Source organism: Canis lupus, unplaced genomic scaffold (assembly GCF_011100685.1).
Source record: "Canis lupus familiaris isolate Mischka breed German Shepherd unplaced genomic scaffold, alternate assembly UU_Cfam_GSD_1.0 chrUn_S1938H2137, whole genome shotgun sequence".
NCBI classification, from domain to species: Eukaryota; Metazoa; Chordata; class Mammalia; order Carnivora; family Canidae; genus Canis; species Canis lupus.
Window position 1 is genome coordinate 1 of NW_023330804.1, and position 61191 is coordinate 61191.

Below are 61191 nucleotides of genomic sequence, written 5' to 3' on the forward strand. Positions count from 1 at the left end.
GGCACCCAGACCTGTGGAAAAGGGCGGGTAGGGAAGCAGGCTGGCTGCTACTAGGCAGCTAGCAGCGGGTCTCATAAATGCCACCGTGGCCAATGTAGTGCACCCATTTGATGACATCATGGTCGCTGTAGTTCAGCTTCGGTTCAAACACCTTCAAGTAGCGCACCTTGAGGCCAGAGGGTGCGAATGGCACCTCAAAGTTCATGGAAATGGGGGGTCGAGCCCATTTCTTCTTGTCATTGGCGGGCAGAAGTTCAATCTCTGCGTTGATCTGCGATTCCTTCAAGCCTGCCACGCGCTTTATCTTCCACACGATGGCGTTCTCTCTGGCCTTGCACTTGGCCTTCCCCTTCATGCACATCACCTGTACCCCGCTTGTATTCAGTAGAGTTGGGATCCTCACCTCAATCTTCTGAGCCAGTAAAGAGGGTTTGAAATTGGATTTGATGACCACCTTGACCTCCAGCTTGGTGCGTCCCAGTTCTCGCACTACTGGGATCACCCGGAAAGGAAGGATGATGTCCTTGGTGGTGCGATACCTCATTAGCTCAAACTCTCCATCTGGTGGGATGAAGCTGATGCTGCGTTCAGAGTCAAACTTTCTGAGTCGCACACACTGGTGGAAGGTGCAGTCATCGATGGCAATTGATTGCTTTCCGTTCTTGCTTGTTTCATCAGCTGTGCCTTTGCCTTGCTTCTCAATGACAATCTTGTCATTCATCCCAAACTTGCATTCAGGCATGCCACTCAGGTAGCTCTTTATCACCACCCGGTCTGACACATGGGCACTTAGCACCTGCCCCTGTGGGGACATGAGGAGGTTCACACTTTCCAGCACATCCAAGAAGAGCTCATTCCGGCGATACTTGATGCCCTCCCACTGCCAACCAATCTGCCCAGTCACCTGGCTGGTGATCTGGGATTGCTCTTCTTTGTCTGATGCTGGCTCTTGATACCCTGCTGAGTGATGAAGATTTTCAGTGCTCCTGTCTCTGAATTCTGTGGATAGCCAAAGTCCAGGATCTCATCCAGCAGCTCATATATGAGCCCAAAATTGTTCTTGATATTCTCCTCGCTGATCTTGCCAAAGTAGGCAGCCATTACGTCACACATCTTATAGAGGAATTCAAAGACCATGGCAGCATTGACATTCTGCTTGGTGACAGCTGCCAACCAGATGTTGGACCGCTTAACATGGAAGAAACTGGTGCGAGCGATGTTGGTGATGGGGCTGCATACCTGCTGCCGGGTGTGGATAACATTGACCCGAAAGCATCCACTGCATTCCTCCCTGTCATCTCGGTAGACCTGGGAGAGGAGCACCTCCCCCTTGTGATTATAGATGAATAAGCCTCCAATCAGCCTCCTCCAATCAGCTCAGTCTCCAAGGCCCATCACTCTGAGAACAGACCTGGTGTCCACGGCTGCCTGCTCAGCACCACCCACCCCCGCCAGCCACTCTCCAGATCCCAAGATCTTTCTTGATTCTTTAATATCTATTCTTCTTTGTAAAAATAAATTAATTTCAAAATTATAGAATTACACACTTTTAAAAAAAAACCTAGCTCCCATAAAGTTCATAAATGAGACTCATTAGACAGGCAGACCAAAGTCATTTTCTCCCTGACCTCCTGTTGAAAGCATTTCACTTTCACTATCATGAATTTTCACTTATTTCTCCTGGTAGAGAGATGGGCAGATGAATAGTGAAGTCTTTTGGCAACATGACATTTCATTTATTTCCCTTCACTATAGAAGCACTGCTGAGAGTGATGAGGAAGGAGGATGCCTTGACTCATATCTCCAGTTTTTGTATGATTGATTGGAGGGGGCTAGAGGAGATGACGTAGAAGATTTTTCCTAGATGTAACACTCTAGGAAACACTAGAGACCAAGACAGGTAAGGACTGAAAATATCCTTGGGATTTAGCAGGTAGGCAGCCAGTGGTAATTCATTAGAGAGCAATTTCTGTGAAGGAATTTGGGATAAGGAGTAAGAGTTAGGTGAGTCAGGGAGTGTCAAGCTGAGATGAAATTCATTAAGGAATGAATGGAGCATGAGCAAGTGGTTAGCATGGCCCTGAGAAGAAGGGAAGGGAATATCCATTTGGTGAGATAGAGGAGGTTGATTGCTTGCTTACGTTTAATGATGGGAGAAATATAAAGACATTTAAATATTGATGGGAAAGACCTTCTAGAGAGAGATAAGCAGAAAGTATGTAAAAAGAGAGGTCCCTGAAAAGTTACACAAGGAGGGGTTTCAGAATATAAGAGCAAGGATTCACCTTAGAAGGAAGGAAGTAATAAAATAGTTCATTAAAATGGTTAACTCCATTGAGGAGGAAGGGAAAAGAAAGGAGTTGAAATAGTGACTCTACAAAAAAAAAATCTTCATAAAACGTCAACAATTCTACCCCTTTTCATACCAAGATTAGCTCTCCATGCATTCAGGCACCAAATGACAGGATCTGAATATCGGCATCACATCTGAATGAATGCACAGAACTAGGTGGAATCAAAATATATTTAAATCTAAATTTAATGCCATGTATCTTTCCTTTCTTTAAACTTTCCCTTCTCAATATCACAGCAGTGCCCTCATGAGTAACAAGAGCAGAAATGGATTCTAAAATTGGTCATTAACCCTCTTTCTTCTCTCTAATAATCACTTATTTTTTTTAATTTAACCAAAGTACAAAGAGTATACTTAATAATCCAAATACAAACATATTTTAAGTTTCCCTTTATGGTCTGGGTAACATTGGCCAAATCAGTATAGCATTCTAAGCTCAGGGTGGACTTAGAGAACTGTATAAAGATCTTTTCAGATCTAAGAATTCTCTGACTCTAAATTAGAGAACATTTTCCAAACAGTGAACAATTTGGTTTTAACCAGGAAAATAAATAGAAGAAATGTTTCTCTTGGATTTTCACTTTGAAATTTGTGCTTAAATTAAAACAAACAAACAAAATAATTTTTTTTTTTTTTTTTTATGATAGGCACACAGTGAGAGAGAGAGAGGCAGAGACACAGGCAGAGGGAGAAGCAGGCTCCATGCACCGGGAGCCCGATGTGGGATTCGATCCCGGGTCTCCAGGATCGCGCTCTGGGCCAAAGGCAGGCGCCAAACCGCTGCGCCACCCAGGGATCCCCCCAAACAAACAAAATAAAACAGAGTTAGATTTCTTTTCTTGTTTTAGATTTCTTTTCAAATAGTGTTATATTTTACACAAAGTTCTTCTCTATTATTGTTTAGTTTTCTGTCTGAAGTCAAATACCATTAATGTCATTTTGCTCTTTAATATATTTTATAATACATCAAGCTGTTTTCTCTATTAAAATAATGGAGCTTGGGGTGCCTGGGTGGCTCAGCGGTTGAGCGTCTGCCTTGGGCTCAGGGCAGGATCCTGGAGTTCCAGGATCCCTGCATGGAGCCTGCTTCTCCCTCTGCCTATGTCTCTGCCTCTCTCTCTGTCTGTCTCTCATGAATAAATAAATAAAATCTTTAAGAAAATAAAAAATAAAATAATGGAGCTTAATTCAAAATAAAATTGTTATTTTTTTGCCTGTTTCATTTCTATAGTACACTTAAAATCAATCCAAATATCCAGAGAAACTGAAGTACATGTACTAATAAATTTGGCAGAATCATTGGTCTTTTTCAAAAGTCCTGATTTCTTAAAAAGCTCAAGATAAAGATCATAATTTGATAAGATCAAATTAAATAAAGATCAGATTATGATTTTTATTATGTGAGAACCAATTTATTTTTCACCTCCATGAGAAATGAAATGGGCCTCTGTGATTGCTTAGATAGAACTCTCGTGCAAAAAACCGAAACCTACTCAAACTAGCCCAAGTCAAAAACTTGCAGTGTTGTTAAAAGGATACAAAAGATTCTCATAGAAATGACACAACAGGGATCTCAACCAGAAAAAAGTAAAACTTGGTCAGAAGCAGGCCCACCCTGATATCTGTAGCACATGGCACAAGAGTACAATGAAGACTTATACACCATATGAGCAAATATTTAAAAGTGGTAAGTCAAAATACTAATATATTTGTTAAGTAAGATATATTTGCTCTTTCTAGTCGACAAACCTGATAACTTTTAAAATGTAAACCTATGGTCTATTATGACTGAAAGTTAGCAAGATATCACATATAAATGAATTTAATTATTATTATACATATCTGGGTTTATTGCTGGTCAGCAGATGTTTGGATGACTACTAAAATGTATATAAACAATAAATAACATTTACTCTAAAAAATTAATTCTTGCTTTTGTTCCAGCAAAACTGCTGATTATGTTGTCAACTTTATGACAACATAATCAGCAGTTTTGTTTTTTATTATTATTATTAAATATTCACTTAATATGTTTTATCGATGGTAATGCTTAATTAGACAAACCACACTTGAGTCACTGTGGTTCTTAAATAATATGTTTGTTTCAACTTGGACAACCATTGTTCTTATGAGGCAGTGGCAACAGGAAGTGTCAATAACTCAGAAGTGAACCAAGGATTTTATATCCCATAACTTAAAATTGTAAGATTGCATATGAAAATTATTTACTCCACAAAAAATACTACAAAAATACTAGTTTCATATCAATCCATAAAATTTATATTTCATCAACTCTTTTTACAATATCTAGAACCTCTCAGTTATATAAAAATAGTATTATGTATGTTACAAACACATTTATATACATTTATAAATGATACGAATTGGTTTAATATTATAAAATGATCCTTTTCCACCATGTACAACTATTCTAATACTATGCTAATTTGTGAATTCCTCTGGAAGTCACAAATTGGAACATTCGAAAAAACCAAAAAAAATATACATCCTGCACTATTGTAAATGACATTTTCTTGTGCAAACAATCCTATTGCACTCATGCTGGTTTAGACAAACATTTGACAGGTAAGCCAGTCTTTCTCTTACTCAAAAGCCTCTACCTGCCCCAGGTATGCCCGCATTTTGAAGCAATGCCTGTCTCTGACATCAAAAGAGACACAACAACTGGTACCACTGCTTTTGTTTCAAAGACACAGGGCAGAGGATACAGAGAAGCATTTCTATTAGGACTGAAGCATTAGTTGTGTTAGTCACAAGAATGAATGTTCAGAATTTAGGGTCTTGCTGTGCCAATGTGGAGTATTGGCTACTGAATTTTAGAAGTGCCCTTGAGTTCTATAGTGACGTAATTTTCCTTGTGTGAGTTGTAATATGTGGACCCCACATACTTTAAATGGTCCATGGCAGGACCTTTTATTGACCTTTTCTGTCAATCTTACAGCAATCCTACACATGAAGTTTGGAAAATCTGGAAGCACACAACTCTATTTCTCAATGAGGCACATGGTCTTAGTGCTGCTTCTTTGCATTTTTGCCACATTTTCTTGCCACTTTCTTCAGACTGGCTCTCTGTGCTCTATATGGTTCTACCTAATTTTACGTGGTTTGTGGCTTTGGCAATGCAAAGGGCTCTCACCCCCTCTACTGAATCTTTCAGTTTAGGTTCCATTCTCATGTGATAGTCTGCCTGGCCCATCATGGATGAGATGTCCACCTCTGGTTCAGCTGGGGCTAAGAAAAGCATAATTTGTAGAGTGATGTCCAATTTACATATAATCTTTAAATTTTTTCATATTAATCTTTTTATGGACCTATTAGCAATTGGAATCTTCTTGTACCCAGAAGTAATATTATGCAAAATGTAAAGATTTCATCATGTGCTTTATACTTCAAAAAGTGAATATGTTCAATATGAGAAAACGGTAAGAATATAAACTTATTAAAAGGTAATTTAACTCCTGAAATATCAGATTCAAGGCAGGTGGTTTTGCTGTTTGATTTTTGTATTTCCAGTGGAACATATTAAATAAATGAAGGGGTGAATGATGAATCTCTTCTACCTTCTATCAGATATGTTTGATGATGTTACACAAAGTGAGCCCTATGTCTTCTAGCACTAACTAGTTGAGTGTTTCCAGAAAAGTCATGTACTGTCATCTTTCTCCCAGAAAAGGTCAAGCTCTCTTTCTTGGCTTAACATTTATTATCTCTGCCTAGACTACTCTTCCCAAAATTGTAGAACCCATTCATTCTCGAACTTGTGGTCCATGGTCAACTGTGAACTCCTCAGAGGCCTTCTCTGACTGTTACTGGTTACTTCAGGTACTTTCTCATCTCTTAGCTGTTGGCTTCAAAATAGTTATCCAAATTTGTAATTATCTCTATTCATCCAGCTGTTTATTTTGTCTTCTCTGCCATGCCAAAAGTTCTACATCCTAAAACCCAGCTATTATCTTAATATCCAGGTATCATTTTGGCATATAATAAGTGCTAATTAGTATTTGTTCAATGCATGAGTTTTGAAATAAGGCTGAACTGGCCCTATTAGATCACAGTACTAAGATCAAAGTTGCACAACATTAACAATGGCAGACAACAATAATTAAACAGATTGTAATTTCTACTTAAACATAATCAGGGAACAAAAACTGTTTACCAAGCAAGATGGAACAAATTGTTCATTGCATAAGATCTAATGTTGCTTAATCAAGAAACGGAATTTCACAAAACTTCATTAAGTAGACCAACATCATACAATTTCTGTTGTTGTAATATGTAAATTTCAAGTGTTCATGATTTTGTTTATAATCTAATCATACAATAAATATTAACTCAAGGATAAGATGGTGCAGGGTCAGTGCAAGGCTACCCCATGAAAATTTGCAAACATTGATCTTTCAATTGGTTGTTTGTCCTTTAAAGGTAGATAATTGCATTTGACTGGGCTAGATTGACAAACTATTTCCAAACTATAAAAAAATTGCCTAATTATAGCAATTACCAGGTCAAAAGGGGTGAAGCATTTTATAGCTTTTATTTCATGTTGCTCTGTGGCAAGAGGTGATGCAATTTGCCTCAGCACCAGGAAGAGAATTATGAATACTTATCAATTGGTCAATTGAAATGGAGATGATTTTCTGGTTGAGATTTTTTTTTCACCTCCTTATAACAGTGGTTTCCTTAATAGCCATTTTTAAAATTACAAGCAAGTGCTTTCAGTATTTCCTGACTACAGTAAGTTTTGGAAGTCTATTTCAATGTCACTTATTAACTGTGAACCCCTGAATTGGCAGACCGTCATATTTGTCCTGAATCTCCCAATCTTGTCTAACACATTTTAGATAATTAATATTTATTGAATTAAATAGAAAATAACTGTGAAAATAAATAGATATAAAATGATATTTTTTTGGACTACTGTGAAATTAAGAACTTCAGTCTAAGCCTAAATGATCAGTTAAGTTTGCCAAGTCAGTAAAACAAAAGCCTCACATTAATGGTTTCAAGATTATGTAAACAAAATAACTCGTTGAATCCTATCTTTTTTACTTTTCAACGAGTTCTTTGGACACGGTCTCCAATATAGATTCAGTTCTTTCATTTGATTACTTTATTAAAATTTAAACATTATAAAAGCACTAAAAGCAAATGCTTTTTATCTTAAGAATTAGGTAATGGAATATTTAATAAAAAATAATTATGCTTTATAGAAACCCCATGAGTCAGAGAGTAGGAGTTATCAAAAAGTTTAAAGTCTACTGTAAGATAGGGAGAGAAGAGGGCACTTTGGCATCTATGAAAATTATTAACATACATTTCTTTTGATCAAAAGTTCTTTATCTTTGAATATGAAATACCTGAACATGCGTGAAATAGCATATGGACAAGGTAATTTATTAGCATAACTTGTAACAACATGATATTAGAAATAACCTAAATGTCCATCAATAAGTAACTAGCTGGGGGCACCTAGGTGGCTCAGTGTGTTAAGTGTCCAACTCTTGGTTTCGGCTCAGGTCATAATCTGGGGGTCATGGGATCAAGCCCTACATTGGGCTCCACACTCATGCTCTCTCTCTCTCAAATAAATAAATAAATAAATAAATAAATAAATAAATAAATAATATCTTAAAATAAGCAACTAGCTAAATGCATTAGAATATATTCACATGATGGAATGCCTTACAGCCATCAAAAAAAAATAACCAACATGCAGAAAAATTAAGGTGCAAAATATGTGCTTCCATGTATGTAAAATAAGAGAAAAAGAATATATGTGTGTGAGTGTATGAGTGAGTGTTTATATGCATAGGCAGAAAATATCTTTGGAAAGACACAGAGGAAACTTGATCTTGCCTTTCTGACCAGAGGAAACTGAATAGCTAAAGGGTAGATGTGGGAGGAAGATTTTTCTCTATACTCCCTTCTCTGGTTTTGGATTTTGGTCTATGTGACAATATCACCTAGACAAAAACAAAGAAATGCATTTGAAACTCAGAAAAATAAAACCAAGTAAGAAATATTTTCCTCATATAGTCATAGCGTAGATTGCGCTGATTTCTCCATAATCTTCCTCTCATTTGATTTGCCAACTTGCGATCACCATTGCCAGCTTCTTAAAAATAAACTTCTAGGAACAAAAAAAGGAGAGAAAGAGAGCATATAAAACAGAGACGAGATGAAGGATGGGGAAAAAGAAAAGCAGGAGAAGGAAGGTGGGAGGAAAAGGAGAAGAAACAGAAAGATGGCTTTATACAAGGACAGAGAGAAGTTCCTTTGGATCCTTTTAGTGAGGGTTTTGAAAAAAGTACAACAACTTCAAGGTGTATTATTCAATACAATTCAATTTCCAACAGCTCACACCTTTCATCTGAAACTCCTATATTTTTTTAGCTTTTAAAAGTTTCACAATGGGGATCCCTGGGTGGCGCAGCGGGTTTGGCGCCTGCTTTTGGCCCAGGGCGCAATCCTGGAGACCTGGGATCGAATCCCACGTCGGGCTCCCGGTGCATGGAGCCTGCTTCTCCCTCTGCCTGTGTCTCTGCCTCTCTCTCTCTCTGTGTGTGTAACTATCATAAATAAATAAAAATAAAAATAAAAAGTTTCACAATGTATTCAAGATGTAGATTTCTGTGACTTAAGTGACTCATACTGAAGTCTAAGAAGCAGTTGCTCAGAAATAAATTCAGAAACGTGCCCTACCCTGTCTTGCCCCAACCCCTTTCTATAAACCCACTCACAAAACCATGCTCAAGTTAAGTAAGAATACAGATTAGAAAAGTAATAAAGCTAGCAATTATGTTTTTGTTTTGTGGATTGGTTAGTTGGTTTCTATTTCAGAAATAACCTGGTGTAGAGTTAAGAATATCAGAGCAGGCACCAGTACTGGTTGTCACACTAGCATCTATTGGGCATTACCAGGCACTAGAGAAATAGTTTGTGAGGCTCTGGAGATACATCAGCAAAGAAACAGTTTTTGCCTTTGAAGAGCTCATTCTCTTGGAGGAGGGAGAGATTTGCATATAACCAACTGAAGTACAAGGTGATAAGCATCATACTGGCAGCATCTGGTGCCATAAAGAGCTGAGAAGGGAGAGCGAAGTTCTGCTTGGTTGGGGGGAGGCGAGCTGCTGGTAGAAAGGTAGTGATGTTGGAGCTTTGCTTTGAAGAATAAGCAGCTTTCTTTTTCCAGGCAGGCAAGGGGTGAAGAGCATCTCAGACAGAATTATGAACAGTAAGGCACTTATGGGCTGTGGCATGGATAAGACCAGGCATATGAAATTCCCAGCATACTAACTATATGTGCCTTTCTTTCTCCTACTGAAGAATGGTAGTGAAATGAAAGTGAGAAGTTATATTTGAGGGCAGTATATTTGAGGGCAGTAATACCCTCTGCCTTACCAAAAACAAACAAATAAATCTGCAAAGCAGTACTTTATTTTTTGAAAGACTTTAAGTTGCGACTTTGGTATTTGAAAACACTTCCAACCAGTCTCTAAGATCACTCCATCTCCACCATATTAAGATTCAGATGAGAGAAGAATGTGTTGTTTTGTGTATTTTTCAACCTCTTTCCACCCCCACCTCTCACCTCCTACTCCTCTCTTTTTATGTGTCCTGAAGATACAAGGAAAGTGATGGTAAGAATCTCCTTGTTTTTCACCAGGTAACACTAACACTGTGACTTAAGATCTAAAAGAAGTGCTAAGAACTTTGGTAGGTCAATGAATTACCATGATCTCCTCACCAGAGACTAAAGCCTGGTGCTTATGGTATACACAGGTCCCCAGGGCTTGACATACCAGAAAGAAGGTAAAATATTCCATCTTGTATGCAAATGGTATTCATTAGCCACAAGCACTGGCCAAGTGGATCTGTTGATAAAATCTCAATAGCAGTATTGTCAAGGAGTGGTCCTGGTAAAAGGCACTTAGCTTCAGCATGGAGAAATGGATTGCTGGCCACAGATTCCCCTAGCCTGATCCAACTTGCTTATATCTCCAAAAGAAATGAAAGGAAAGAATGTAAACAACTCTGAACAGCATATTTTCACACTAGCAAAATGATTCAGAGGTTATACCAACAACTCAATGATTCATTCATAATTTGAATGGGAAAAGAAATTTGTCAATAGGAATGTGTTTGGTGTGGAGTAAAGAATCCTGGTAATGTTAGCCCCAGGATGAAGTTATTATAGTATTGTCTTCTTCTCTTCATGGTCCCAAAGATGAATGTATTTAACAACTTAATTTTAATAATACACTGATGAGAAGGACAAGCAGGAAGGATAGTATAGGAATATGATACTTCTCATGAAACAGTTTCCTTATTTTCTTTGTTTTCTGGAGAATGTATTGTATTTCTTAATAACTGAAACCTAGATGAATCATCAGTCTCCTAAATACCTTGTAAGCTAGTCTACCACTCCGTCTACATGACTACACCTGTTCCCCAACTCACCCTCATCAACTTCCCAAGGAAATGTACTTGGACATGACATTGAATCAGCATTTCTAAAGTCCTATAGTAGAGAATGACATGACATATCACTTCAAATAAGCAGTAGCTGCAAACAGTCCTATAACCTGGGCTAAGAGAACCAGGATTATTGGTTTTTTCCCCATACTCTCACTCATCAGATTCAGTCTCAGGTATTCAAGTCCAAAGGATTTGTTCTGGGGGGAAATTATACCAAGATAGATTTTTATATATTCATATATCATATAATATGTGTAATTTTATACTACATTATAAAACCATTTCATGTATATAGATAGCTGTATAGAAGAATGAAGACAGTGAATTCTACCAAAAAATAAAGCCTTCCACTTTACATACCAACAACTTGTTAAAGCACGTATACTGATTTTTTTAATGGAATTCTTTCTAAAAGAAATTACATCTTGTCCTTATTAAGCAGTAGTTCATGGATATCATTTAAATTTTTCTTGCTGATTTGGAGTCTTAATTAACTACCAATCTCATTAAGAATGTATGCATATTAAATCTGTCTCCTTTTTTATCAACTCTTCTTGCTTCCTTTGAGTTTTTTGTTCTCAATATTCTATTCACAGAGAAAATAGATAAATTTTTTAATACTTTCACACACACACACACACAAGATGAAAAGTCGATAAGCTCAGTTCTGTAGAATAGTAACTGTAAAGGACATGGATTTAGTGCAGAGATTTTGTAAAAATTGTCTAGAGAACTTAAAAGCCTTTATCACCTAATTACAATTCAGAGCTCTGGCCCAGAAGGTTTTGGTTACTGGCAAGGTGTTGCTGTAATTTTATACTAAATATAAAAGACTTTAAAAAATTTTTGGTACACCTACAAAATAAAATAAAATCAAAAGTAAATGGCATTTTTTCTTAACTTGGTAAGGCTTCCTTCTCCACATACCACTCAAAGATGCTTTAAATGAAAATGTCACATGAAATATTGTTATATTTCTGGCTCCGTAGTGGACTGAAAATATACTACAGAAACTTGAAAATATTTGGTTTCCTATTCAACAAGATTTAAATTTAGGAATTATCAACAGAACCTATATTATTCCATCTGTAGGTTCATAAGCAAAAGATAAGTTCTAAATTATCACTCCCAAGGATCATTCTGATGTAGTCTAATTTTGAATAATATTTGAATAATCTTATTTTTAATATACTTGAATATCTGAATTTTTAGGTAAATAAAATAAGCATCAGTTTCAGTAAGCATTTGTAGTTTTTCTGATATGAATCCATATCTAATCAGAAATATTACTTGCTTACTTATAATTAACCCTGTTTCTAAATTATTTCCCTATTTGCTGTACAAAAATACAGTAACAAGGGTGCCTGGGTGGCATGGTCCGTTGAGCATCTGACTCTTGGTTTCAGCTCAGATCATAGTCTCAAGGTCATGAGATCTAGCCCTGCTTCCGGCTCTGCACTCAGCGCAGAGTCTGCCTAAGTCTCCCTCTGCCTCTACCCTTCCCCACCTCAACCATGCTCTCTCTCAAATAAATACATCTTTAAAAAACTACAGTAACAATATTTAATAAGCAAACATGTGAATGCTTATCAGAAACAAACATTGAACAACCTTAACTAATCATCTTCATTTTAATTTTATCTAGCTCTCTTTGAAGCAATGGTGGTGCTGAAAAAATTCACAACTCAGTTCACAGACCCAGTGCCAAATATTTGAGTATTCTAGCTTTGAGAATTCTGAACTTCATTATATTTTGTTTCTTTTTTTTTATTTTTATTTATTTTTTCTTTTTTTTTAAATAATAAATTTATTTTTTATTGGTGTTCACTTTGCCAACATACAGAATAACACCCAGTGCTCATCCCGTCAAGTGTCCCCCTCAGTGCCCGTCACCCACTCACCCCCACCCCCCGCCCTCCTCCCCTTCCACCACCCCTAGTTCATTTCCCAGAGTTAGGAGTCTTTATGTCTGTCTCCCTTTCTGATATTTCCCACACATTTCTTCTCCCTTCCCTTATATTCCTTTTCACTACCCACTATGCTTTTTTTTTTAATAAATTAATTTTCCATTGGTGTTCAATTTACCAACATACAGAATAACACCCAGTGCTCATCCCGTCAAGTGTCCCCCTCAGTGCCCGTCACCCACTCACCCCACCCCTGCCCTCCTCCCTTTCCACCACCCCTAGTTGGTTTCCCACAGTTAGGAGTCTTCATTGTTCTGTCTCCCCTTTCTGATATTTCCCACTTTCTTCTCCTTTCCCTTATATTCCCTTCTTCACTATTATTTACATTCCTCAAATGAATGAGAACATACACTGTTTGTCCCTTCTCCGATTGACTTACTTCACTCAGCATAATACCCTCCAGTTCCATCCACGTTTCATATGCTTACAGATGGTTAAGCTTGATCTGAGAAGATGCTTCTCAGGAAGAGACTAAAACCTCATCTTGTTGCATAAATAGAGTGACCGTATATTCCATTTGTCCAGGACAGCCCCTACTTATGCTAGTCATCACAATCTATTTCAATAGGGCCCCCAGGTCCCTCAAAAGTCCCATTTTAGCTATAAATTACAAGGTCATCCTATCTACTTAGGTTAATTCAGAGACAATGGAATGGTTTTGCTTCTTCAACTAAAACTTGAGCACCTTGGATTCTAGGAGAAGGTAGAGGAGTCAAGAAAGACAAGAGAAGACAAGATGTTGGGGAAAATTCTTTGGTTTCCCATTTGTAAAAAGAAAGTGAACATCAAGTTGAAAGACTATATTATCATTCAACATGTCTTATGCCTGCTTCTAAGCTGGCAGTTCAGGTAGTATCTGGTGTATTTTCCAAAAATTGAAATAACATATAGGGTTAGAAGATATTTAGAACTAGGTGAATTTGGGACACACATTTTGAGGATCTCTGAGTTTAAATTCTTTTTTGTCAAGATTTCATTTATTCATTCATTAGAGACACAGAGAGAGAGAGAGAGAGGCAGAGACACAGGCAGAGGGAGAAGCAGGCTCCACACAGGGAGCCCGACGTGGGACTCGATCCCGGGCCTCCAGGATCACGTCCTGGGCCGAAGACAGCGCTAAACTGCTGAGCCACACCCGGGCTGACCTCTGAGTTAAATTCTTGAAGTGATATTCCACACTCATCATTTTGGATAGTGCCATTTCCTTTATAATATGCCACCTTTTAGTCCATGGATATATGAAAATAAAAAGATAATTACTTAATTTGTCCTGGGGTTCTTAAGCTTTAATAACCTACCTGTACTTTTACTGGCAATTTTGATAACAGGACCCTGCAAGGGCCACGCCTTAGTGGCTGGTGCCACTGCTAGCGAGACCAGTGGTCCCATAAAGACTGATTTCCTGTCATACAGCGGGGCAGATAGCCAGACTCACATTTGGGGAAAGTGACCGCAATAACCTCCAGAGACTCGGAGTTAAACTATGCCATTTGCTAGTTTTGTGAACCTGAACAAATCAAAATCAGATCATAACAACTGAGGTTTTCCACAATTTTATTTGTAAAACAGAGAGCTAGACCTCTAAGATAAGATCCACCTCAAGCAACTTGGAAATACCTTGAACTTTGTTTTAATGGCTTACGCAAAATACATATATTCTCTGACTCTGAGGAAGATTAGCAATCAGATCCTCTTCATATCCAGCATATCAACCCCCAAATTGCAGAGTTTCCTATGGGCCTCTCTCCTAAAAACAATTACACTATGTAGTATTTTCCTACCAGGAGTTGAGTTTTGTTTGATTATTTGTTTTCCACTTGTTCCTTTTTTCTTCATTGAAATTCTAGAGTGAATCCAACTTCTTTGTTTCCAATTGTCTGTTCCATATTATGTCACTAAGGGTAACGGTTAGTTATTATCTGTGATATTTTCTTTCCAATCTCCTTCCTGACCCTTTGATCTGTCTCCATCTCAAATTTAAATTTTAGTTTCTGAGGCAGAAACTCTATCTAAAGCTCAGTATTTAGTCAACACTGTGCTTTCTCTCTGAAAAGTAGCTTCCTCTGACATTTTTTTAAAATATAAGATAATTCCTTTATTTATTTCCAGGTCCGCTTCAGTATCATACTTTTCATAGTGTCTTGTAAGTTATATTAGCTGAACTAATTAATTAATTCTTTTTTAACTTGTGGGTTTTTTAAAGTAACATAAAATTTACCATCTTCGTTGTTTTAAAGTGTGCAGTTTGCAGTATTAAGTATATTTACAGTGTTGTACAACAGATCTCCACAGCCTTTTCATCTTGCAAAACTGAAATTCTGTAACCCATTAAATAGCAGCTCCCCATCTCTTTCTCCCTAAGGTCCTGGCAGCCACCTTCCTACTTTCTATTCCTATGAATTTGACTACTTTAGATAGCTCATATAAGTGGCATTTTAAACACAATCTGATCTATATTTTTATTACATATACAGTCACAAGAGCCATGGCAATATGATTTTATATGTTAGTATATTAGCACGTTAATTGTTTCAAAGAGCTTGCATTGATATTAAGTCCCCCTTTATTCAGTACTTTCTCTCCTGTCACCCTCTTTCTCAGACTTCCCACTCTTCGAACCCTTTTCATCATGGCCTTCAAAACTCAATCCCACTGTAAGCAAGCATTCTGTACTCTTAGTCTTAACTGAAACCTCACTTTCCCTGGAGAATCTTTTCTCTCTCCAAACCTATAATGAAGGCTCTTTGTTCTCTTATAACTCACACAGTCCAAGGCCATGGTGATGGGGTATAGGAAGGAGTATATAAGTTAATAGTTAATAGTCTTATGGTTAGTAGTAATAGAGACTCAGGACTAATATCTAGCATAACCTTAAAAAATTATGGACCTATATAACTGAAGAGAGGTATTCTCAAAGATGCAAACAAATATCAGAAATATTATTCCAACTTTCAGCCATTATTTCTACTTGTCTCTGCTCAAAATAATTTTCTCAGGATTCTATGGCCATCTTCTAGGCAGTGGGCAAGATGGCTGCTGATAACAAGGTCACATCATCTTTACCCTCATCTTGAAGAGTACATCTACAATTCAGAAGTACTGTAGTTGAATAGCTTGGGTAATAAAGCTATTCTTTGATCCAGTTACTTTCTGTGCAAACACTTTCCATAACTTTCTATTGGTCCAGCCTGGGACATAAGTCCACTAATTTGTGAGGCTGAACACCAAAATAGATAGCTCCTCCAAAATCACATGAAGTTCATATCTTCAAAGAAAAACATCACAGGCTATCTACTAGAGAAGAAGTGGCATTCTTTAGCACCTCATGTTAGTTTTAAATCATTTCTTCTTTATCTTCCTCTAATAAAAGCTAACAAACCTCTCCTCCTTTGAGACATGTTAGTCCAGCTCCTATTCTCAGCCATCTACTGTCATTGGTCAATACTTAACTTAGATGGGTTTGGCACAAGTTTTTCAAAATATTTATCATCATAGTGTACTACTTCCATGTCCATTTGGATGACTTCTCCAATAGCCTAAAGTCTTAAGTTCATAGTTCCTTGGTCCCCTAAAATCTAGTCTTCTTAATTTTCTTTTTTCTAAATCTTATCAACCATGGAATTTCTTTTTAAAAAACCTTAAGATTCTAGTGTTAATCTCTCTGACCACAAATTCTGACTTTCTCCCACTGTGTCCACACAGGACATCCAACAGAAACATCAATTGATAAATCATGGTAGACTGTATTAAGATTGTGCCCCAGGCACTGCTACAGTTCATACACCTTGTCTCTGACCTGCTTGCCCACCTGACAGTGATGCAGCTGCCCATCAACAGCGATTCCAGCTCTGACCAGATCTCCTCCTTTGGGTTTTCTGAGACCAATCAATCTAGGTGTACATGCAATAACATGTAAAAGGCACCAGCTTTAATCTCAGGTCATCCAGATGTTGTGAGCATCAAACAAGTTCCCTCTGGCCACATGAGTTCCAGTTTGTTTCCTCAGGTTCCACTCTGTCCCTATGGACCTCAGCTTGCATTTTCCTTTCCTATGTGTCCTGCTGACCTACACTAACTGCAAGCCCACCATCATATGCAGAGGGGACTTAAAGATATTATTTCTCCAGTTTCCCTTCATGATGATTAGCAACTTTTCTCTGATCTTCCAACATCACTGTTAAGATTTCTGTGCCTCCAGGTTCTTGTACACTTTGTACGATCTAATCCCTACAATAAATCTATTTCATATCACTCATAGGGGTACTCCTTCCCTAGTCAAGCTGTAACTGAGACACCTGATTGGAGGTTATTGCACAAAACTCTGAGAAGTATCTATAGAAAAATAAAAGTACTTAAGAAGCAAAAGAATTCACATCAAATGAGAATTTATATTCTTAGATGTGTTTGAAAGTTCTGTATGATTGGAAATGAGAGGAATAGCAGGACTGAAAAACACTCATAAATTTTATGTCTCAAATCACTTAGGATGCTCTTTCTATGTAACCTCATCCCTTTTTCCATTCCACATAAAATCAAGAATCATTAACAATTTTTTACTAACTGGTCCTATGCTTTTCCCCACCAACCTCAACCAAACATTTTATGTTACATTTCAGCACAAAATGGTAGATTCAGCCTATTTTCCACTTTTCTTCTTCTGTATACCCCATAAGATTATAATAAGGATTATCTAAAATTATAAAAACACAATAACTAAAATAAAATAGTGGAAGCATACAAAAACAAGTACTTTAACATATTTCTGGAATATGGAAATTGAGAAAGAATACCTCTTGTGCTAAGCTCTAGCCCAAAATAAGAGAGAAGGAGGCTTCAGCAGATATGGGAAACACCTTGTCCAGCAGAAATCAAGATGCTTCAGAATAGAGACTATAGGTAGAAGAAAGGTCAGGAGAAAGTGGACATGAAAACGAGATTAAATGAAGACCTGTATAAGACATAGACACCTGTCTTCTCACGCAGAATGACTTGTAGTTAGGCATTTCACTGGTGCCAGAAAGCAAAGCCCCTCTCCTTCTAGTATTAGTTAGAAGAAAAGGCAGCTGGCTCACTTCCCTCTAACTATAATGTAAAGCTTCTAGCCACCAAACTTCTTCACATACAGAACACACCATAACCTTTTAATTCCCTCAGTTTGAAATAGAAATAGGCAACAAATGACTACCAGAAAACTGAGGGAAGGTTGCAGTGTAACAGAAAGACCAAGATAAATAACAAAATTATCCCCTAAACAAAAAGAATATCCAGGAAACAGCAGAAGAGAAGCCTTAAGTAAAACTTTAGTGTCCTTACACAGAAAATACTAAAGAAAAATCAACAAATTGAGAATCAATATAAAGTCTAGTTATTAAGAATTCTAAAGAGATGAGAGCAATTTATCAAAGAATTAAAATAAGATAATTCTCCGGAGATGAAAGGAGGACCTGTCTCCAATCTGGTAGGGTCTACTTGCAACCAATGGTATGAATTTAAAAAGAACCACACTTGGGCACATTATTATAAAACTTCAAAACTCCAAAAGTTAAAAGATATTAAAAAGCTTCCACAGAGGGCTGGGAAAGACAATTGTGTACACAGAAATTAGAATCAGAAGCATTGATTCCTGGGATTCCTGGGTGGCTTGGTGGTGGAGTGTCTGCCTTTGGTTCATTCTGAGGCCTGGGATAGAGTCCAGCATCAGGCTCCCCGCAGGGAGCCTGTTTTCTCCCTCTGCCTGTGTCTCTGCCTCTCTCTGTGGGCTCTCATGAATAAATAAATAAAATCTTAAAAAAAAAAGCATTGATTCCTTTTTGTTTTATTAGCGACACCACATAGTACAGCAATATTTTTAAGGTTCTGTGGGAAGCTTTTTTCCAACTTAGCATTCTCTACTGCAGCCAAACCATTAATCAAGTGGGAGAGAATGAAAGAGAACTTTTTGGTCTGAAAGCACTGATAGATTTATCTCCATACCCCCTTCCTTGGGAAGTTCCATGAGGAGTGGTGACAGGTATGAGAGTTGTGTGAGGTAAACCCTCATACTCATAGCAGGATGACACTAGGAAGTGTCAAAGTTGATAAGTCAAGAAATCGCATTATACATGATTTATTGGAGACATGGAGTTAACCACCAGAATAACAAACAAAACAAAAAAAAATGAAGTTGTAAAAGTAGCGACTTCTAAAGAAGGACTTAGGTGGTAGGGTATGTACAACTTTAACCATGTACATATATTAACCTGAAGTAATTTTTAAATGTACTACCAGAGCTCCAATTAAAATTCTTTGTCTAATGTTTTATAATATTAACTACATGGACTGTGGTGAGCAGAATGATGCCCACAACAGGCACCACATCTTGTGAATATGTTATCTTATGTAGCAGGAAGGGACTTTCGCAGATATGATTAAGGTTCAGGATCCTGAGATGGGGAGATTAGCATAACTTAACTAGGTGGGCCTGACATAATCACAAGGTCCTTAAAAGTAGAAGAGGAGGGCAGCCCCGGTGGCTCAGCTGTTTAATACTGCCTTCAGCCTGGGGTGTGATCCTAGAGACCCGGGATCGAGTCCCACATTGGGCTCCCTGCACAGAGCCTGCTTCTCCCTCTGCTTGTCTCTCTCTCTCTCTCTCTGTCATGAATAAATAAATAAAGTCTTTAAAAAAAATGTAGATGAGGAAAGCAGAAGGGAGTCAGAGGAGATGTGACTAGGAAGAGTAGGTGGAGAGGTGTAACTTTGCTGGCTTTAGAGATGGAAGAAGATGCCAAAAGTGTAGGCAGTCTCTGGAAACTGGAAAGGCAAAGACATTGATTCACCCCCGGAGACTCCAGAAGGGAATACAGTCCTGTTGACCCCTCAATTTTATTTCAGGAAGATCCATGGCATGCTTCTAACCTGCCAAAGTATAAGAAAGATTTTTGTTTTATATTACCATGTTTGTGGTCATTTGTTACAGCAACAATAGGAAGACTAATACATGGACTTACATGACTGGAATTAACTCCTTTTGATGTTTTCCCATCTTAGACTATTATTTTCCTTTCAGCTATTACATTATGATCAGGTTTTCCATTTTAAAGGGCAGCAAAACAGACCCTTTGCTTTTCCTATTTTATAGGTACTGGCTTTTTTGATTAGTATTTCAGGCAGTTTACCTACCATAGTATCAAATCTTCCTTGGTATCAATTTTGGATCCATTATAATGTGTCTATTTTCAGTGAAGCCATGATGGAACATTTTTTGATGATCTTCTTTCCTAGAAACCTGAATAATTTCATCTGATTGCCCATGTCTTTTTTCAAGAGCTTCAACATCCAGAAACCACACTTCTTTCAGAAACAAAAAAGAAAGCGATTAAGTGAAAGAAAAAATGATTCTGTTTTTTTCTGACACAATTAGTTTATTTCTCTGTATCAAGTCTTCTAGACATAACTTCAGGTGTCACAGCAAGGTCAGAAGCTTTTGCTAAACACTCCACTTAATAATCATGTATTTTCATTTAATTATACCTTAAAGTAATTTTATGGTTGTCATTATATATGTACTAATCTTCACTTTCTCTAAACTGAAATTCTCTTTGCCTCTTTGTGGGGAAAACATGGACTTTGAGCTAAATATATCTAGATTCCATACCTGGCTCTCTCATTTACAGTCTACATAACCTTGGGCAAGTTATTTAACCTCTCTGAGCTTTCTCCAACCATAAATACAGAGGTTGTAATGCTTTATACTGCCTACCTCACCTCTGCACTACTGACATTTTTTTAAATAATAAATTTATTTTTTATTGGTGTTCAATTTGCCAACATACAGAATAACCCCCAGTGCCCGTCACCCACTCACTCCCACCCCCCCCCCTCCTCCCCTTCCACCACCCCTAGTTCGTTTCCCAGAGTTAGGAGTCTTCATGTTCTGTCTTCCTTTCTGATATTTCCTACCCATTTCTTCTCCTTTCCCTTCTATTCCCTTTCACTATTATTTATATTCCCCAAATGATTGAGACCATATAATGTTTGTCCTTCTCCAATTGACTTATTTCACTCAGCATAATACCCTCCAGTTCCATCCACATCGAAGCAAATGGTGGGTACCTGTCATTTCTAATGGCTGAGGAATATTCCATTGTATACATAAACCACATCTTCTTTCTCCATTCATCTTTCGATGGACGCTGTTTGTTGTAAGGAGCTGTCCTCGTGTTTTTCAGCAGCCCTGGTCTCTCTATTCGTTAGATGTGAGTACATCCCCCACTCCTTGTTACAATCAAAATTTTTTCCAGACATTGTCAAATGCCCCCCTGGGACAACGATTACTTGTTTGTTGAGTGGGTTAAATGAAATTCTGTGAGTCATTTAGCACATTTTGACGCATAATAGGTACACAATAAATGTAATTTTTGTATTATTGGTAGACCTGGGTTCTCAATAATGACAACAACCACATTGTATTGCATAAAAACAAAGAATGAGAAATCAGAGAATGAAAATTTTTAAGTTATTATTATCAGGGTAAGATTGGCTATAATTCAGAAAGGAAATAATTCAGTATTAGTTCGATTAGGATTATAGGAGTTTGGTTGTGCCTATTCTGAGGGAAGGAGAGGAGGGAACCTGAGTAAGTTAAAGCATTTGTGAATTTGACAGATACCAATTTCAACACTAGCTGACATTTTTTTCTTCTTTTAGTCCCCTGAGAAAAACACAGCCATTGGAATTATTTTTTTAATAATAAATTTATTTTTTATTGGTGTTCTATTTGCCAACATACAGAATAACACCCAGTGCTCATCCCGTCAAGTGACCCCCCCAGTGCCCGCCACCCAGTAACCCCCACCCCCCGCCCTCCTCCCCTTCCACCACCCCTAGTTCGTTTCCCAGAGTTAGGAGTCTTTATGTTCTGTCTCCCTTTCTGATATTTCCTACCCATTTCTTCTCCCTTCCCTTATATTCCCTTTCACTATTATTTATATTCCCCAAATGAATGAGACCATATGTTTGTCCTTCTCTGATTGACTTATTTCACTCAGCATAATACCCTCCAGTTCCATCCACGTTGAAGCAAATGGTGGGTATTTGTCATTTCTAATGGCTGAGGAATATTCCATTGTATACATAAACCACATCTTCATTATCCACTCATCTTTCAATGGACACTGAGGCTCCTTCCACAGTTTCAGCCATTGGAATTTCAAATTAAATTCAAGCCTTATTTCCAACTGTCTGATAATGTAGAAAGAGTTCAGCATTGAGAAACAGGCAGGAAAATGTCTAACCATTCTGAGCCTATTTCCCTATCTGCAATATAAGGAGCAATAATATTATTACTTGATAGTGTTTTGTGAATATTCTGTATTTCATCTGGCAACCTACAATAGAAATCAAGGATTAAGCACCTGAGACCCTACCATTTATTGGTACCTCCTATGAACCAGGCATTGTCGAAGAGCTTGGCATATATTAACTCACTTAATCTTTAAAACAAAGACAAGAACTCCAAGAGCAGGACAGCACTAATCTACCCCTTTTTTTTAGAAAGGCACCAAGGTGCTAAGGCACTTGCCAAAGGTCACATGACCAGGGGGTGATGGAGCTAGAATCACAACCTTCCAACTCCAGAGTCTAAACTTATAACAAGTAACATTTCCTAACTCTTATCCTCGCCTAGTTAGATATATATAGCTGGAGTCTGCATAAGGTCCCTTACTTAGGTTGATGGAAATGCCTTTTCACTTTGTTTTAAAGAATCTGGGGTTAATAAAGAAGACAGATGTGATAATTCAGATTCCAAACTCTGGATTCAAAGTCTTGTATAAATTTGGATCACAGTGAAGGACAAGAGCCTGAACATTTAACAAACCAGAAAGGAGAGTGATTAAAGACTTACAGTGACCAAATAGCTAGGGATTAATTGCTTACAAAGCAAGTTTATTTTTATTACAAGAGGTTAATTCATTTATGGATCATGTGCAAATTTTTTACAAAGTATGGGGAGAAGTTGGAGCAGAAGCAGATATCTCTGAAATGTTCTCACCTTCCTGAGAGTCTATAGGTTTTAGAGAGAAGATGTACATGAAGAGAAAATAAATGAAAAGAATATACATGGTTTTGGGTTTTTTGCTTTTTGGGTTTTTTTCTGGGTAACTGTTTTACTTGTTGAGACACATATTAGAGATGCCCCATTAGGAAAAGTCCTTCTGATATTACCATTCACTGCAGTATTTAAAACTAAATGCTTATGCAAATTTTTTATCACAATCTTTGTTAAAAAATAAATCCTATATTAAAGAAACATTTTGTTCAAAATTTTGCCTAAAACAAGAAAAATCAAATATTTGCTTTTTTTTTTTAACACAAATTGGTGAAAAAGCGTGTTGGGTTGAATAATAAATTAGAGTCAAGACTAGGAAGGGTCCTCAAAGCCATTCTAAGAGTTGTGAAGGTAAACTAGTGAATAATGAGGGTAGAAAAAAGAAACTGTATCTGAGGGACATCTCCCAAGGAGAGTGGATAGGTCCGCAAAACTGATTAGATTTAAGGAGCGAAGCAAAAGGCGGAGCAGAGAAAGACTCCAAGGTAGATAAGTGGTGAAGCCATTAGCCAAGACTAGGCAAGGCATCCCCTATCCCCTGAGAGGAGAAACAGCGGAAGAAAGGGAATAACAAGCAATAGAACGACTTCAGTTTTAGAAATGTTGAGATGGTGCTTAATACACAGGTGTAAATAGCTGATGTGATACTGGGTATATGAATCTGAGTTTGCAATGATTACAACCATAAGAATTTTTATTTATTGCTAGACTCTACGCTAAGCATTTCGTACTCTGTAGCAGAAGCTGCTATTTCTAAATATATGTGCTCCCTCAATAACTATATTCACCTTTATTGATATTAAGAGAACCCATGATTTGTGGCTAAGTACATAGCTACTTGGAAAGAGACTGTGTGTCCTAATCTTCCTTGGCTAGGTGTCATCATGCAACTAAATTCTGACCAATGGCCTGGAAGTGGAAGTGTTCTCAAAGAAGCCCTTCCTTATCCTTCTTAATGCAAGAATGCAAACAATGACATGGCTAGGATAGACAGATACTTAGATATGGAAATCATCCATAGTACAGCAACCACACAAACCAGTACCTGCATACCAGGAGCACCACGTCAGAGCCCTAGCACCTAGTGAGAATTATTTGTAAGACAAAAGTAATTTGTCTCTTGTTTAGACTACTAATATTTGGATGTTCTGCTTTTTAAAACAAAACCAAATCTTAACTAGGTCATGTACATCATCTCATATAATCCTCATAACAACACTATCATTATACCTAATTTAAAAGTGAGGAATGAGGGGTGACTGGGTGGTTCAGTGGTTGCGCATCTGCCTTTGGCTCAGGTCATGATCCTGGGGTCCTGGGATTGAGTCCTAGATGGGGCTCCCAGCAGGGAACCTGGTTCTCCCTTTGCCTATGTCTCTGCCTCTGTGTGTGTGTGTGTGTGTGTGTCTTATAAATAGATGAATAAAATTAAAAAAAAAAAAAAGAAGGGAGGGATGAGCCTAAGAGAAATGAAGAGAGAGATTTGTCCAAGGTCATCCAAACAGGAGAAAGTAGAGCTAGAATTTAATCCAAGAAATCCAATGGCAGAGGCCATACTCATTATCACTAAGCTTTATGAAACCATCTACTCTTTGATTTATAAAGGCATCCCACCCAGATAAAAATCAGTCGTTTCATTTTTTAACTTTTTCTTAAACTATAATATATGTAGAGAAAAGAACACGTCCGTATTTTTTAAATGAAGAGCATATTCAAAGTGTTATCTGGTTTCTAACCTATACTCTTCCTCCTCATTCATGTGCTCATTTTCCCTTGTCCCCAGATGACTATGTAAGCATCATTCTTTCCATGTTTATTTTATGACCCAGAAACACATTATTAAAGGACTCTGGAGACTTCTCTTTTGTAGGCTAGAAAACCACAGGTCCTTATGCTTTTATTTATAGATTTAATTTTCCAACTACTTGAATTATTCCCACTGTAAATCTTTAAGCATTCTTTTTTTTTTTTTTTTTTTTTTTTTTTTTATGATAGTCACAGAGTGAGAGAGAGAGAGGCAGAGACACAGGCAGAGGGAGAAGCAGGCTCCATGCACCGGGAGCCCGATGTGGGATTCGATCCCGGGTCTCCAGGATCGCGCCCTGGGCCAAAGGCAGGCGCCAAACCGCTGTGCCACCCAGGGATCCCCCTTTAAGCATTCTTTAATCCCTCTCAATCTTTTACCTAAGTACCCTTCATGGTGGCAAACTGAGCAGCATATATGGCTTGAAAATGGGTTTTTCACAGCACTTCCTTTGTGCCAGGCCAGGATTCATGCATTATCCCACCCATCATATTGAGTAGATTTAAATACTTGGTGAGTTAAGAAGTTCTTTCTGTTTTTTGGAGACAAAGAGGGCTTTGTGTCATTGCTGAAAAGCCACATAAATAACTTGAAAACAAAGAGTTTGTCAATTACAATCTGTTCTTTATATTTTCAGGATTTGAATTTGGCTAGCCATAATCCACTAAAAGTCATCTGTAGACAGGAAGGCATGGGAAAAGTGGTGCAATAGTTTTCTTTCTGGGACAGACCCAGGGGGTCAGCAAATAGGGAGAGGTACACCATGCTCGAGAGGTAAATTTAGAGCAGGACAATTTCCATGGGTTAGGACATTGTCATGAGGAGGAATAAGCTCAAGAAATACAACTTGCTGTCACACACTCCCAGAAAAATCCAGGTGCCCAAATAGCTTAGATTCAAAAGAAAGATCTATGCCACTGTGAAATTCTAAAATTTAGAAGTCTAGAAGTTAATTTGTTTCCAGATATTTGGGTAAAAAAATTTAGAAAAGAAACATGCCTTTTGCTAAGAAGGAGTACTCAGAGGTAAGATTAGAATCTCAGAAGGTTCTCTAAAGATGCTCAGAAATATGGAAAATTGAAAGTTGAAATTCATCAACACTGTAAATTAATTACAGAGATGAAATAATCTTACAGGAAAGAAACAAAAGGAGTATCATTACAAGCAAATAGATAAATAATGTGAAAGACTTGCAAGTTCTGGAGATACTATCATTAAAATGATTTTTATTATTTTAGTATAATGATAGGAACATGAAATTTAGATCCAAAAGTCATGTGCATCACACAAAGAATGGATTTCTCTAATATATGAAAACTGCTGTTAATAAATTTTAAAAAGACCTATCACCCCAATGAAAAGGGACATGAAAAGATAGTTTACAGAAGAAAGACAAATAGTTCTTCTATATTTGACATAATGCTCCACTGTACTCATAATATGACAATTAAAAATTAAAACTACCAATGAAATACTTTTCATCTCTCAAACTGGCAAGCATCAAAAAGTGTAATAAAGCATTATTTGCAAGACTGTGTAACATAGACCCTTTCATAATTGCTGGCAGGAGTGAAAATTGATCCAATTTCTTAGGAGAACAATTTGGCAATATCTATCAAAATTACAAAGGTATACATCCTCTCACCCAAAAGCTTTGCACCTACATCCTTAAGTCATCTACTCCCACATCTTGAAATGACTTGTGTTCAAGGCCTTTATATTGTAGCATTTTAAAAACCCGAGTATAGCTGACACACATTGTCACATTAGTTTCAAGTGTACAACATAGTGATTAAAAATGTTTATACATTATGCTATGTTCACCACAAGTACAGCTATTTTTTTCCTTTAAATTCATTTAATTTCAACAATCTGTCAAAAAAGAGCCAATAAACAAATACTGAATTACATTTTGTTGGGTTTTTCAAACCCTCCAACTGCAGACTATATAAACATCTTGTGTGTCTCTCATTCTGACCACCCTGTTACTTTTCCATATACCACAGGCCACCCATAGATACAAAGCCAGGGGCCAAAGCCGGTACAGTCTACTTGGAGCCAGTAGACAGAAGGGGATGAGGCCTGATGAAGCACTTATGGACAAAATATAGTTCACCGTTGGGTTGAAGTTCTTCAATATAAAGAAGGAGGCAACAATGACCAAGACCAGGAATAGGGTGTTGTTATAGAAGATGGAAAATGTTGTAGCTTCATAATCAGCAACTTCATTCTTCTTCCACAAAATTCTTTCATCTTTTTCCTTTCAAGACATCTTTCTGTTATCAGCTTCAGAGAGTTTTCGAGTCACTTCTTTGGAAACAGCATCCTCCCTCTTCTATGCTACTTTGTGTTTGAGAACAAATTTCACGTTTTTGTATGCGAAAGCCACCAGGTTAAGTGCTTACGAGGGTCATCACACTGTAGAGCATGGCCAACTGAATGAGATCCATATGCCATATTCGCCAATACAGCCAGATGGGGATGGCTGACACGATGAAGGCGTTCCCGAAGAAGAGCGCGGAGGACTTGGCTGACAGGTTGCCACACAAGGCTATTGCAGTATCATGGACTATATTCCTTATGCTGTGCCTTTTATTCCTCTGACTTATTCATTCCCTAACTGCAAACCTGTATCTCCCACTCCCTGCACCTCGCCCCCACCTCCTCTCTGTCAACCATCAGTTTGTTCTTTGTATTTATAGTCCCGATTCTGCATTTTTTTGTTTGTTTATTCTTTTTTTGTAGTTTTCTTTTGGATTCCACATGTGAGTGAAACCATGGTATTTGTCTTTATCAGTCTACCTTATTTCACTCAGCATAATACCTGCTAGGTCCATTCTTCTTGTCTCTGAAGGCATGATCTTATCCTTTTTATGGCTGCATAATATTCCTCTGTGTGTGTGTGTGTGTGTGTGTGTGTGTGTGTGTGTGTGTGATATCTTCCTTCTTTCTTATCTTTTGATAAGTGTCCTATTGATGGACACTTAGGTTGCTTCCATATCTTGACTATTGTAAATAATGCTGCAGGAAACATAGCGATGCATATATATCTTTTCAAATTAGTGTTTACATTTCCTTTGGGGTAAATATCTAATAGTGGAATTATTGGATCGTATGATATTTCCATCTTAATTTTTTGAGGAAGCTCTGTACTATTTTCCACAGTGGCTGTCCCAGTTTATATTCCCACCAACAGTATACAAGTGTTCCTTTTTATCCACATCCTTATCAACACTTGTTTTCTTGTCTTTTTAATTTTAGCCATTCTGATACATGTAAGGTGATATCTCATTATGGTTTTGATTTGCATTTCCCAGATGAATGATGTTGAACAACTTTTCATGTAGTCTGTTGGCTACATGAAACAGACAACATGAATGTTTGTATATATTGTAACATTTTTACCATGATGAAAGATTTTAAACTATTTAAATCCTCACTGGTAAGGGCCTCGTTTGATCAATAGTGAATCACTCAATCAATGCACTACTTAGTTGTTTCAAATAAAAATTGAAGATGAATTCTTTATGCATAGATCTGGAATGATTTATGTGCAGAGTTAATAGGTGAAACAAGTAAGGTACAGAATAAAACGTATAGTATATTAGCATCAGCATAAAAAATGGTAGAGGAGACTTCTATTCACTAGTATATGCATAGAATATCTCTGCATAGATAGCCAACTAACTAACACTAACCTAATGATATTGCCCCAGAAGGAAAATGGGTGGGTGGAGGACAAATGTCAGAGGGAAATTTTCTCTGCATAACTTTCTGTATCTTATAAATATTGACCATAAGAAAGTAGTAGTTCTTTTTTATCTAAGAATAGTTCACATACAATGTGAATTGTTTTTAAATTAAATAAAAGCTAGATTAAAAAATGATCTAGGCTTGGGCTCCGCCTCTCCAAGAGTTATTTTAACCTATTTTGAAATACAATTTACTATTTTGGAATTTCCCTAGCAATAAATGGTACTTCTTGCCTATCACACATTATTTCAGAGAACCAATGAGAAAACAAGCATGAGAGCACTTTGTAGACTATAAAGTACTATGCAAAGGCAAAAAAAAAAAATGTGTCTATATAACAGTATTGAATGAGCCTAGATCCTTACTATAAAATAAATAATATTCTAATAGTTTTGTTGAAACTCAGTTTAAGAATATCATACAAATTCTAACCCATTTATTTGCAAATTGTTTATTCTGGCTCCAAAAAATGATTTTTTTAGCCTTAAACACAAAAAAGAACTCACCTCGTGTCATGTAATATTAAAAAATAGTCATGTGTAACTCAAAGAATAACACATTAATGTACTAGGAAAGGGAACACCTGGGTGGCTCAGTCCAGTAAGAGTCTGCCTTCAGCTCTGGTCATGATCCTAGGGTCCTGAGATGGAGCCCGACATTGGGATCTCTGCTGAGCAGGGAGCCTGCTTCTCCCTCTACCTTCTCCCTCTGCACCCCCTTCCTGTTCATACTCTCTCTCTGAAATAAATAAATAGTTTTTTAAATGTTCTAGGAAATTGATCTCAAAAAATCCTACTGTGAGGATTTGCTTACCAGGAAGAGAACTTTTAAAGAATAAACAATTACCCCAAACATGAGAACATATGTATATAAATGCAAATTATCATATATCTAATTTACCCCAGAAAGAGATAAATGCCCCATGTACATTCTAGAATGAGAATGCCATGTATGATTCATTTTCTTGCCAACTTCTGTTGATTGATGATATCTTCTTGTATCATTCTGTTGAATGAGATTCCAAGGCAAACTCTGGACTTAATGGGAAAACATGCAGCAATAATTATGTCTGCCATGTATGTGAGAGTAAGGAACAGTTGGAAGGCCAGACACAGTCACAACTGCTCCCTACATTTGCATATGTTTCCCCTTTCTTCTTCCTTTCTGCCCTTCAGCACCATAATTTTCTACAAAAAGATTACTAGGAAAGAGGTTCAGGATAGGATTTAGGCAGACTGGTAGTAAGAAAGAAGGAAGTGTTCTCCTCCCTAGACTTCCTAAGCAAGAGGAAAGGATGAAGAGATGGAAGAAAAACTTGTTTGGAGCTCAGTTAGTTTTTCGCTCTGGTTATTATCACGACTAGTTCATATCAATACTACTAGATTTCATTTATATACAATGTAATCAATGAAGGTCAAGAATGTCCAAACAATAGCTCATTTAAATCAACATTAGAATCCACAGAAGCTGAATGATCTCCTTTTTGTGTATGTCTCCTTTTTTTTGTTTTGAGGTTTTTATTTATATGAAAGAGAAAGAGAGAGAGCGCCAAAGCCTTAAAATGTATATAACTTTGATTCTCTATTTAAACTTTAAGGGTATGTGGTCTAGGTAAATAAACATGGCTACATGAAGAAGATAATTAAGGAAATGCTTGTCGCATAAAAGTTTATAGCAGCAAAACTTTTGAAACAACCTAACCAGCTAAAAATTGGGGATTGGTTAAACAAATTATGGGATATCTCTACAAAGGAATCTATTGTCGTCATACCCATGATGTAGCAGATTATCAAATCAAAAGATGCTCCCTAATCACCAATAAGTGACAAGAACAATTATAAATTATAAAAGGAATGCATAATATAGTCTTCTTTTTGGTGATACTAGAATATTGTTGAAAGCCTACATACCAAAATATTAACAGTGGTTATCTATGGGTGGTGGTATCACGGGGGATGTGTACTTCTTTTACTTTCTACATATATTTATTTCCAATGCATTCAATAGACAAGCATATCCTTTGTAGTAAGCTATACTTGAAACTTCAAGAGGAGTAGACTTTGTTATATTCATTGTTTATGTCCAAGATATAGCACAAAATATTGCACATAAGTGTTCCATAACTGTGTGTCGAAGAAAAATATATTTAAACATATATTTATATTTAGTTATTATAAATAAAATTCATATAGGATATAAATATAAGAAATATATATTCTCTAAAGCAAGAGTTGTGGCAGTCGTAATCTCAGAGGAAAGCAATATGTCACCAACATGACCATTCACAGAAGAAACAGTCACACAGGTCAGGCCAAATAACTACAGTTAAAGGAAGAAAACCACTAAGTAATCACCAGGTGGCAGGAGATAGAACCAGCAACTTAGCTAAGGAAGCCAATGAGTATAGTGAGTTCTAGAAACGGCATCCTCCACAGAGGGCCTAAGAAATCCAGGCTCTTGGCCAACAGGACTGACTCAGGCCTCCTTCACTTCCTTCTGGAATTCAAGTGAAAATAACTCCTCTCTTCTGAGCCTTGATCAGTAAGCTTGTTTCACACAGCTAGGGTGGGTGCTTAGAACCCTCCAGTGGGCTGGAGACATTTTGTAAGATAGGGAGTGTAGTCTGGAAGAAGGAATTTTTGGATTTTAAATGAGAAACAACTCTGCCATTATCAGCGTGTGAGTTTTGCCAAGTTGCATTTTTGTTTTACTTGTTAAGTATGAATTAGAAAAATAGCTGTTTGTCACAAGATTGAGGACAAAATGGATAATGACTGAAAAAAAATTAAGAAGTACCATAACTAGGTGTTAAACTATAAAACATATTACCTTTACTACCTTAGAAAGAGAGAAATGCCCCATGTACATTCTAGAATGAGAATGCCATGTATGATTCATACGGAAGATGCTGAAATATAATATGTACTTAGGTTTTGGAGACCAGATACAAGTGGACTTGGGTGGCAGCCCGGGTGGCTCAGAGGTTTAGTGCCACCTTCCGCCTGGGGTGTGATCCTGGGGACCCGGGATCGAGTCCCACGTCAGGCTCCCTGCGTGGAACATGCTTCTCCCTCTCCCTGTGTCTCTGTCTCTGTCTCTCTCTCTGTGTCTCTCATGAATAAGTAAAATCTTCAAGAAAATGAGTGGACTTGGGTAACTAGATGAACACATGCAAATCTATTGGTTAAGTCTCTGCACGGAAGCATTCCTAGGTTTTTAGGTTAGGTTTTAGCCACAAATAGAGGTGTTAACTGGAATAGCAGGGTGTGATTTTGCTGATTTTGCTGAACTTCGATATCTAGAGACATGTCCCAACAGCACACAGGAATACATTTGCATTCCATACTTATTTTCCTATTATCTGAGCTCTATCTTCTATTCCACACCAAACAGCAAGCCCTTCCAGACAGCCCCATTTGTACAAATAAAGAGCCATTACTAATTTGTCATGAAACGCAGAAGGGGGAAAGTGCAGCACAATAAATAAGTGTACTGAACAGTAACAACAAAAGGATGTGAAAGATTGCATAGGTTAATGATTAAAATGATAGCCAAAGGGATGGAGTAGCTGGGGAGGGGTTAGGGATTCTTAAAGGAAAGCCCATTAGAACTATAAACAGAATGATCTTTTTTATTAAATCTGCAACTTCAACTCATTCAAGGTGGCTTTAATACAAGAACATAAGAGACAACACAGTGTGTGGCAAATGAGCTGTGATGTCAAGTAGAAATGACTTCATTGTTGGCATTGGACTTATTAGCTAAGACCTTGAGCAAGTAACTTTTCTGAGCCCCAGTTTCAATATCTGTTCAAAAAAATAAGAGAACGTTGTAGGAATTACTGATAATCTATGTGAAGTGCGGGATCCCTGGGTAGCGCAGCGGTTTGGCGCCTGCCTTTGGCCCAGGGCGCGATCCTGGAGACCCGGGATCGAATCCCACATCGGGCTCCCGGAGCATGGAGCCTGCTTCTCCCTCTGCCTGTGTCTCTGCCTCTCTCTCTCTCTCTCTCTCTGTGACTATCATAAATAGATGGAAATTTAAAAAAAAAAAAATCTATGTGAAGTGCACAGCTGACATGTAGGTGCGCATTAAGTAGTATCCATTGACAGTGATGACCTCTCACCCATAAACCTCAACCAAGTAGTTTTATTCAAAATAAACTCCTTCCTCTGAAAACATAATGGAATTAACTAGGGAGGGGAAATCCTCTCCTTGCGCACTGAAGGTGAGTCACTGGCAGGCAGGCAGAAATTGCACAAAGGGAGTGTTTCTGATTTGAATATTGCTCAAAGTGAAAATTTTAAGCAAGATTTTCCAAAATAGCTTGGTGCTCTTTTGGTTTTTCTTTAAGTGTTGTGAATTTAAAGAATTTATTCAAAATCTGTTCCTTAGGGCGCCTCGGTGGCTCAGTCAGTTAAGTGTCTGCCTCCGGCTCAGGGACCCTGGGATGGAGCTCCACATCAGGCTCCCTGCTCCATGCGGACCCTGCTTCTCTCTCTCCTGCTACCCACCACCCCCACCCCCACTTGTGCTCTCACTCCCTCTCTCTCTCTCTCTTTTTTTTATCTCTGTCAAATAAATAAATAAAATTTTTTAAAAAGAAAAAGAAGAGTATAGGTAAAGTAAATGAAACTGTAGACATATGCAGACAAATATTTTACACGGCTGTTTTTATGGAACTGTCAATCAATCTCTCTCTCCCTTCCCCTGCCCTCCACACACACTAAGGATGAGCATCATTTTAGCTAAACTCAATGTCAGCCTTGCTTCTTTGTTACCTTTACCTGTCCTTACTCAAATTATTCTCCTCAGATTCCAAACTGGTCCTCACTATCCGATTGTGTGAATCCAAGATCAGACATCTCTAAAGCTTATTGTCTACGTGGCCATGACATTATTGTTTGGCTGTCTTCATCAACATGACTTCTATTGTCTTCATCAACACAACTTTTTTATTCTAGGAAGCTCTGGAGCAGAGAGATAAATGTTTATCGATTCTCAATGCTTTTTGAAACACTCACCTCAAGACACTCATCTTATGTCCACCAATCCAAAACTAGTTTATCATAATCATTAGCTAATTCTAATCAAGCCCTTGTATTGAAAGACCCATTTTAAACTCAAACCCCAAAACCACTTAAATAGTCCAACATTGTCCTTCCTGCTCCAAGATGCTATTAAAACTTTGCCAAGGAAGAAAGCTTACTTACCATGGTAAGCAACAAACTCAGTTTTGCCTTAGCAACAGGCTGTTTTGGTAGTATTTTTAGGGAGCTAGCATTCAGCAATTGCAAGCCTTGGAGCGGGTGTTCTTAGTTTGATGATTATAGTATATAGGAGGGGGGTGTATGGGTATAATTTGATCTATAATAAGAAAGTTTTTATATCTAGTGTTAATGTGGCTGCTGCCTTTTACTGTTTTCTTCTGTCATTACATTCATGCTTTACCCTAGTGAAATTCCCTTAAGCTTTCTTCTAAATGCTGTACTCTCCCCTCACTTTCCTTTGTTCTTCTGGTGTGCAATGAAAGGTCTCAGGCATTCCGCACATATAAAAGACTATAACCATGACCCCATATTCACTAGACAACAACTCACTGAAGATTATCATAATCCTCCAGAGGACCCTTCTCCTAATTAGCAGATCTCTCCCTGGTCACACTAGCTACACAGCTCAACCTGGCCAGTCCAGAATTGTTACATCTCTACAGGTGGTTACTGAGACAGCTTCACAGCTTCTGAGGACAAAGAAGACTGTCTTTTCCATGGAAGAACAATGCTTCAAAACATCCTTTGAATGGCTACTTTCTAACCTAGGGAGTCTCAACTCATGTTATTTTATTGCAGATTCCTGTTTCCTATTTTTAAATTCCCCTCACCCTTATGACCACCAACTCCCAGCAAGTTGCTGCTTTAAAACAGGTGGATCTTTGCAACCTAATGTTTGTAGTAGTCAAGACCAACACAGAAATGCTTTTAAGCATTTTATGATCATGGAGATTCTGATGCAACCATTGTAAATTATAAAATCATCATGGATCAGCAAAGCCGTGCTTCAGTTTTCCATTTGGAAACCCAGCAATGAAGTGTTTAAAACAAAAGAACAATGTGAAGATAAGGCAGAAACAAAGATTGGTATCATTGGTGGGCTAGCTTTTCAGAATGGTAGAAGATATTCACTTTTTTTAAAATGAGGCAATGAGTGTAAATAATTAATAATAGCAAGTTATATAATGAATAGCTTCCTTGCCCCTTGTTTCATGCCTTTTTAAAAACTTTTCCTTTTATCCTTTTGGTCTACTTTTTAAAAAAGTTAGTGTTTCATACATTTTGAAGTGGCATAACTAAGGCGAGGCCACAACAAAAATATAAAAAGAAATATAGAATAACAGGTAATAGCTGCTTTTTCTACTACGGACTTATAACTGTTTTTTTTTTTTTAATTTTTATTTATTTATGATAGTTACAGAGAGAGAGAGAGGCAGAGACACAGGCAGAGGGAGAAGCAGGCTCCATGCACCGGGAGCCCGATGTGGGATTCGATCCTGGGTCTCCAGGATCACGCCCTGGGCCAAAGGCAGGCGCCAAACCGCTGCGCCACCCAGGGATCCCCAGACTTATAACTGTTAATTTCTATTTTGCATTACTTCTCCCGGAATAAATGAGAAACAGATTCAAAAAAAGGACCTAGAACATTGAGATTTTTAGTAATCTAACCCACTCCCCACTTAGCAGAGCAATACATTGACAGCAGTGGTGAGACACAAGCTTTTTATTATACATTCCCTAATTTTAAAAAATTAGCGTGTTTAGAACATGCATGTACTATACATGCATAAATTTTATACATGTCTTATTATACCAATATAATTCATAAGACATGTATGGTACACAAAATTGAAATTTTGTTAAGTGTGGAGGCTAAAAATACAGAAATAGAAGATACCAATTTTTGTGTTTAATCCAAAAGATTTTCCTACATTCCCTGAGATGAACTAGTCTGAACTATCAAATTAGATCTTTCAAGGTTTTCCTTGCATCTTTAAGAAAGTTTATAATAGGGCAGCTCCGGTGGCTCAGCAGTTTAGTGCTGCCTTCAGCCCAGGGCCTGATCCTGGAGACCTGGGATCGAGTCCCACGTCAGGCTCCCTGCATGGAGCCTGCTTCTCCCTCTGCCTGTGTCTCTACCCCTCTGTCTGTCTCTCATGAATAAATAAAATCTTAAAAAGAAGCGCAGCCCCCAACACACCAAAGTTCTAGATTCTCTCATTTTACCTTAAATAGATTAATTAATTAATTAATTAATTAATTAAAAAATCTCACTCTCAGTCTTCATCTCTGGGATGATCTAGTTCTGCAAGGAGAAAAAGCAGCACTGGGGTGTAAGAGGCAGAGACACAGGCAGAGGAGAAGCAGGCTCCATGCAGGGAGCCCGACGCAGGACTCGATCCCGGGACCCCAGGATCATGCCCTGGGCTGAAGGCAGGCGCCAAACCGCTGAGCCACCCAGGGATCCCTCAAGGGTGCTATTCCTGACAAGAGCCTCCGCGGCAGCCAGAGCAACGTCCAACCCAACTGGCCTCAGATCATTTCATAATTCGGGGGTGGGAGGTGGGGGGTGGGGAGCTTTGAATCTCTGTCTTGGCCCCTAGCAGACTAACCTAGGAAAACAGGCTTGTCGGGGAGAGAGAGTGAAAAAGTGAACCAGGGGACATTTCGGATGCTGGGGTGCGGCACGGAGTCTCGTGTTTATTCTTCGTGCCTGGGACACGGCCGGCTTTGAATCAGAACATTAAATACACAGCACCGCAGCCTGGGCCCGGCCCGGCCTCTGGCGTGTGGCGCGAGGCCCTCCGCCTCGCCAGCGGGCCCGGCCCTGGTTCCGCGCTCCCGGGAGTGCCGGGCCCCCGCGCAGCCGGCGCAGCTCGGGTCACCCCTGGTGGGGGTTTCTCCGCTCCTGCCTCCCCCGCCGACGCCGTCCCAGGAGGAGGGCGGAGAGGCGCGGCCGGGCTTCCTCGCCGGGACCCCGCGGGCCTCTGCGCGGAGGGCGGAGCGGGAGGGGGGCCCGGCGAAGGCGGGAGAGGGCGAGCCGGAGGGGAGCACGGGGAGGCCGGGAAGGGCGTCACTGCTCGCTCTCCGCTTCAGGAGCCGGCGGCAGAGGCGGCGGGGCGGGGCGGCGGCGGCGACGGGGTTCGCAGCGGTCCTCGCCTCCACTCCTCCGTGGGCCGCGCGGAGGGAGCGCGGGCGCGGCCGGCTGCACCCACCCGGGCCGGAGGGCAGGGCGCGGGGGGTGGGGCTGCGCGGGGGGCTCCGCGGGCTGGGCGGCCGCGCGTCTCCCGGACACTAGGGCTCCGGCTGCCATCGGGCCGCGGCCGGGACGGAGCTCCCTGCGCTCCCCCGGGGGCCTCGGCGGCGCGGCCCCGCAGCTCCACGCACGCGGCGATGCGGGCGCGGAGGGGCGGGCGGGCGGGGGCGCGAGGCTGCCGCCAGCCGCCCGGAGCCGCTGTCCACTGCTGAAGCGCCGGCCGCCGGCGCCGCGCTGCCCGCCTGGAGCGACTCTGCTAGTACGGGACGCACGGGATGCCCGGGACGCCTCGCTCGCAGCCCGGACCTCCGCAGGCTGGGGTTCTCCTCGCCCGCCGCCGCCTGCTGCACTCGCTCACCCGCTTCGCCCCGGAGAAGGTCTGCCTGCCGGCCGCGCTGCCCCAGCGCCTTCGTCTTCAGTTCTCCGGCCTCCCCGTCGGCCCGCGTGGCGCTGCAGACCCCGGCGGCCAGGCGCTGCGGCTCGGCCTGCGCGGCGGACCCGGCGCGGCGGTGCGGGGCCGCTGCGCTGGGGCTGCGGGACTGCAGGACGTGCTGGCGCTCTCCCGCGGCCCAGTGCTCCCGAAGCGCTTCCTGCGCCTGCGGCACCGGGGCCGCCCGAGCAGCGGCCCCAGCCTTGGCCGCGCGCGCCCCCGCCGCTCCGGGCGCAGGTGGCCGGCGACGACCGCCGAGGCACCGGGGGCGTCGGGGAGCCCCGCTCGGGGGCTGCCGGACCCGCTCCGCTTTCTCTTCTTCGGAACGCACGGCTTTTGGGATGAGATCCTCTTCACTTTCTTGGGCAGGCAGACGGGCCGACCAGCGGCCACACGTCGCTCTGGTCCTCCTTTCTGTAGGGCAGCTGCAGCTTCGTGGTGGAGAAACTCTACTTCCACCTGCACTGGAGCCGCGGCTGGAGCACCTGGAAGCGGTGCCCGTCTACGTGACCTTCCTCTACGCGTGGGAGCTGTGCCGGGGCCTGGGCCTCCGCTCGTGCGGCGCTTGCTCCTGGGACTATTCTCACTACCCACTCAATTTCATGGGCCTCATCACCCTGCTGTATTTACCTGGTTGGATATTCCTTAGTGTGTACCAGGACCTACTTGGTGTTGTGCCGGGTTCAGTACATACCAACTATCTAAAAGAAAAAAAAAAAGTCATTCGAGTCCCGCGAACCAATTCGATTTATTTTTACACGTTTAAAACGGAGTGGTTTTTTTAGCCTTTTAATTTTTATACGGTTTCCTAAGCTCTTCTAATATGTTTTATTCGACTTTTCGGTTTTTCTGACACTTTGGAACCTATGCATAATACAACATTTTGAAATTTTACTCGAAACATAACTCAAAGTACTTGTCAATATTTAAAATCCCTTACAAGCCCAAACAGCAAAACCATGATACCTTAACATCAGAAGCTGTAGTATATTCACTTATTTGGGCATGGGTGGGTGATAACTACTAGGTTTTTGTTGTTGTTGTTGTTGTTTAAGAATGAAGTTATTCAAATCAGAAATTAATGATCTACAAGATTTGGTGAAATTTTCTAATTCAGTGATTTTTTTTACTTTCTTTTTAATCCAATTTCATTTTAATTCCCTGCCCTATTTACCAATCACTGCTGAAACTCAGTGTCTTTTATTCCTAGAATGACAGTTAATAACTCTTAAAGTGCCTCCCTCTAGCGCGCAAGTGGAAAGAAACTGACAAATGTGAAAACACATCCTATGGATCGATTTTTAAATAAATCTTTTCTAGCAACTCAGACAGGTGACACTGTGTTAAGATTTTTGATCTTCATCCTGGAGATGATTGTTTTTCCAATGTGGATTAGCCTTAAACGCCAAGTGTGTTGACATTGATCAGATGCTGTGTTATCTATAGTTGTAAACTTTTGTTGTAAAATGTTCACCTTATATGCCCAAAGGCCAAGCAAAATTTTATCACCCACAATAGCATTCTAACCCTAAGGACTCTTTCTACACGGAGCTTCAAGAACAGAAACAGTTCCTTGGAATAAAATGAACCTGAATGTTCATTATCCTCGCATTAGACCTAATTGCTTACCGTGAATACAGATAGGCGTTTTCAGAGTATTTCTGCCACGGCTCACTTGTAATCGTCTTTCTTTTTCCTTCTGGACCCACAGAGTTCTTGGGCCAAACCTGATGTGCTAATGTGCAGTATAAATCAATGATAGCTTTTTGGTGACTCATTATTGTCTGGAAGCTCCAAAGTTCAATGAGATGATAAAAACCGCTTTAAGAAATCATGTCTAATCAATAATAATGTACTTTAAGGTTGTTTGTTGTTTTATTATATTTAGAAAAGATGTAGAATTGAGTATAGCTCAGCCAAGGATGACTAACACTTTCTCAGTTTTCGTTATGAAAATTATGAGGAAAACTTACAGTTTGTACAAATGAATTGTTTCCGCTTCAAATTATTAGCTTGTCTATGCTATGAAAGGGGACTTCTTTCTGGTTTCAAAAAATATTTGCTATGGCAGTGAAAACAAATATGTATTTAGATGATTGTTGGGAATAATTTTGAGAATGTTATTTTAATTCACTATCTGAGGTTGTGAGCTAAATTATAAATAATGCAATATAATCAACCCCACCTGTGGAATGGATCGTGTCAAACTGATTATTTTAGCTAGTCAAAGCTGAGTAGCAAACCAAATGTTTGCAGAAAGTTAAAGTGTCACTTTATGAAACTTGGTCATAGGTAAAGGATTTCTGAAAACACTGGCCAGAGAAAAGTAGAAGTATAGACACTAAAGTTAGTCAGATGCTAAGCAAATATTTGTAATATGAATGTGACCCATTGCACAGGAATCTGAGTTAGGTGTGGCACCACACCACACATTCCTGTGAATGCTTAACCAAATCCTTGACTTCTAGGATACTTGCTAAATGTACATGTTTGCACTTACATCCTTCATATACGGCTCCTCATCCCTGCTTACCTGCTTACCAACGTTCCTAGGTTCAGAAATCTGTCAGGAAGTAGGAAAGCCTGCTACTTTTTGTTTGTTTGTTTTTGCTTTTAATGTTAATCCTATTTTAAAGAAAAAAACAAGTTTTCCATCCATTCAGTTCATTCAAGAAATAATTACTGTGCACCCATTATTTGCAAGGCATTTGCCTAAATTCTGCAGATACAGCAATGACCCAACACAAACAAAATCTGTCCTTATGAAGCTCAGGTATTAGTGTTTTGGAAGTTATACTTAACTCGGAAAGCTACTGTTTTAGCACTAGGCAACGAGAGGCAGTTGCTAGGAGGGTCCTCATCAGGCTGGATATTCATCAGAATAAACATCAATCCATCATCTCTAAAACAAAAGTCCATTAACAGCCCCTCTTCTAGTTCTACAAAGACTTCATCCGTATGTATTCCGGAAGTGATTATCCTGTCTATGAACTCAGCACCTTGCTCTAAGACTTCTTGTTATGTGTTTACTCAATTTCTTAATTGACATTTTGCTATAACTGAAACTTGAAAGAAAAAACATGGCAAGAATCATCAGATCAATCAATTTTGTTAACTCATTAGCAGTTCAGACATAGAAGTGACAAGCCAATATAATAGTTAATATTTAAGGAACACCACCTGACAAAAATGAGCCTCTATTACATACATAAAATCTGAAGTGAATATATGTATATATCCACGTATATGTTTTAAATGAGTAACATTTATACATCTTAAGTAGATGTATATAATCTTAATATATATCCATATACAAAGTAATGCATATAAAATATGATCTATATCTCTTAATTGTAGATATATATACATATGTATACAGATACATACAGACACAAACCCACAGATTTTACTTAAACCTCTAGCAACCCTCCTTTTACAACCAAGACAATGAAACTGAAGCCGGAAGAGGTTAAGTAACTGCTCAAGTCATACAGCTATTGAATATTTAGACTTGAATCCAAGTACTCTGTACTCCAGGGTCTGTTTTTAACAGCAACACTGTCATGCCTCTGTCTACTGACCGCAATGATTTTGGATCTTCTACGGATTTCGCCTTGCAGTTTGTATTGCTCTTCCCTTTCACTATCACAAATGCAAGTGTAGATGTCTAATAACCAGGCACTAGTAACAAAAACACTCTATTCCATGGGAAATAACAACGATTTATTAATACCAGGATACATAACTGAAAATCAGCCTAGTACTAATTCCTCAGGTAATAGTCTTATATTTAAGCAGAGCTCTGAAGTGGAGTTCTTCATTTGAAGTCAGGCAATCTTGATCGAAGAATAATACACCAAGAAGCATGATACCTTATATCACAAGCTAGGAAAAATACATAATTATTGCTACATATTTAACATAGCATTTGGAAGGATCATCATTGTGAGAGCTAAATGCTCCAAAAGTTAAAATTAAATTTTTTGCACCAACATTTATTGGATTGTGGAGTTGGATTAAATACCTTAAAGTCTAAGGAGTCCTGAACAGAAAACATGGAAGAAAAGTAACAAGTATGATTTTTGCTCCATGTTTAACTTCAACAACACTGAAATTTTCTTCTAAAGGTGCTTTAAATTTTAAATCAATTCTATCTGGGCACTGTATCTACAGAGAAATATGATCTTTCAAATTTCTCATGTTAACAAGGACATTTTTAGGTTCTGCAAAGACTCCAAAAGGTTGATAATCTATATCAATATTTCAGATATTTCGGTGTACCTAACTTTGAATATTTTATCAATATTTGACATTTCATGTTTCGACTCAGCAAAACACAACTTAGAAAAGTATGACCTGTCCTTTGTTATTTAAAAAATGTTTCTAATTGGTTAATCCTATCCTTTTGAAAGACTAATTTTCCCATACTCTTTTGAAATAGACTCCATTGACATAATGGACCTGGTTCTTTTTAAGAGGGCTGGAGAAGAATTTTGGTAGACTGTTTTGGTTCTTTTTCCACTTCCACAATACAGTTAAAAATCAATATACTTGGAAAGGAAGTTATTGTCATGCTACAGACTTGGAGTGATAAATAAATCATTGTATTGTAATATCTGAAAGCATTTTAATAAAATCATTTTTTGTTTATATTAAAAGGCATTAAAAACACTTTAGATTTTAAATTAATTTTAAATATACTATCTCCAATATGTTTTCCAACATTGTTTAATGGAACTAAGCTCCTTTACTGAGGGGAAATAAAAGAAACACTCTTTCCCTCCCTCCATCAAACACATGCTTCAGTTTATGCTGAAGAGAAAGATGGCTGTAAAAGATGATGTTGTTGTGTTGCCAGGTTTTTTTTTTTTCTTTCTATTCTTAGACTTGGTACCAGAGGAACCAACAAAAGCAGCAATTGTTTGTGCGGACTTCTATTCACTAGAATTTGCCTCATTCTGATTTTTAACATTGAGGTATGAAACCATCACAGAGGCAGTGGCTTCTAGACACTAGCAACCCAATTGTAAATTAAACTGGGATGAGTGTAGCGAATTTTTCCCTAGAGACTTTTTCTCTTAATATAAAGAGAACATAAATTTAGAGACTTTTCCCCTTAATTCTTAAATTCTCTTTGCAGAAATGGTCTTTCTTTCTCTTTTCCCCTTAGAGGGAAAGAGAAAGAAAGAAAGGGTGGGAGTGAGGGACTGGTCTTTGACATACAGAAAGACTTGATTTTCATCTTTTAATGATTCCATTAGAATCCAAACATCACATGGACCAACTTTCCCATTTGGAAAAAATGAATTTTTACCATTATTAAGGAGAGTCAAGGTTTGAAAGAAAGCTGGTTAAACTGGTTAACATCCAGTTCCATCCCAGGCAGGAATTACTTACATGACATCTCTGACAGATGGTTTCTCAACTCAGCTTGGACTATTCAAGGCAGTATTAATTATGTTTTTCATGCAAAGACTGAATGAAGGGAAAGCTATCAACAGCTGAGCTGATAAAACCCACTCTCTGTCAGTGAAGGAAAAGGCTTTTCAAGGCTTTCAGGAGCTAACATATCCTGTGTGTTGCACATTGCTAATGTATTGCTTAATACATTGCTTGTGTATTGCAATGAAACGTTTTATAAGACACTCTTTTCTTGTCATTAAAAAATCAGTGTTTCATTCTTTTATCATGATATGTATGGTCTTACATCTTTCCAAATGATGCCTTCATTCACTGAGTCTAAGCAACAAGGCTTTGAGAACTTTGAGAGTAATTGACATTACTTCGGAGAAAGAGGAAAAAAGAAACATTGGCTGTAGATAGAGGAGTTGAAGGTTAAATGGTAGGGACCCTGCTTGGGTTGCTGGAGTCTCAATGTGGCTGGATCCAGGAAAAGCTTTTGGTTGCTTCTCAGGGCTACCTACAGAATGTCAACTGGGGGACTTTCCTGATAGTTTCCTCTGGCAGGCCTAAACAGCTGCATTAAGAAAGGAATTGAGAGGCCACAGGTGTCACAGAAGCAAGTAGCTAGCCAGGAAGGATGAAAGATGCCAATCGGAAAAAGAGAATTATATATTAAAGGGAAAGCTAGCTCCACTTTTGATGGGATTCCAACAGACAGTTAGGTTATATCTGAGATACTTTATTAACATATTATTAAGATCCATGATGAAAATAAGACTTGTTTCACAGGATCTCAGATTCAGAACTTTAAATATTTGAAAGGTAGTTGTTGTTGGAGAAAAATGGTATTGAGAAGAATATGTAGAAAGTTTACATCATCTCATTTTGATTACCCACTAACTTTTGGATACTAAAGCAAAATTAAATATGCTGTTGTACATTTCTGAGGGAGAACTATTTTAGTCTTAACCTTTTATTAGAAACAATGAATGGACAGGAAGATAAAATAAATAAGAAAATTCCCTGGAGTACATCAGAGCAAGTACTCAGATCCTAAGTACTCAAAAGCAAATATTTAACAAAATTTATCATTGTTCTTACTTGTAATGAGGATATTTTCAACAAACAAAACAGAAACAAAAGAATAATAAAGGCATTAATAGGAGATATAATGAAAAGGATAGTATTCAGTAGCTTTAGAGAGCCCATGGATTATCTTTCTATGTAAAATAATTCAGATTATGAATGCTTTTCTAAGTCTTTATATCATGTAAGATTTGAATTAAAAGAAAATGTTGAGTTCATGAAATGCTGTACACCCTTAGTTTGGTGAGGTATCAAAATGTGTACTTTATTATGTTAACATTTATTCAGCAAATTTTCTGAGTTTTTTTTTTTTTTTTTTGCATGTGTAATGATGTGATTGGACATACTATAAAAGTTTTAATAATGTGCTTTTAAAGTCTCTACAAATGTACAAGTAAACAGTCCACAACTTACTAAAACCTAAAATTATGGTATTTCAGGGGCACCCGGCTGGCTTAGTTGGTAGAGCATGTGACTCTTGATCTGGGGTTGTAAGTTCGAGCCCCACATTGGGTAGAGATTAATTTTTAAAAAAATTAAATCTTAGGGAAATAAAAATAAATAAAACCATGGAGTTTCAGAATTTGAGGAGAGAACTAAAGGTCATCTAATTTAACTTCCAGACAGTAGAATAATTCTTTCTAGATCCTCTTTTACAGGTGTCATCCACTCTCTTCTTGATCACATCCAATGAGATTATGATACTTACTCAGCTCTCGCAGGCCAAGAGAGCTGAGTCAGTATCATTTCTTTGTTCTATTGTTTTAGTTGCTAGAAAGTTCTTAACAGTAAGGGATATCTATAATTTTCACACATTTTCCAAGTTTTCACCCATCGAAAGAGGACCAAAGGTTTGAAGAAAGTTTCCAAGTGTGTCTTAATTGTTTTACTCCAGGTGAAATATCCAAGATCTTTCAGCAATAGATAATAAAGTGTACAATTAGAAAATTATTATCTACTTCAATCAGGGCACTTTATTTCTGCAAATGGGAACAACATTAAGCACTATTACCTTCTTTAGCAGCTCTGACCACTTGATTGTTTATTTTCTTTTTTTTTTTAAGGAGATTTATTTATTTGAGAGTGGGAGCAAGCTTGGGGGTAGGGGAGGGGCAGAGGGAGAGGAAGAGAGAGTCCTAAGCAAACTCTGCACTGAGCATGGAGCCAGGCTTGTGATCTCAAGATTCTGAGATCACCACCTGAACTGAAACCAAGAGTCTGACTGATGTTCAACTGACTGTGCACCCCAGGTTCCCCCCCCACTTCAATTGTTTCAATTGAACTTTTATTTCTCCAAACACTCCAAGTCTCTTGTAAACTGCTGTTAAGCCCGTGATCACTTTGTGTATATGCACATTCATATAAAAATAATTGGCATGGATCTGTTCTATTCCCATACTCCATGAATTGGCTTGAAGTGAATGATAGAGAAATGAAGGCAAGTTGAGTGAAGAACAGAGAATCGACCATTGAATTCACTCTTCATTTCCTTCATTCCTGTGATTTTCCTACTCTCATTTTGAGAATGAGCATTTGTCATTCTTTATGTTTTCTCCACAGTTAGGAAAGAACCTAGCACAGAGCCGTACTCAAATTTTGTTGCTGATGATGAACTTATCTGAGCTTTCATGTCAGACAATTCAATAGTGGAAGCAGGAATTAGGAATGTGCCACATGGCTACATGGCCACACAGGACATTAATTTATGGAACATACACGAGACTCACCACATGCCTAGAATTAGGTGGAATTTGCTTAGTCTCTCCTCTCCTTCCCTCATCTGTTCAGCAACTTCTTTTGTCAGGTGCAGAACTCTATAAGAGATTTTAGCTACATTATAGATTAAAATTTATAAGCTATTTATAGAACCTAAATACCCTTTGAAATGTTATTTTGGAAATATGAATTTTAAAAAACCGACGTGCAAATGAACTAGTTGGTGGTGTAAGTATTACTACATGTCACTTCCCTAAAGACTGTCTTGCTCAGTTTGCAGCTTACTGATACCTGTCTTGATTTTTGTTGGTTTTTTTGCTGATGACTTTCTGGATTTTGGCAATTTTTGAATAAAAAAGAAAAACAAAATTCAAAATTAGTTATATTTAGAAAATTGCTGCTAGTGACAGGTGGTAAACATTTATGTTTATTATCTATGTATCTGATCACTTCTTGGTATATTTCCAACTCCAAATATTATTGACAGATTGTATTAGTCAGGATTCTTCAGAGAAACAGAACCAATAGGAGATATATATGTATAGGTAGACAGATATTGTGATAGATAGATACAGAGATAGATAGAGATATACAAAGAGAGAGGCTTATTATAAGGAATTGGCTCATACAATTATGGAAGCTGACAAGTCCTGAGACCTGTGGGGTGAGTCTACAAGCTGGAGACCCAGCAGGGCCAATGGTGCAAGTTCTAGTCTGAGCCCAAAGACCTAAGAACCATGAGAAACAATAGTGCACCTTCAATTCAAGACTGGCAGTCTCAAGACAGGAAGAGCTGATGCTTCAATTGGAGTCTGAAGGCAAGAAAATACCAATGTCCCAGCTAGAAGGCAATAAGGCAGGAAGAATTTCTTTTTATTCAGAGATGGTCAGTCTTTTTGTTCTCTTCAGGACTTCAGCGATTGCATGAGGCCCACCCACATTAGGAAGGACAATCTGTTTTACCTCATCTATTGATTTAAATATTAAACTCGGGGCACTTGGGTGGCTCAGTCACTGAGCATCTGCTCAGATCATGATCCCGGGATCCTGGAATCGAGTTCTGCATCAGGCTCCCTGCAGGGGGGAGCTTCTCCCTCTGCCTATGTCTTTGTCTCTCTGTGAGTCTCTCAGGAATAAAATAAAATCTTTAAATATATATGTTTATATACTATATGTCAGCCAGAAATATCTTCACTGAAATATTCAGAACATTTGATGAAATATTCAGGCATCCTTGGCTCCATCCAGTTAAGACATAAAATTTACCGTCATACAGAGCAAAACATTTGAACCAAAGGATTAAAAATGAGCATAAGGAAAATTGAGGAGGGTTTATTCACTCACCTGTTCAACAAATATTTAAATGTGTATTATGTGTTAAAAGCCAAAGGAGACATAGATAATTCTTCTTCTCATGGAGCAAAGATACAGATTTTAAAACAAAATTTTATGTCAGAGAAAGGTGCTATTGGAGGAGAAATAACAGACCGCCACCTAGACTGAAGAACATGGTGGCAAAATTCTACAAAGAGGGTCCAGGATGCTAAAGGTCCTGGCAAGAGTGAGTATCAGACACTGAGTAACTCAAAGCCCATGGAGTGTAGATTAAGAGAGAGTAGTATAGAAGGGTGAGTGAGCAGGTCCTGCAGCCTTCCTGGCACATTAGAGTAGGAGAACCATTTCCTAATGGTGTTGACAAGTTACTTAGAGAGTTCAAACAGACAAAGGACTGATCCTCTTTGCATTTTTGAAAGGAAACCGAGAGAGGACAAGATGAGAAATAGAAAAAGCCAGCTATGGGGCTATTATACAAAAAAAGTGAGGGGCACCTGGGTGGCTCAGTGGTTGAGCATCTGCCTTTGGCTCAGGTTGTGATCCCGGGGTCCCTGGATCAAGTCCCACATCGGGTTCGCTGCAGGGAGCCTATTTCCCCCTCTGCCTGTGTCTCTGCCTCTCTCTGTATGTTTCTCATGAATGAATGAATGAATGAATGAATGAATGAATGAATCTTTAAAAAAAGTGAGAGATGGATGCTGGGCTGGGCCAGGATTGATGGTGGAAATGGACTAGCATATTACATCTGAGAGACACGTAAGAGACCCAGCAGACAGTGTGTGGTGATTAGATGCAAGGAGAAGGAGAGAAGCAGATGCAGTTGGCTGAGAAGTGACTGTAGACTCAGAGCCTTGAGGACCTCCCAGAGCAAGTGATAAGAGGAAGTCTGCAAGAGATGCAGGGATAAATGGTCAGATAAGCAGGTGGTCCAGAGAATGTGGTTTGGCAGACAACAGAAGAGAGAGAAGGAGGATGTGTTCAGTATCATTAAATTCAACTTGAAATGAAAGCAAATTAAGAACAGAATCAATGACCATTGTATTCCAAGATATTCAGGAAGAGGAAGCGTAGGCAAGGATCTGAGATGTGAAACTGAAATATACTGAGGGTTGCAACTTGGGAAAATGATGATGGTGGCATATGTGACTGGTCTGAAAAGTGGCTGTGGGGGCACCTGGGTGGCTCTGTCCACTAAGCCTCTGGCTCCTGGTTTCGGCTCAAGTCATGATCTCCTGGGAGGGGAGGGTGGGGAGATTGAGCCCCATGTGGAACATCACAGAGGACTCCCTGCTGAGTGGAAGTCTGTCCCACTCCCCTGTCCTCTGCCCCTTCTTCCCCCCCCATCCACATGTCTTTCTCTCTCTCTCAAATAAATAAATCTTTAAAAAAATATAAAAGTAGAGGGAAAGGACTGGCCTGTAGGCAAAGAGAGGTAAAGGGTCAAGGGAGAATTTTTTATCTTCTAAATCGGGAGATTTGTTCATATATAAATGTTGCTGGGAAGGAGCCAGTATAGAGGTTGAAGGTACAAAAGGAAGGAGAAATTAGATCTTTGGTTAAAGTAGGTTTAAGAATAATTGATAACTATGAGTGATGAGAGCTCACTATTTGTTTTCTAAGCATGACATGTATCAGTTTAATTCCCACAGCAACCTCCTCATAGGTACTATAATTATCTCCATTTTTACACATGCTGTTATTGGCACATGGGGTAGTTAACCACCTTGCCTAAGGCCACGAGAGGTAGAGCCAGGACTTGGGCCCAGGCAGTCTGGATCCCAAGCTGCATTCTCTGAACACCTACATAGTCAAATGGAGGAAAAACGTAAAGGGGCAGATAGAAAGGGAAGAAGAACCTGGGATTGGCTCTACACTGAATGTCCATGCTGCCCATATACAATCTAATAAACAAGCCAGAGAATGCATCTGAAACCAGTTCTACTCAAAGAGAATTCAGATGCTTATCTGTTGACTAACTTTTGTATTTTGGATTCAATTATAGATTTGTTTATTCAGTAAAGACTTTTTGAGCACCTACTCTGTAATAGGCACTGAAAATGCCCTGGGATTACAAAATGAGCAAATCTAGGAATGCCTGGGTGACTCGGTCAGTTAAACATCTCCCTCTGGTTCAGACACGATCTCTGGGTCCTGGGATCGAGCCCTGAGTCCATGGAGTCTGTGTCTCCCTCTCCCTCTGAACCTCCCCCCTTTCTTGTGCTCTTCCTTGCTCTCTCTCAAATGAATGGATAGAAAAAATCTTTTAAAAAATATGAGCAAGTCTAACATGGACCCTACCCTTGATACCCTAACTTTTTGTATTACTCAGCTCAGGCCGCAGACCGGTGCTGTGAGCAGCAGAAACTTATTTTCTCTGTTCTGGAGGCTGGAAGTCCAGGATCAAGGTCCAGCAGGATGGTATCTTCCCGGCTTGCTGATGGCTGTCTTCTCACTTGTCCTCATATGGCAGAGAGAGAGCAAGGTCTCTGGTGTCTCTTCCTATAAGGACTAATCCTATCAAGATCAGAGTTTTACCCTTATGATCACATTTAAACATTACCTCCATAAAGGCCCTGTCTCCAGATATAGTGACATTGGGTGTTAGGGCTTCAACATATTCATTAGGGAGGGGAGGAGGGGAGATAAAATTCAGTTCATAGTATATATTCTTTCTTAATTCCCCCAATGACCCTGTATGGTGGTGGTTGTTGTTATTTTTTTATTATGGTTATTAATTTACAGTTCACAGATGAAGTGATTGAAACCTATCTGCCACACAGCTAGTAAGGGACAGGAATGAGACTCCATTTCAGCATTCTTTTTAGGCAACACATCAGTCTCTTAGAAAGTCCAGGGTGGTATTATTAGTCAAGAGGAAAAGACTATAAAAAAGAAGGAGCATCCTGTTAGTCTTAACCCTCTATAGTTATATAAACCAATCATCATTGGTTTTTATTCTCTCTAGAGATAAATTCTATTTTGTCCATGCCTAATTTTAACCTTTCTTAGTAATTATTCACAGATTTCTAAGTGAGCCCCTCCCCATTTTTATTTTATTTTTTCTCCAGAGTCTATTTGTTACCCAGAAAATTAGCTCTCTGGAAACATCGGATCACAGACACTATGTCTCCAGGACTTTCTGCAAGCTAACACAGAGGTTTAAAGGGCAACTACACTCAGAGTCAATTCGCTTCAATTTCATACAATATATCTTGAGATTAGTGTTTAATATAGTTGCCCAGTGTTATATTTCCGATGTATTATAACTTTTACTGGGTAATCACATTTCCATTAAGTTTATAGGGTATTTATTTCCATTTCAGAAGCATGAATTCCTAATATTATTTCTAGATGATCTATAAATAACTGTAGATATGCTTGCCAGTGTGTTGCTTTGCCTTTGATGGTATAAAATGGAAAACATAAATAACAAAGTATTTTGTTTTCTTACCCAAAGGAAAGAATATCTTTTTTAAATCCATAAAACTGTATATTACTTTGGAAGCTGTATGCAAATCAGACAATTTAGACGCAATATCAGAAGGAAAGGTGGTCTCCTAGGAAACTCTTGGCAGTTTAAATGTTTGGTAGGTTCCTTCCTCAATTAAAGCAGAGTACAGTAAAGGGACATATCCCTTGAGTCACCCCATGTATTAGAAGTCATCAGCCTTCCCAAAACACTAGAGGTAGTCTGAGTGAAAACTTGTTGTTGGAGCAACTGGGTGAAATCCTGGAGCATAAATAAATTCCAGATTTTAACTTCACCACACAAATCACATTTTGGGGGATAATATGTTTAATTTCATGGTAAGAAATTCTGTCGAGGGTCAACTTGCTGTCCCCAAATAGTTGAAGTATGTCAATGGAAACTTCTCAAAAATGGTAAAGGTCAGTGAATGGCCTTTCTACAAAAATACTTTTCCAATACTAGACTTTCTTGAATAGGCTCATTCACTAAATCAGATAAATGTTAATAAATAATTTGATAGTCAACTTTACACCAGGATGAACCAATAGAACACTTGTTTTGTTTTGTGCTTTGGCCTTTTATAAAACACAGTTGGGAAAGGGTTGCCCTAAATGGATCAACTAACATTCAGCCTATGCCATGACTCACTCTGATCTTCTTACTGTTGGTAACTCTACAACAAAAGCACTCCTTTTGCCCAGGATTTAAACGTATTAAAAAAGTTTCTCAAAATTTAAGAGTAGTTGAGATTCCTCCTTTTTACATACCTTACATGCAGCCAGGAACCCAGAATCTCCTCTGATATATCATTTACGTTAATTTCTTTCCATTCCCTCAGCCTCCAGAGCAAACAGAAATCAACTACAATCTCATACATTACCTCCCTCACCCAAATTTCTGTACAGTTCAATGTTTAAACTAATCTTAGAGGACAGTATCAGGAGCTACATCTTCTACTGTATACCTAATACCTGTAGTTGACTTTTAGCAAAGCAACTTCATCCATCATATTAAACAGTTTATTTTTTATGTTATTGCTTTATATTAATATATAGATGCATTTCAGTTTTATCTTCATGTAGAGCCATGAATATAAGGTTTCATCCCCATTTCTGTTTATTCATTAAATATCCCTGATAATTTTTTCTCCCTCAAGGACATTTCTGTAAGTTTCTTTCATGTAAGTGCCAGAAACATACTTTCTGCAATTTCCAGTTTTCATATACTGTTTTGTAGAAGAGCTTGGTACTTCAAATTGTGGCATTTTTTAAGGTTTTTATTTATTTATTCATAAGAAACATACAGAGAGAGAGACAGAGACATAGGCAAAGGGAGAAATAGGCTCCCTGCAGGGAGCTTGATGTGGGACTCCATCCCTGGACCCTGGGATCACAACCTGAGCCAAAGGCAGATATATGCTCAAACACTGAGCCACCCAGGTGCCCCAAAATAACAGAATTTAAAGACTGGTGCTGGCAAGTTCCAGGACTTGGGGTAAGCAAATAAGCAGAAGCCACACTTCCAAGCAAGGTACACTGTCTGCTTCTCATCCTCTGTTATCACCCCTCAGGCTGCCACAGGCCAAGTTTTGGAGTGTACATTTTTAGTAGAAGTAAGACAGCCCTCTTAATTGCAGCTTGCAAGAAAGCACTAAGACCAGAACTATGTCAAGGACACTTTCCCAGGAGGGCACAGATGTTCTGGGTGAAGCTCAGGTCTAATAGTTATGAATCCTTCAGTGGATCCATATTTTTTTATTCCAGAAAGTGTGTGTATGATCTGATTCTGAGCCTATGTACAGACGTACATGGGAGATCTAACAAGGGAAAGTCCTGTTACCTGACCTATTTCCACATTGTCTAAACCAAAAGTGAAAAATCCATTTAGCCATAGGCTATAGAAATACAAATAAGAAAGAAAGATTTACAAGTAGAATATCTCTGACTTGATTTATGATTGTATAAAACAGTATGTTTTTCTACCTGTTTTTCTTGTTATCTGAGAGTTGAAAGCTATCCACTTTAAAACAAATACAGCATCATAGAAAAATAACTTATTACATTACCTAATAAATGACAAATGTAAACATAATACTTATAAATATATATTAATAACTTTCTTGTATTAGTCTGGGGCTTCTTTTGATTACCTTGCATAGTATATTAAGTGATTCATACAGTTGAACTCTTTTACATGTTTTAGAAGACGAGCATATCTTAAAGTAATATGCTTAACGTTTTCAAACAGAAATTTGCAAGTCTTTCATCTTTTAAAGTGCCCTTGCTTTCTTTTTTGAATGTATTTATCATTCAGTGGCCCATAAGAAATGGTTACATTAGCACATTATAGTAGCATGTTGTTATAAATTTGTTGAGTATGGATATGGTTTAACTTAAGGAATATTAATTTGGAATAAAAATGATTTATGTATTTTTATCATTCAAATATTAATGTAGTCTAAGAGCAAGATACTTTAATACGCAGAGTTACTATTGAAAGATATGTATTTAGTGTCAGCATACCTATTCAGTCCCTGTTTTTGTGGATTGTTCCCTTGAACTTCCTCTATTACAGAATTCCCCTTAGTACTTCTTGCACAGCTGGCTTCGTGGTCACATATTCTTTCAGTTTCTGCCTATCTTGGAAGCTCTTTATCTCTCCTTCTATTCTGAATGAGAGCCTTGCTGGATACAGTATTCTTGGCTGCATATTCTTCTCATTTAGGACCCTGAATATATCCTGCAAGCCCTTTCTGGCCTGCCAGGACCCTTGGAGGGGTCTACTGTTATGCTAATACTTCTCCCCATAAAATTTAGAGATTACTTTTCTCTTGCTGCTTTAAGGAAATTCTCTTTATCTATTAAATTTACAAGTTTCACTATTAAATGTCCAGGTGTAGAGCGGTTTTTATTGATATTGGGGTTGGATCTATCTATTTCCTGGATCTGAATGCATGTTTCCCTCCCCAAATTAGGGAAGTTTTCAGCTATGATTTGTTCAAATACATATTCTGGACCTCTGTCCCTTTTGGTACCCTCGGTAACACTAGATAAACGTAGATTTTTCTTTCTGAGGCTGTTATTTTTTCCCTTACCCTATCCTCATGACCTTTTAGTCGTTTTCTCTTTTTTCCCAGTTACCCTCCTTGCCGTCAACTTGTGCTCTATGTCACTCACTGTTCTTGTACCTCGTTAACCCTCATCGTTAGGACCTCTAGTTTGGATTGCGTCTCATTTAATTGATTTTTAATTTTGGCCTGATTAGATCTAAATTTGTTGTGCCCAAGATCGCGAATCCGAGAAACCACGGAGGAGCCAACACTGATGCAAACACAGGAGGGTTTATTTACAAGCTAGAGCTTGGGTCCAGGAATACCCGACACAGCAGAGCAGGGACTTGGACCCCGAGGTGGGTTTCAGATTAGTTTTTATAGGCTGGTCTAGGGGATCTTCAGAAGGGCTAGAGGAATTTCTCAAGTTCTGTTTACATTTTGATATGGGACTTTCAAGGGCATTGAGCTCTGTTCTTATTCTAATAGGGGCTTCCTGCCCTTGTCTTGGGCTCTGTTCTCTTTCTAATAGGGGCTTTCTAGGACGTTAAACTGTAAGCTGTTTTCTTCCTGTAACTGAAGTAAGGTAAAGTTCAGCTCTTATTCACAGGGGCCTGGGATGGCTGCACTTGTGATAACGCTGAACTCAAAGTGGAATGGCCTTAATTTTCTCAGCCTCCACATTTCCCCCTCTCAGAGGAGCCTAAGGAAGGACCCAATCATGGGTCCAGGTTGCTCTCAGAGTGAGCCAGGGGGAATGATTAAACCAGGATTCTAACCAACCTTGTTGCTATTCTCGCTCCCATTTACATTCCAGGGAAGAAGCAACATCTTACGTTTAAGGCAGCACATAACCACCCCCCCCCAACACACACACACTCTTTGTTGTAAGAAGACTAAGTCTAATCCCCTTCTATTTTGAAAGACAACCTCAGACTAGGGAGTCTTGGAGGTGGGAAATAAGTGAGAATGGCACAGTCTTAGCTTTAGGGGATTGTTCTTGTCCGGTTGGCTTTTCCATTCTGGAACAAAGTCCTTGAGAACGGCGTGTGGGTCAGCTGGCCGGACGTGGGCCTAGTGGACCCAGGGAGTAATCCCGTCGACCTTGAGAGCGGTGAGAGTGGTCAGGATCATGATGTAAGGTCCCTTCCAGCGAGGTTGAAGTGTCCGGTGTTGGTATCTCTGCACGTACACTCAGTCACCTGGCCGATATCAATGGGGGTCTGGGGGTGGCCCAGTCTCATAGAGGGCCCTCAGCTTAGGCCACACCTGCTCATGGGTTCATTGTAACATTTGGAAGTAGAAAAGAAGTTGGTGATCATCAAATTCAGCAAGCCCCTCAGGTTTTAAATTGGGGATAACGGGTGGAGGAAGACCGAACATGATCTCGTAGGGAGTCAGTCCCATCTTATATGGGGAGTTAGTTCCTCACCCTATATAGGGTGAAGGGGAGGAGAGTCAACCAGTCCCCTCCAGTCTCCAGGGCTAATTTAGTTAAGGTCTCCTTTAATGTTCTGTTCATCCTCTCTACCTGTCCTGAGCTCTGGGGCCTATATGCACAATGTCATTTCCAATCTGCCCCAAGTACTAGGGCCACTCCCGTGTTACCTTAGAGATGAATCCTGGGCTGTTGTCTGACCCAATCTTAACAGGAAAACCATACCTCGGTAAGATGTCTTCCAGCAGTTTCTTGGTCACGGTCTGTGCCGTTTCATGTTTGGTGTGAAATGCCACTCTCCATCCTGAAAGAGTATCTACAAACACTAATAAATACCTGTATCCGTATTTTCCAGGTTTTACCTCAGTGAAGTCCACTTCCCAGTAGGCTCCTGGGCGGTCCCCCCAGAGCCAGGTGCCTGGGTTAGATCCATGGGCGGTGCCATTAGTTAACTGGCATGCGCAGCAGCTCACCACAATCTGTTCGATCTTTGCTCGAGAGTCTTTAATAGTGATCTTTGCATGTCGTATGAGGTCTTCCATCTTCCTTGTTCCCGTGTGAGTACTCCGATGCGTTTTGGATAGGACTCGCCGTCCCAGTTCCTCTGGCAAGATGATGCTGGAGTCTGTGGCCCTCCACCAGCCACACAATCACTGGGTCATAGGCAAGTGTTTGATCCAGTGTAAGTCAGCATCACTATAGTTGGGGGTGTCCGGCAGGTTCCGTTCCCCCGGATCAGGTAGCGTGGTTGCTAAGACCTGGGTCACCAAAAGGGACGCCTCCTTTGCTTTTAAATCGGCTAGCCGGTTTCCCCTGGCTACTGGTGTGTCTGCCTTTTGGTGCCCCGGACAGTGGATGATGGCTAGGGCCTTGGGCATCCTCAGGAGTTCAAGAATCTCCGTTTTGTTTTTAACAGTCTTTGTCTCTGCTGTCAGAAGCTCTCTCTCTCTCTGTAAAGGGCTCTGTGAATGGGAGCGGTGGCAAAGGCGTACCTGCTGTCGGTGTAGATGTTTATTCGTTTACCTTCCTCCATGGTCAGTGCCTTGGCCTATGGGATCAGTTCTGCCCATTGAGCCAACATTCAGGCTGTCAATGGCTCCGCCCAGACGGTCTCTGTCTCCGTGGTTATGGTATGGCTGCCCCCGCAAATCGGACCCCTTCTCGGACAAAACTGCTGCCGTCCGTGTACCAGGTGGCATCGGCGTTCGGCAGTGGCTGGTCCTGGAGATCAGCGCTGATTCCGTACACCTGTGCCAAAATTTCTTGACAGTCATGCAGAGGGGGGTCCCAGTCTGGGTTAGGGAGTCGAGAGGCATGGGGTATTGGTGGACCCTGACAGGGTCTGCCCCCGGCTTTAGTTCTATGTATATGGCCGGTCAGTGCCGGCCCGGTTTCTGCCCATGCTTGGGGAATTCCTGAAGCCAATGGTCAATGTCAGTCATTGGGGTTGAGGGCATTTAGTGGGGACGATAGAGACGATATTCGTCTTCTAAACTCAGGACAAGCACCTGAATAGGGTGCCCCTTCTTGTTTAGGACTTTTGCCCCTTCGGGGTGGAAGCAAATTTGTGCCCCCATCTTGGTGAGCAAATCCCAACCTAACAACGGGTAGGGACACTCAGGGATGACCATGAAGGAGTGGGATACCCGGCCCGTGCCAAAATCCACAGTTCTTCGGGTAGTCCATGAGTATTGTTTGGTGCCAACAACACCCGGTGTTGTTTTGGGGACCGGGCAGGTCCCCAAAAACATTGGTGTTTTTTTGTTTTTTTGGTTTTTTGTTTTTTGTTTTTTTGTTTTTTTTTTTTTTTTTTGCAGCTTCATGGTTGGTTTTGGCCAAACTTTTTATTCAGTATTCTGTAGTTGCTTAACACACATTTAAATGGTCTTATTGGGTGAGGGGATAGGGGAGGTTCTTGTAGATTCCCAAGGAAATGTCAGAAAGGCAAAATATGGCCAGCATTATCCATTTGCTTTTTTGGATTTACTGGGTGAATAGCACTTTCCTTACATAAGCATCTGATCTCAGGTTTTTCATTACTGAGAACATTGAGATTTCAGTTTGAAGACACTCTGAAATCCTAAGAGTGGCATACCCCGACCACCCTCTAATAGCTAGCTTGTTTGTATAGGCAGAAGGATTCACCTCTCCATTTTAGAAGGCTAGATGTTTGTGGAAGGTCTTAGAATTGCTTTGCCTCATTTACTGGGAAAAATAAGATATAGGAAGTGGCCTTTAGGGACACTTTTAACTTGAAAAATTACAACACTAGTACACAAGTTAAGTCTTAACACATTTAACATTTGCTTATTGAAAGCAATGTCATAAAGTCAAATAAGATTAAACAGGTTTTACTTTTTTCCCTCACAAGAACATAAAAATTATGAAAGGGGAACTTAACAGGAAATTTTAAAAAGGTAACACAATTTTTCCTTTTAGTAGTCCTTGGGTAGTTATGACAGAAAAGGTTCCACTTTTTTGTTTGTTTTCTTTGAACGGGGATTTTGGTCCAAAATCCCACTTCACCCATGAAGTTTTGTTTGCCAATTTCCCTTGGGGTTGTAATAAAGCCAAATGTTGTGCCCCAGTGTCCACTAGGAATTCAAGTGTCCACTAGTTGCCCCTCCACTTTAAGAGTTATCCTGGGCTCGGGGAGGGGTGCCAAACCCCAACTCCCCTAATCGGCCAGGTCCTCCATTTTCAAGACCTTGGCAGGGGCCTTAGATCTTTTGTTAGGGCAGCTTTTCACCCAGTGGCCCTCTTCTTTGCAATAAGCACATTGGTTTTTGTTCAGCTTAGGGCGCTCCCGATGGGGACCAGGGCCATCCTCCATACCTGTCCCTAAAGCCAGCTTCTTGAGGTGCCTTCGTCTTTCCTCTGGGTCATCCATGGGTTGTGGCCAGCAGGATCTTGGTCAGGTTTCGGGTCTGCCAGTCACTTAGTTTAGTTTGTTGTTCTTCCGGACTTTCTCTATTATTATAGACTCATTCTGCTACTATCACTAAGTCCTGCAAGCTCTTCTCTCCCAGTCTCTCTACACTTTGCAATTTCTTTTTAATGTCCGGAGCGGCCTGGTTAACAAAAGCCATGATAATTGTGGCCTTTGTTTCCAGGGCTTCTGGGTTCATAGGGGTGTACTGCCTAAAAGCCTCTATGACTCTCTCTAAGAAGGCTGCTGGACTCTCATCCTTACCCTGTCTTACATCATAGACCTTGGCCAGATTGGTAGGCTTGCCTGCAGCAGCCTTGAGACCTGCCATTAGAGTCTGGTGGTAGACCCGGAGTCTCTCCTTACCTTCAGCTGAGTTGTAGTCCCAGGTGGGATGGGATAAAGGGATGCTGAGGGCATCCCCGCCCCTCCTGGGATCCTGCTCCAACTCCTGGGAAGATTGGTGAAACCCCTGCTTCCCCAGGAGGGGGCTTTCCTGTCCTGGGGACACTCGCCCTGGCCTTAGCCCAGGTCTTCATGGGGCCCCTCCCACTTGGATGCCTTTTGTTTCTTTCTTTCTTCCCTGCCCCCTCTTCCTACCGAGATAGAAGCGTGAACTCTTCTCACTGTAGCATTCCAGCTGTTCTCTCTTTAAATCTCAGGCTGAATTTGTAGGTTTTCAGGATGATTTGAAAGTTATTTAGGTAATTTGGTGGGGACAGGGGGACTTGGGGACCCTAGTCTTCCACCATTTTGCCCCCTCCTACTCTGTTTTTGTTTAAAATTGTTTCTAGGGCTAGCATCCAAGATCTATAAAAAACTTATTAAACTCAGCAGCAAAGAAACAAACAATGCAAACAGGAAATGGCCAAAAGGCATGAACAGAAATCTCACAGAGGAAGACATAGACATGGCCAACAAGCACATGAGAAAATGCTCCGCATCCCTGGCCATGAGGGAAATACAAATCAAAATCACAATGAGATACCACCTCACACGTGTGAGAATGGGGAAAATTAAACAAGGCAGGAAGCCACAAATGTTGGAGAGGATGCGGAGAAAGGGGAACCCTCTTGCACTGTTGGTGGGAATGTGAAACTGGTGCAGCCACTCTGGAAATCTGTGTGGAGGTTCCTCAAAGAATTAAAAATAGATCTGCCCTACGACCCCAGCAATTGCACTGCCTGGGATTTACCCCCAAAATACAGATGCAATGAAATGCCAGGACACATGCACCCCAATGTTTATAGCAGCAATGTCCACAGTAGCTAAGGTGTGGAAGGAGCCTTGGTGTCCAACGAGAAATGAAATGGATAAAGAGATACGGTTTATGTATACAATGGAATACTACTCAGTCATTAGAAATGACAAATGCCACCATTTCCTTCGATGTGGATGGAACTGGAAGGTGTTATTCCGAGTGAATAAGGCAGTCAGAGAACGACCTATGTTATATGGTCTCCTCCATTTGAGGTATAGAAAAAATAGTGAAAGTGAATAAAGGGGAAAGGAGAAAAAATGAGTGGGAAATATCAGAAACTGAGACAGAACATAAGAGACTCCTAACTCTGGGAAACGAACTAGGGGTGGGCAATGGGAGGTGAGTGGGGGGTGGTAACTGGGTGACGGGCACTGGGGGGGCATTTGATGGGATGAGCACTGGGTGTTTATTCTATATGTTGGCAAATTGAATACCAGTAGAAAATAAATTTTAAAATTCCCAGCAGTGCAATTGCTGGGTCACAGGGCAGTTCCATTTTTAACATTCTTTGATAAACCTCCACACAGTTTTCCAGAGTGGTTGCACTAGTTCACATTCCATCCAACAGTGCAAGAGGGTTCCCCTTTCTCCACATCCTCTGCAACATTTGTTTCCTGTCTTGTTAATTTTCACCTTTCTCACTGGGGTGAAGATGTATGTCATTGTGGTTTTGATGTGTAAATCCCTGCACATAGCAAACATATAGCGTATCACCCAGAGCTCATCCGGTCAAGTGCCCCCCTCAGCGCCGGTCATCCAGTCACTGCAACCCCCAAAGTACCTCCCATTCCACTACACCTTGATACTTTCCCAGAGTTAGGCGTCTTTCATAGTCTGTCATCGTCAACTGATATTTCCACTCATTTCTCTCCTTTTTCCTTTATTCCTGTTTCACTATTTTTTACATTCTCTAAATGAATGAGGACCATGTAATGATTGCCGTTCTCCGATTGACTTATTTCCCTCAGCATAATACCCTCCAGTTCAATCCACATAGAAGGAAATGGACGGTATTTGTCATTTCTCTTCTTTCTTTTTCTTTTTAACTTAACAAATATATTCAGAACATTTCTTCTTAAAACAGCAGAAGACACAGTCTTTTTGAGTGCATATTGAACATTTCTCCAGAATAGACCACATACCCCATCACAAATCAGCCCTTAACAAGTACAAAAAGATTAAGATTATACCATGCATATTTTCCAACGACAATGGTATGAAATTTAAGGTCATCCACAAAAAAAAAAAAATGGAAATACTACAAATACATGAGGGTTAAAGAATATCCTCCTGCTAATAATGCATGGGTTAACCAGGAAATTAAAGTATTAACTTAAAAATACATGGAAGGAAATGAAAATGAAAACATGAAGGTAATATTAAAAGATGTCTTGGGATCCCTGGGTGGCACAGCGGTTTTGGCGCCTGCCTTGGCCCAGGGCGTGATCCTGGAGACCCAGGATCGAATCCCACATCGGGCTCCCGGTGCATGGAGCCTGCTTCTCCCTCTGCCTGTGTCTCTGCCTCTCTCTCTCTCTGTAACTATCATAAATAAATAAAAATTAAAAAAAAAAAAAAAGATGTCTTAAGTGATCCTCTGATTTTCACACATGCTCTTCTTAACCTCCATTGTGGAGCTCATCCAATTTCTCCCAGGTATTTGGGATTAATCCCCCAGCCAGCATAGTAACTTCCTTCCTTGCCTGTTGATTCAGAGGCATGAAGAGCTCAAAGTGGCCAGGCAGCAGTTTCAATTTCCAGATCAGTGGGATTGTTTTTGTGTCTCTCTTTGTAACTGAGACCTCTAGGCCAGCAGAATATAAAATCGTGGGAACAGAGAGTCAACATTTTGCAAATAGATCATGAAGCGTTGTAGTGAGTAGTACCACTCCCAGTTCCAGGCCTTGACTTCTGCAGCTGTGAATGCGCACTATGGGAGAAACAGCATCATATATTAGGAGCAGATTTGGAACATATATAGCCCTATGGAGAACCTTCTCATAGCCTGCAAGGAATTGCCACATAGCTGGCACTACAGCTGAATCTTCTTTTTTAAAATTTTTTTTAAATTTACTTTTATTGGTGTTCAATTTGCCAACATATAGAATAACATCCAGTGGTCATCCCATCATGTGTCCCCTAAGTGCCTGTCTCCCTGTTCCTCCCCCCACCCCGCCCACCTCCCTTTTTACCACCCCTAGTTCATTTCCCAGAGTTAGGAGTCTCTCATGTTCTGACTCCCTTTCTGGTATTTCCCCACTCAATTTCTATGTTCCCCTTTATGCCCTTCATTATGTTTTAT

At 39.6% G+C, this 61191-nt stretch overlaps 1 protein-coding gene and 2 pseudogenes across 1 annotated transcript; 1 reads left to right on the top strand and 2 right to left on the bottom strand.

The window, feature by feature from the left end:
• Positions 1 to 53: 53 nt before the first annotated feature.
• On the bottom strand, positions 54 to 14208 carry LOC119878817 (AP-2 complex subunit mu-like). The gene is given in 3 exon segments (XM_038589385.1): positions 54 to 937; positions 940 to 1376; positions 14118 to 14208. Coding segments are annotated over 3 exon segments (1407 nt in total). The 3' UTR covers positions 54 to 58.
• A 12356-nt stretch (positions 14209 to 26564) lies between these two features.
• On the bottom strand, positions 26565 to 27178 carry LOC119878816 (annotated as a pseudogene).
• Positions 27179 to 27206: 28 nt separating this feature from the next.
• Positions 27207 to 39396, top strand: LOC119878815 (annotated as a pseudogene).
• Positions 39397 to 61191: the final 21795 nt, after the last annotated feature.